Raw genomic sequence first — 72,089 nt, 5'->3', positions numbered from 1 at the left:
ACCATGATATCAATAATGAGAGCGCAAGCTAAAAGTATTTGATTTTTCGATCTAAAAAAAGTGAATTTAAGCGCAATTACGAATTGGATATGGATCGCGCTTAATAAATTATGGGAGTGCGAAGCACAAGCTGATATTTTTATCATTACATATATTTTGACTTGCGACCGGGACATTTTAAGGATATTTTTGTATTTATATGACTATGATGACTATCCTAAGCGCGAGATGAAACTTGTCGATATTCCATTCTGAAAAGAAATGATAAACTGTCATGAAAGAGGAATTTAAAATAATTTGTTACAATTGATATAGGTATACATAACTCCCCAATCAAAATGCAAGGGCGGAGCGCGAGCTGATACTATTCACAATCGGACCAGCCTGGAAAGGGATAATTTTCAAAAATTTATGGAATACACGAAGAGAATAGTTACTTGACAAATCAAACAATGGTAGCGCACTCGTTCCAAAAAGTGTGTGTGTGTATGTGGGGGGGGGGGTGCATTTGATATTGTGCACCCTCCCCCTTTCCAAAAAGTGAGGGAACGCGTCCCCCTGGGATTTCCCCAATGGATGGAATTTGATTTGAAATAAAAGAAAATCCTATATTGTCTTTGTAGTCGAATTTTTTTTTGAAAATAGCATACTTTCATGACGAATTTCTTTATTCTCGCCTGCTCCTGACTCGGACTTAAAAGCAAATTCAAGGTTTCTTAAAAAAAAAACAGACCCCAACCCCAAATAGTACCCCTAAATTCATTGAAAAAAAATATGAACGATAATTTTTCTTGGAGTATTCGCAGGTTGTCCGAAAATTATCCTAATTGTCCTAGTCCTTGAATTTACCACTCGTGACGCCGACGAATTTATTTAGATAATCCCGTCCTAGGACAGTCCCATGAATGTCCTAGGACAGCACGCGGACAGTCCTGGTCGTGTCCTAGGACAAGATCATTTGCATAATCTTTTAAGGAATTTGGTTGCGGACAGCATGCCGAAATGACAAAAGTTGCATCCGCAACCCTTCTTGGTCTTGTCTGCGCCCTAGTGGAGAACCGCCTTTAAGGATGGCTAGTAATTCATCAACAGATGAAGGTGATAGAGGCAATGGACAAGCCGGCCCCCAGCATCCAGGACCCGTTCTAAGACGGAGGGCCGCCACAATACAAAGGCCCCACAATCTTATTGATGTTGAATAACATGTAAATATAGCGTAGTCTTCCCTCCAGACCCACTTATTTCAAAATTACAAATCATTTTTAAAGAGTCAACAAGTAACAAAGACGCCCACTATCTTATTAATGTTAAATAACATGAAAATATAGCATAGTCTTTCATCTAGACCCAGATTTTTCAAATAAATTATAAATAATAATAATATAGCATAGTCTTTCCTCCAATCCATCTATAAAAAAATCATTAAAAACACAACAACTACATCAAAACAAAGGCCCTGACTCTCAATTTACTCTTAGCGCATATCTTCACAATACGTGCCGTATGAGTTAAAACAACAAGAGGTTTTTATTAACTGGGTCTGAAGAATAGACTAAGCTCGATTCTCATTTTTATTCCATTGGAATGGCATTATCGTATCTTAGTTTGGACTTATATAGTAATTTTTGAAATAATCGGGTCTGGAAAAAAAGACTGGACTTATACTATAATTTTTGAAACATCTGGGTCTGGAAAAAAGACTTTGGACTTATATTATAATTTTTGAATTAACTGGGTCGGGAAAAAAGACTTTGCACTTTCGTGCTATATGAACGCATTAGTATAGGATTTTAGTTTAGAACGGATTCACCAAAATCCCTTCAAATTTATTACATTTGTGGGCGATCAAAAAATATTACATTTAGTGCATTATTACATTTGCACTTTACCCACAAATGTAATAATTTTTGATCGCCCACAAATGTAATAATGACTTTACCCACAAATGTAATAAATTTGAAGGGATTTTTTGCGAATCCGTTCTAAACTTAAATCCTATAGTTAAAACCCAAAGTCTTTTTCCAGACCCAGTTGTTTCCAAATTATAATATACGTCCAAAGTCTTTTTTCCAGACCCGGTTAATTCAAAAATTGTAATGCATGTCCAAAATCTTTTGTTCAGACCCGGTTGCTTCAAAAATAATAATATAAGTCCAAAGTCTTTTTTTCCAGACCCAGTTGTTTCAAAAATTATAATATTAAATCCAAAGTCCTTTTTCCAGACCCGGTTGTTTCAAAAATTTTAATATAAATCCAAAGTCTTTTTTCCAGACCCAGTTATTAAAAAAAACTATAATATATGTCCAAACTAAGATACAATAATGATATTCCAGTGGGAAAAAAATGACAATCGAGCTTAGTCTTTTCTCCAGACCCAGTTAATTAAAACTGGTGAAATTAATGTCGTTGTTGTTGTTTCAACTTATACGGCGTATATTGTGAGTATATGCGCTAAAAGTAAATTGTGAATCAAGCGTCTTTTCTCCAGACCCGGTTACTTAAAACTAAAAACTAAACCCTATAGCAATGCGTTCATATAGCACAAAAGTGCAAAGTCTTTTTTCCAGATCCGGTTGTTAAATAATTATAAGATGTGTCCAAAGTCTTTTTTTCAGACCCGGTTTCAAACATTTTTAATATAAGTCCAAAGTCTTTTTCCAGACCCGGTTATATCAAAAATTGTAATATAAGTCCAAACTAAAACAATCTTAAAAACAAAAAACTTTGTCACATTCTTATTCTTGTGGAATAACACGAGTATTATGCTTAGTCTTTCGTCTAGACCCGGTTATTTAAAAGATAAACAAATATTGAAAAAAAAATCACAGCTAAGACCAATCTTCAAAATTAAACCCACTTAAAATGCTTGGGCCTAGAGTGTTGTCTTTACCCCTCACGCAGTTCTCTTAAAAATACAAATTAAGCGAAACATTAATCTTAAAACTTAGACCCCAGCATCTTCCAAACTATAAAACCCTTGTGATAACGCATACTTAATTTGACCAGACCAGTTTACTAGCACTGCTTCTTAGCCAATGAACATCAAGGACAGTTGTCAGATCTGACAACTTGTCGGACATAAATGTTGATGAAATACTCCCCCAATCATCTTATTCATGTTGAACAGGCACAATAATATGATTGAGTCTTAGTTATGAGGATTTTATTTATCTTATTTTTGAAAATGACAAGGTCTTGAATAAAGAAAACTATCTAAACTTTTATTTATTGAAGGTTCTTTGTCTGAAGGATAGTTGGGCCTTAGATTCTGTTATTTTTTTTAATGACTTTGGTTATTTTGAAATAATTGGGTCTGGAGGAAAGAATACACCATATTTCCATGTTATTCAATGTTGATAAGATTGCAGGGTCTTTGTTTTGTTGTTGTTGTGTTTTAAATGACTTTTATAACTGTTTCTGGAGGAAAGACTACACTATATTTCCATGTTTTTTCAACATAAAGAGGATCGTGGGTCTTTGTTTCTTTTTTTTTATATTTACTAATTCATTATTATTATTCATCATTTCTTATTTGAAAGATCTGGGTCTGGAGGAAAGACTGCGCTATATTTCCATGTTATTCAACATAAATAGGATCGTGGGTCTTTGTTTGCTTCTTTTTTTATTACTAATTTATTATTGTTATTATTATTCATTTGTTATTTGAAAAATCTGGGTCTTGAGGAAAGACTACGCTATATTTCCATGTTATTCAACATTAATAGGATCGTGGGCATTTGTTTGCTTTTTTTATTATTACTAATTTATTATTATTGTTATTCATTTGTTATTTGAAAGATCTGGGTCTGGATGAAAGACTACGCTATATTTCCATGTTATTTAACATTAATAAGAGAGTTGGGGTCTTTGTTACTTTTCAACCAGTTTTAATTAACTGGGTCTGAAGAAAAGACTAAGCTCGATTCTCATTTCTATTCCGCTATAGAATATCATTATTGTATCTTAGTTTGGACTTATATAATAATTTTTTAAACAACCGGGTCTGGAAAAAAGACTTTGGACTTGTATTATAATTTTTGAATTAACAGGGTCTGGAAAAAAAACTTTGGACGTATATTATAATTTTTGAATTAACCGGGTCTGGAAAAGAGACTTTGGACTTGTATTATAATTTTTGAATTAACAGGGTCTGGAAAAAAGACTTTGGACATATATTATAATTTCGAAACAACCGGGTCTGGAAAAAGACTTTGGGCTTTAATATATTATAATGTTTTATCAACCAGGTCTGGAAAAAAGACTTTAGACGTATATTATAATTTTTTAAACAACCGGGTCTGGAAAAGAGAATTTGGACTTATATTACAATTTTTGAAACAACCGGGTCTGAAAAAAGACTTTGGACATGCATTACAATTTTTGAATTAACCGGGTCTGGAAAAAAGACTTTGGACGTATATTATAATTTGGAAACAACCGGGTCTGGAAAAAGACTTTGGGCTTGTACTATAATGTTTTATCAACCGGGTCTGGAAAAAAGACTTTGGACGTATATTATAATTTTTGAAACAACCAGGTCTGGAAAAAAAGACTTTGGACTTATATTACAATTTTTGAAACAACCGGGTCTGAAAAAAGACTTTGGACATGCATTACAATTTTTGAATTAACCGGGTCTGGAAAAAAGACTTTGGACGTATATTATAATTTGGAAACAACTGGGTCTGGAAAAAGACTTTGGGCTTGTACTATAATGTTTTATCAACCGGGTCTGGAAAAAAGACTTCGGACGTATATTATAGCTTTGAAACAACCGGGTCTGGAAAAAGACTTTGAACTTGTACTATAATGTTTTATTAACCGGGTCTGGAAAAAAGACTTTGCACTTTTGTGCTACATGAACGCATTACTATAGGATTTTAGTTTAGAACGGATTCGCAAAAAATCCCTTCGAATTTATTACATTTGTGGGTAAAGTCATTATCACATTTGTGGGCGATCAAAAATTATTACATTTGTGGGTAAAGTGCATTATTACATTTGTGGGTGAAATCATTACATTTGTGGGTAAAGTGTTATTACATTTGTAGGCGTTATTACATTTGTGGGTAAAGTGTTATTACATTTGTGGGCGATTATTACATTTGTGGGTGTAACAGGGGGCTGTCGAAGTCACGCCCCCTGGCTATATCATGTTGTACAGTGTGTATCAAAAGAAACGCAACCATATTTCATTCGAATTTTTAAAAATCGTGTTGGCTTTATGGTCGAGGAAAAGTAACTGATTTGGGGGGGGGGGGGGGGATTGGGGGGTCAACTGCAAACAAATCGCAACAATGTTTTTTTTTCAACGCAATGCATTTCCATAAGTCCCCAAAATGAGTCCAGAAAAATCCATGTAGTGGAACGACGTATTATTTGCATAAATTCAAAATGGCGGCCATCATGATAATTTTTTATGATTACTAATAGTAGTACAAACACTGGTCTGATCATAGCACTTTTAACAATTATGATAAAATCATTTAATTTCACTAGTGTTATATCTTACCATAGGCTTCATTTCAAATGAGATTTGAACTCTTCTGACCTCTAGAGGTCAAGATCTTAAGGTCACAGACCTCAAAATATCGGAAAATTAATTATGTTTTTGCATTTTTAGTTCATGATAAACATTATGATAGTTATAAAGCAAACAACATTATTAAAATTGACTTTTGAGGTATCCTGTTATTCTAAAAAGATTTTTTTTGTATTATAAATTTTGACCTTTTACCCTGGCAAAGTTCAATAACCTTAACATATTAGAATATTGATACTTAACTTCAGCAGTTTATGATAAACAGTCTTCTCGTGTAAAAATTGCAATACAATTTATTTCAGCAAAATGCATTTCCATGAAGTCCGCAAAATGACATACTAAGAGTCCAGAAAAATCCATGTAGTGGACAGACATCTAATTTGCATAAATCAAAAATGGAGGCCATCGTTAGAATTTTTAATGATTACTTTTGTAGTAGTACAAACATTGGTCTGACCATAGGTCGATGACCTTGAAATATCAGACAATTGATGTTTTGCATCATTAGTTCATTAAAATGGTTTAAATGCAAAATAAAATATGTTTTATTGACTTTCAAGGTATCGATGCTGATATTCTTAAGAAAATTTGTGAATTGCAAGTTCTGACCTCTGAAACTGTCTAGAAAAATTAAAGGTCAATGAGCTATAGGTTTTAAAATATTGACAATGAAAAATATTGCAATACAATTTATTTCATCACAATGCATTTTCATGAAGTTTTCAAGATGATATACTTTAAGTCCAGTAAAATCCAAACATGCCCATAAATTCAAAATGGCTGTCATTTGAGGACCTCTAAAGATAATTATCCTTAAAATGTAAAACTAGTGGTACTCGGCATCACTGGGTAATATGAAAAATTTATATTTTGAGGTAGTTGTCCTTTCACTTTTCTCAGCATTCAGATGCTGAGATCTGCGATCTTTACCCAAATGATTTAAAAAAAAAAAAAAAAAACTGAAGGCCTATCATTTCTATACGATAGCCTTGTTTTTTTGAACCAATTATGCTAGGTACCAATACTCTCAATATTCTGAGGTCATTGTCCTCTGAAAAAAATTACCTCTGTAGCAGAGTACTGGCTTCCAGGGGAGTTTGTCAGTTCCGGAGAAGGTTGTTATGTATCCTCGCTTTCCCCCTTCACTCTTAATGGCCCGAATTCACAAAGGTGGATTCTGCAAAATCCACTGATGAATCCATGGATTTTGCAAGATCAAGAGTCCATGGATTCGCTTTTGTGATTCACAAAGGTGGACTCTACCGAATCCACGGATTCGACCAAGCCTATTACGTCACGATTTCGAGTCAACTGTTTGGGGTGGTCTGAACAGTGGACTCCACCGAATCCGTGGAAATTTGGCGTAATTGGCCAATCACAACGCAGCATTTGGGTACATTTTTGTGCAGACAACAACCGCTGGGCGATAATTTTGCAGCAAAATTTAAAGTGGAAGACTGGACGTGAAAGTGGTGGAAAAAATACATGCTGGACCGAGCTCCGAGAAAATTGTGAGTAATTTTACATATTTTTGTGATGAGCAATATTTTTTGTAACTTTTTATGAATTGATTTGTGAAGTAATGTCCGAATTTATGTCATAAATGCATACGGTCATGAGAGTCGAGTTAGTGAAAACATTTCTCGCGGAAATGGTTTTGTGTAGCCCCATAAATGCATTTCTGTGTTTGTCTTTCGCGAGCTCTGTGACACGGCTAGACGTTCTCGTTGACGTTAGACGATTAGACCCTTGTTCCCCTTTTCACTCGGTTCTTCCGAAATTTCTGATTCCCCTGACCCTGTCGCTGGATTTTCTTAGATCTACATGGTCTATCCTACTCTAGCCTGCACGCCTGAAGGCTCCTGGAGAGTAAAAATTAGTCGAGTTGTACTAGTACTAGAGGTGACATGATTGACGTGTACAAATATCTGCATGGTACTATGATTCAAGTTCTGAGCTATTCTATCAGAGACGTGGTGGTAAAACACGTGGTCATTCCTTAAAGCTAGAGAAAAGATGTTCGCGCCTTGATGTGCGTAAGTTTTTCTTTGCTAACCGAGTGATAGATGTGTGGAACAGTCTCCCAGAAGATGTAGTTACTGCTTGTTCAGTGATTGCTTTTAAGAATAGACTGGATAAGCATTGGGAGAGGATTGCCTATGACTTTGAGTAATTTTTGTTTCTTGTCTGTTTCCATGGAATTTTCACTGTCTACGATACCCCTGCCACCCCTCCATGCCAACATAAGTAGCACATCTAATTTTGTATGAAGGAGAGCAGCAATAGACATTTCTACTTTGATCGATGAACAGGCTTAGTCCTACAACATCGTTGGAGTAAACTAAACTAAACTAAACTACAGTGCGTCCCACAAAAAACTATACACTTTTGAAATGGCTGCCAAATGAAAAATATAGCACTTTGGGGAAAAACACTTACATGTATGGAAGTCAATTAAGTCAACTCTCAAATGACACCAAAAAGTTAGAAAACTATTCATGCTTGAGCGAGCACTGCCCACTGAAACAAAGGGTATAAAAATTAGGGTGGGCTGGAATTAGCCTTCCAATTTATGTCAGTTTTTGAGAGGCAAATCCTTTGCAACTTGCAAAGTTAAGGGCGTTGTGATAAATTAATGATCAACCGTGACCAGTTTTGGTTGTTTAAGCAAATTTCATAAATTATTAAATTGAACTTTAATGCATGAGTGAACACAAATTACACTTTTTGGGCAGCATTTTAACTTTATCATTTGGATCTCTTTTGGGGCAGCATTTCAACTTAATCATGTGGATCACAGCAATGTGTTCATGGGTGAGATAGGACTTAAGTGAGAGAAGTAGGTTGAAGGAATAAGGGTCAACAGAACATTCAGCTCCCGCCCCCTTCCTCTTTACTGCCCTCCCCTCCTGTTGAGAGATTGATGGCTATTGTCATGTACGCGTGAAGTCCAGAGCAGAATGTTGATTTAATGATAAATTCTGCATTGGGGCATCAACTTTTTCCTATCAATCATTTAATCAAAAATTTATCAGTAAACCAACTCATTCAATGTGTAATGCGATCAATCAAACATTCAGGGTTTTTTTCAATAAATTATTTCATTAATCATCATAATCAGTAAATTTCTTGGTAATCATTCAATGAAAAAAACTCAGCCACTGGTCACTTGGCAGTTAAGCTTTGAATAGGCTACAATCCAGGAAGTGAGACAAAGAGAGAGGGGGACTGGGAAATGGAGGTGGACGGTACATATGACTTTAAATTTGTAAAAGGACAAAAAGAAGAGGAATGCCCTTTTAACCAAGTCTTAGCATATCTCGCCCTTTTGCTTGTAACAGGTACCATCACGTTACTCTGACTCTCACAAACACACTTTTGAGGTCAACAAGATGAAAATGCTACACTAAAATTACAATTCCTGTTTACTCATGCATTAAATTTTGATTTAGTAACTCATAAAATTTGCCTAAGAAACCAAAGTTATCTCATTCATTAATTTAGCTTAACACCCTTAGCTTTGCAAGTTCCAAAGGACTAACCACAAAAAAAAACTGTAAGGCTAATTCCTGCCCAGCCTAGTCGAGCTTAGTCTCTCAGGAGAGAAGTGGAGGGGGGGGGTAGAGATGGAGGGAGGGGTTGCTAAATGTTCTGTTGACCTTTATCCCATCAACGTACTTCACCTACCTAAGTCATATTATCCCCTCATCTGACTCTCATGAACACATTGCTGAGATCCACATGATAAAGTCAAAATGCTGCACTAAAAATTGCAATTCATGATCACTCATGCATTAAATTTCAATTTGATAACGCATGTAATTTTCACAAACAACAAACTGATCATAACTGATCATTAATTCACCAAATAACCCTCAACTTTGCAAGTACCAAACAAAAAGCCTGAAAGAAATTGGGAGGCTAATTCCAGCCCACCCCAATTTTCATACCCTTTGTTTCAGTGGGCGGTGCTCGCTCAAGCATGAATAGTTTTCCAAGTTTTTGGTGTCATTTGAAAGTTGACTTTATTGGCTTTCCATATATATAAGTCTCTTCCCCCAAAGTGATATATTTTTTATTTGGCAGCAATTTCAAAAGTGTATAGTTTTTTTTGGGACGCACTGTAGTACTGTACTCTACGGTGCACTCAAGTCTCACTCTCAAATTTGGGAGAGCAGTCATGTATTCTTATTTCAACAAAGAATTTTTTTTGGGCTTTTTCAGAGATAAAATAGGGGATGTCCTTACAGAGATGGGAAAATTTTCAGAATACATATTTGAGAGAATTTTGTCAAACTGTAATCTCAATGACTGAATCTAATTCTAGTCTCATGCTCATCTTTCTTATGACTATTTTCTTGCCATTGAAACTTAACCCTATGTCAATTTCATTTTCTATGCAGAACAAAATGGCAGAAAATCACCGTGCTCATTTAATGCATCTTGATCGTGTCAACAGGCTCAGAGAGGTAAGCTTTTGTTTCGATTGAACAATAAACTGATGTAGTGCTTGTTGAAAAATATTATCCTTTTTTATAACTGACAAATTATGACTAGTTTCTAAATATGGAGGTGATATTGGTTGAAGCACTAGTGATGAAACCAACATGGAAATTTTCGTTCCTACTTGCACAAGCAGTGACAATTTTCATCAAAGATATAAAAAAAATGGATGGAGTCAAAATGAATGAAAGGAGTACGGCAATTAAAGCAGCAGATTATTTGAAAAATGTGACTTGATGTATGCAATGCATATATTAATGTAAAAAAAATAGGAAAAGAAAAACAAACTTAATCCTAAATAGACTGGGCTATTTCCATACGGTACCTATGAAGACCAGGAAGGGAGGGGGGTGCTGAATGTTTGCAAACCTTACCTATTGTTCAGGGAATCTTGAATTACTATTTTATTTTTCATGTTTATCTGCTCTAATTCTTTTTCAGGTATACACAGATAGCCAATAGGCCCAGACCCTGACGGGATTACAGGACTGAATGAATCCTTTTGAGTTGTACATGGACGAAGCCTTTCGAATGCGGTATCGCTTCTCAAGAGACTGCACTCCATCTCATCAACATGCTTGAAGGTGTTCTGAGGAGGAATACAGAACGTAGTGAACCTCTACCTGTTGTCATAGGTGCCATCGATGGGACTCATGTCTACATTAGGTTCCTGGCGGGGAACAAGCCCTGTACTTCCTTAACCGGAAGAACAGATATTCCGTCACTGTGCAGATTGCATTTTTTATATAAGTGTATACTCTGTTATGCCAGTCTGAACTTTTGGGAAAGGGTCGATAATGTGACTTGTACTCATTCCAATGTCACCAAAATATAATAGCGGTCATTGACTTTTTTAAGCATTGAAATTTAGATTGTTTTATTTCGCACCCTCTCTTTGTAATGTACTGTACAGTTTATATTTGTCCTTTAGATATGCTCTTGGGCATTTTCCTTACAAATTTATTTGTCTAGACATTAAACGCTACAGACTAAGAATTTAAGTGAGTCTTTTGATACTTGTGTTTGATATATATGAACATATATACAAAATCTTATAATTCCATTGTATTTCTTTAAGTTAGAGAAGTGTGAAAATCATTCAGACAAAGACCAGATCCTTCTCCTAACAAGGTTTACCTTAAAATGAATACTCACTTTCTTGCTGTCATGCTCTTCATGTATTTTTCAATTGATAATGCCGAAGTCATATATCAATATTCAATAAATACTTAATCTTCATAGAGAGTGAAGAATATATATTTATAACAAATATAATATATTATTACCCATATCTGACATCTGAGCTGGACATTTAAATGTATTACCCTACTTTTCATGAATATTGATAATGAGTCAGGTACTGTATACTATATTTGTTTTCTCGGTCTTTCTAGTACAATGTCATCCATTACAACAAAATCCTAATTTATGAATAGATGATGTCTATATACAGTTTTTATGATATCAATATTCAAATGAATTCTCCCAACCACATCAGCAAATCAAGAACCTCCTGTAATTTTTTTAGCTGTAAGTATTTAATATAACCTGCAGTACTGTTTATGCAGTGCGTCCCAGAAAAAACGAAACCGAGATTTATCAATGATTTATAATAACTAAATCACAAATACAATAGACAAATAACCTGCCAACGTAAAGCTTAGAATCTCCCATTTCATCTTAAATTACTTAGATTATTTCTCATTCACGCATGAGTGAGCAAAACAATTTGAAAAGGGGATACCAAAAAGTCATTTGGCGGGCTCTATCTGGGTTTCAAAAAGAAAAGCACGTTTTTAAAAAGTTCAATATCTGCTCTTTAATTTGATACTTCAATTACAGAAAATGGTCAAGGAATAACAAAGTTCTGGTTATTTGAAATAAGGCTTGAATTTCAATAATTTCATAAAATGAAGAGGGTTTACAGGCTAGCGTTCAAACTCACTCGACACTCCGTTTTGTTGACGATCAGCCATGCATTAAGTCTTTTGTTAACCATGTGATAGCTTCTTTGGGAAACCGGTGAAAACACGTTTATTTAATGAAAAAAATTCCATCTTGATAGCATGTTCAGCATTGGCAATTTCCATTTTATTTACATATTCAGCGTTGATCAACTTCATTTTGATTTCGTGCTCTTCGAGCATAAGCCTCATTCTGAGCTCGTGCTCTTTTTTTTTGTCCAGCTCTAGAATGGCTTCCTCTATTGTCACACGAGATCTGTTGATGCCTTTGGGACAATTATCCAAGTTCCTCTTTCGAGGTGATGCATTGCTGTTAAAAATTATTGACCAAAAAAAAAAAATATTTAATTCCATGATAGCATGATGTATTTGAATTTTAACAAATTAATTTTTACATGCATGTTACTCGACTTGCAGAAAAATTAGCTTTAACAGTCATAATCTATGTAATCATAGTTGAATGATAATATAAAGTGTGGTTATTCATGTGTGGAAAATGTGACAAAATAATATATTAAATTGTTGTAATCAAATTGAATCGATTGTGCTTTGAATTAGTCCAGATATTATTCCCATTGATAAGAGTGATCATAGTGATGGTATGTTTTGTGTGTCAAAATCGAATATAATGTTTTGATATTTTAAATTAGGTGATGATGTTTAAGTATAAAGGATTGGAATGTCTGATAACGTTATTCATGATTAATTTCCTGATTGTATCATGATCATGGCGTGATTCAAAGTGAATTGGCAATCAGTGATTACCTTGTTCTTATAGATGGATCCAGTGGTGCTTTAGTGATGTGAAATTGGTTGCTGTAAAAAAGATTGTGATTAGTTTCTCAGTAACATATCTTATCCTCAGATGTTGTTTGAAGGTTTGCATGGTGGTATGTACAGTCGCTGATGTGGTTTACGGTACACCATGTGAAGTGTTATAGAAACAGGATCTTATCCTGTCTATCTTAGATTAACTCGATTAAATAATGAATTTCTGCTTTCTGCCACTTCAAGGCCGGTTGATCAAGTGCAGCTGGCTGATGATGTGCTTCTATTTGGTGTGTGTGTGTGTGTGTGCAAAGATACACAACAACCAATGCCAGCAAACATAATTCTTAAGAAATGGGGGGGGGGGCATCAATACCAGCAAACATTTATTTTAGAATAATATATTTTGGTTAATTGTGTATATGCTGCATATGTTTATACCTAGATTTGATTGAAAACCCATGGTTGAATCCATGGATTTAGTTGAGTCTACGGTTGAATCCATGGACTCAACCGTGGGTCTGGTGGAATCCGCGGATTTTTGAGTCCACCGTTGGTGAATCACAAACTGCAGAATCCGTGGATTTTCCAGAATCCATGGACTAAAAAATCCACGGATTCTAAAATCCGTGGATTTTGCAGAGTCCACCTTTGTGAATTCGGGCCAATGTGACTGATCACCGGTGACACTATAGGTCTATGATGACACCAAGATAAATAGCATGGACGCAGTGCTAGAAGGGAATTTCAAGCATAGGTTGTTGTTTTGAGTTTCTTCCAAGCATGAGGATTGCGGGGATGAAACAAGCTAACCTTGGTCTTGATTGGGTTCGAAGAACACTGGACTCGAGCGAGAACAAAGAGATGTCTGTTTTCTAGTAGAATTTTGATGAGTTTGCTCAGATGAATGTCACCAGTGTATTGTACCATTATATGAGTAGACCACACTGTCTGATGCAGCTGTTAATTCCACAAAATTTTCAACACCCGTTGGTTATATAGCTTGTTAACTGTCATCAGTTAACTGAGTCTGGTTAGAACCTAGCCTGTATATTATTTACTAAGTTAAGAACCAGCCTGGTTAGGAAAAAGATGCCGTTCTATAATCTGACCATCTTTTGTTCAGGATGAGATGCTCAAGAAGCTTTAGAGGTATAAGAGAAGGGGGGTTGGCCTGTGGCTTTTAGGCACATTTGGATCTTGCCCATATTTCAGGATAGCAATTACTCTACCCTTCCTTCAAATTTCTGGAAGAAGGGACTGTATAGCAAAGCGTGCTGCAAAGCGACTGGTACTATGGAAGATATTCACTTTGCCGTGGCATGTACCGGGTTGCTCTATTCAGCAGAAGCTGGTTAGTCATGTTAGTAAATAGATAAGTCACAACTTTTAATTCTCACCTATTTTCTCATGAATATCAAGGGACCTTACATGTTAAACTAACTATTCTCACAAACTAAAAATGTTTATAACAAACTTATGATGCAAAATATAAATTTCTATTAAAAAAAAAATTTTCGACGTCAAACTTCAGCATACTTCAAATCTGACTTACATCCGATTTTAAATGAAACCTATGATAAAACATAACACTGGTGAAAGTTTAATGTTTTAATCATAATTTTAGTGTTACGATCAGACCAGTGTTTGTAATACTACGATTAATCATTGGACCACTTTCGATATATGCAAATTAGACGCCTTTCCACCCCTTGGGTTTTTCTCGACTTTTGGTAAGTGTATGTCATTTTGGACACTTCATGGAAATGCATTACAATATTTACCTGCTGAAATAAATCGTATTGCAATTATACAAAAGAGGCCTATTTATCATAGACCACTGATGCTAATTGTCAATATTCTAATATGTTAAGGTCATTGACCTTAGCCAGTGCTCCGGGGTCAAAGGTCAAAACTTATAAAACACAAACTACATAGTAGAATATCAGGATACCCTGAAAGTCAATATTGATTTTTTTTTTGCATTATCACTATATTTATCATGATTTTTTTTCTTCATTAGTGGCCTATTCAAGCCTATCATAAAAACAGTGAGCACTCAGCGTCAGTATTTACAAATGTTAAGGTCATTGACCTTTTCTAGTTCTGCAGGTTCGAAGGTCAAATCTTACAACCCATCATTTTTTTCTAGAATACCAGGATACCTTGAAAGTCAATAATGAATGATTTTGTTTGCTTTAAGCTACTGAAATCTGCAGCTGTGTGCATTGCGGAACCACTCACACATATTTTAAACAAATCTTTAAATTTGGGATGTTTCCCGAGCGACTTTAAAAAGGCTTAGATTGTTCCTGTACCGAAAGGTGGTGATTCAGGTGTATTAAACAGCTTTCGTCCACTATCATTATTATCTTGTGTATCTAAGATTCTTGAAAGGGCGGTGCACATGTAGCTTTACGAATACTTACAAAAATTTGAATTACTGTCACACAGGCAATCAGGCTTTCGCCCTTAGCATTCAACAGCCACATGTTTAGATGACATTACTGACTTTCTGTTAAATAATCTTGATTCTGGTCTTATAACAGGGGCAATTTTTTTAGATTTAAAAAAGGCCTTTGATATTACATCGCATGAAATTCTCTTATCAAAATTGCCTTTCTATGGTATAAAAACAACTGAATTAGAATGCTTTGCTTCTTACCTTTGTAAGAGACAGCAATGCGTTTCTTTCCAAGGTGCCCTGAGTGATTTTGAGTTTGTTTCTTCTAGAGTCCCACAAGGGTCCATTCTGGGGCCCTCACTTTTTTGTCTATCCATAAATGATAGGTGTAATTTACAATTTGAAAATGAAACAAAAATTATTGTTTTGCAAAGGAAATAATATTTTGAGCAGCCAAACGATCCTGCAAAAGGAATACGATTTATTGCGTCAATGGTTCAAAATTAATCCAATGGAAATAAATGCTACTAAAACAAAAGTCATGGTATTTGGCACCAAACGTAAAGTAAGAAATCAGATTCTCAGAATTTCTCACGGGGAAGATTACCTCGAGAATGTAACACATACTAACTACCTTGGTATTACTCTTGACCACAGTCTAAACTGGTCATTACATATATCGAATAAAATTAGAAAGATAAATAGAGCAATAGCGTGCATTAGGAGGATAAAGTCATTTTTTAACAGAGAAAATCCTTGCACAGCTATATTACACGTTTCTACCCCACATAGACTTTTGTTCGGAGGTTTGGGGAAAATGTAACAAAACGGACTTGATAAAACTGCAACGCACCCAGAACAGATATGCAAGACTAGTTCTTAACGCAGACAACACATCTACCAAACATGCCAAAGAAACTCTACTAAACAGTCTCGGATGGCAAAGCGTTGACAGTAGAATTAACTATCAGTATTGTATCTCTGTCTTTAAAATACTTAATGACTTAGCACCGCCATTCTACATTAAATCCACTGTTCATACCAAAACCCCGTACTGAATTAAAAAAAATATCATTTTCATTCGTAGCCCCAAGTATCTACAACAAACTACCAACCTATATTCGTACACCAACTACACTCAATTCTTTTAAGACCCAAATACGCACAATCAACCTGTCATCATTGTTAAAATAATGCAGGAAATTCCTGGTTCATTTTTATTATAATAATAGAAGCCAATACTTTTTATGTCGGGCTGGTTACCGGTTTCCTTTTCCTTTTTTATGTCTTGTTTTGTTGTGTTTTTAGTTAAGTTTTTAGTCTAGTTTAGTTGAGTTGAGTTTAGTTTATTTAAGTTCAATTTAGTTTAATTACATATGTGTTGTGTTATTTTGTGTAGTTCTAACTGTATGGATTTGTACATTATACGTTCTCATTTGTATTGAAATATTCATGTAACAGGGCTCTTTTGAAAAGCAGGCCTCCAGGCTCTGAAAGAATTACCCTGTTTTTTCAAGTAAGACTGAAATAAAAATAAATAAAACTATTTTTATCATGAGCTAATGATGCAAAACATCATTTTTCTGATATTTTGAGGTCATTGACCTCTAGAGGTCAGCAGAGATCAAATCTGACTTGCATCTCAATTTTGAAATGAAGCCTGTGGTAAGATATAACACTGGTGAAGGTTTAATGCTTTAATCAAAATTTTCAAATGTGCTACGATAAGACCAGTGTTTGTACTTTTATCAATAATCATGAAAAGTTCTCATGATGGCCGCAATTTTGGATTTATGCAAATTAGACGTCTTTCCACCACTTGGATTTTTCTGGACTTTTAGTATTTCATTTTAGGGACTACATGGAAATGCACTGCGGTGAAAAAAATTATGTTGCAATTTGTTTGAGGTCAAACCTTTTTTTTCCTGGACTATTAGGGGGACACCGAAATCACCCACCCCTTTTGCATAGTTTACCTATTCGAAAAATATGCCATTTTGCAGCCCCCATTGAGGCAAAAAGCGTTTCTGCTATGTAGTAAAGTCAATCTTATTGTTTTGAAACTACGTGTAGGCAAAGGAGTACACTTTCCTCTATCTGCTGCTCAGAAGTGCTGGCACAGCAAAGCCTATTCCCCTCAGGGGATTGCCAAAGTCACCCACCCCTTTTCCATATTTTTCCAATATATGAGAAAGTCTGCCAATTTTGGAGCATATGAAGAGGGTAGAAGTCGATGTGCTAGCACTTTTTTACATGTAGATGATAAAAAAGCCTATTCTTTCATTCCCCAGTGGTTTAAGGTGGTTTGGCATTTTCACAAACTGTTTGAAATTACGATTTGGTTCAGAGACATTTCGCGCCAAATTTGGACCGATATTAACGAAGTAGTTGATGAATTCCTCAGCAATTGCGAGAGAGGACTGCGCTTCGGTTTCGTTAACTAGAATTCCCGAAATAAGATTTGAGTCTACTTTTGTTTTCAAAACATCATTTATAACTTTCCACGTCTTTTTTTAGATCGCCTATATAAGCATCAAATTGTTAAAGTGATATAGCTCTTTTTAGCTAGTCGCAATGAAGTCGTTAAAATATTGCGATATCTAGTATACCTGGATTTGGTTGTGTTGTTTGGAGTAGATTTGTATTTATAAAACAGGTTATTTTTCCTATTTATAGATTTAAGAAGGGATTTGGTAATCATAGAGAGCTTAGGAATCTCGTTTTTTGTAATTTGAGCATGGCGTCTGCGGAATGGAATAGAAGAATTAAGGTTATGCGTGAAGATATCCATAAAATTATCGGAAAATAATACAGCATTTTCTGTAGCAAATACAGAATTCCAATCAGCAACTGCAAGTTCCCTAATAAAATTGTTAACGTTAGCCTCCGAAAAGTTTACCGAATCAGGCAGACAAGATGTGATTGGATATGATATACTGTATAAGGAAGTGGTCCGAAATGTCGCGAAATATAATCCCAGATTTTACATCATGCGTTTTATAAACAAAAATGTTATTAATTAAAGTGGCTAGTGATTCAGTAATTCTAGTAGGTTTAGAAATAGTTGGAACAAATGAAGAGGAAATAGCAAGTCAAGGATGTCTTTACAGTCTGAATTATCGTGAGATTGGAGGAGATTTAGATTAAGATCTCCCATAATTACACAAGATTTGTTGTTTGAAGGTCAAGTCCACCTCAAAAAAATGTTGATTTGAATCAATAGAGAAAAATCAGACAAACACAATGCTGAAAATTTCATCAAAATCGGATGTAAAATAAGAAAGTTATGACATTTCAAAGTTTCACTTATTTTCAACAAAATAGTTATCATGGTTATATGAACAAGCAAGTTACATCCAAATGAAAAGTCGATGATGTCACTCACTCACTATTTCTTTTGTTTTTTATTGTTTAAATTATACACTATTTCAATTTTACGACTTTGATGATTAGGACCTCCTTGCCTGAAGCACAAAATGTTAAAATAATGGAATTCCACGTGTTTAGGGAGGAATGAAACTTCATTTCACATGACAATGACGAGAATATCGACATATTTCATATTTCATAGAATAAAATACAAAAGAAATAGTGAGTGAGTGATTTCATCAGTTCCTTCATTTACATACCGACCGAGATGTGCATATAACTGTTTTGTGAAATGAAGCGAAACTTTAAAATGTCATTACTTTCTTATTTTACATCCGATTTTGATGAAATTTTCTGTGTTATGCTTGTTGAATTTTTCTCTTTTCATTCAAATCAAGTTTTCGTTGGGGTGAACTTGTCGTTTAAAGAACGGGGTGATAATATATGTTGCATAGATTCAATGAGTTCTCTTGAATTAGAATGTGGTGCTTTATAACCTATGTCGACTATCAAATTACCCTTTTTTTCGATGAAAATAGTTTCTAATGAATCTGATATTTTGTGTGAACTCCCCCTTGACTTCAGAGATCAAATCAACCGGGACATAAATACCTACTCTACCACCTCTTTTTCCGATGCGACTTATAGAAACAAAGTTAAAACCATTCAAAGAAAAATGAGAGGATGGCGTGTCTTGGAGTCATGTTTCACTAATTCCTAACATAAGCATGTTTAGATTTAAGCTGCTTTGTGAAAAAAACCCCAAAATCAAAGTCTTTGTGTAGACTTCTAACGTTAAAATGTAAAAAGAGGAGATCATTGTTGGAAACAGATTGCAAAGCTGAGAAAAAATTGTTCTCTGTTACATAGTTTGATGAAAATGATTTAGATGGATTGTCTTTGCTATCAATATCAAAAACTATTTCATGTATTTTGAAGTTGAGAGAGCTGTTGTCAAGCGACTGAATAAAGGACTGATTTTTATGAATGTGCGGTACATTTTTTTGAGGTACTACACAGGGATGTGTAAAAAACATTGTCATTTTTGATAGCTGTAAGTTGAAAGAGATCCATGACTAAAAAGAAAAATATAAAAGAAAGTCTATTCACAATAGATGGGGATGTTATCATTACATTATCATGGAGCATTGGAAGTATAGTAAATTAAGAGTATGCAACTGGCAGCATTAAATGGGAATCCGACCCAAATAAGAATCTGTTTTTATAAGAAAAAGAAAAATCATACAAGTTGATAAGGGAAAGTTTGAACAATATTGGACAAACAACAAGAAAGTTGTGAATTTTTACAAGTTGTAAATATTGGATATCACTATATCCATGGAGACTTCAAATTGGCTGCATATGGGATGTCATAGTGATGTAAGGCAAGGGCTTCTCTCCCATGTACTCAAATACATATTATGGCTAAAATGTCATTTTTCCCAAAAGTTTTATTTCAAATTATATTTTTCTTTCATGAGAACATAAAACAATATCCTACCAGGGTCATATTTAGATTACTGCCCCAGGGGAATGGGTACTCCAGGAGAAACCCTTACAAAAAATTCCTGCAGTACCCTGTAATAAGTACTACAGGAACTATGACAGGAAAGTACTACAGGAATTACGTGCACGTAATTTGGGACGGTACTACAGAAGTGTACAACAGGAGTACAACAGGTCCGTGTCCTGTGATACTTCTTGTGGTACTAACCACATAGGTATGGCAGGCAGTATCACAGGACATAACCACCACAACCACTACAACAACCGCTACCACACTACCACACACACAGTACTACAGGACAGTATCACAGGACAAACTGTACCGCTGGAGAGTATCACAGTACAGTACTACAGGACAGTATCACAGAATGGTATCACAGGATAGTATCACAGGATAGTATCACAGGATAGTATCACAGGTTAGTATCACAGGGCAGTATCACAGGCCAGTACTACAGGCCAGTATCACAGGACAGTACTACAGGTATTCCTGTAGTACTGTCCTGTGATACTGGCCTGTCGTATTCCTGTAGTACTGTCCTGTGATACTGTCCATAGTATCACAGGACAGTACTACAGGAATACGACAGGCCAGTATCACAGGACAGTACTACAGGAGTACGACAGGCCAGTATCACAGGACAGTACTACAGGTATTCCTGTAGTACTGTCCTGTGATACTGGCCTGTCGTATTCCTGTAGTACTGTCCTGTGATACTGTCCATAGTATCACAGGACAGTACTACAGGAATACGACAGGCCAGTATCACAGGACAGTACTACAGGAGTACGACAGGCCAGTATCACAGGACAGTATTACAGAAATACCTGTAGTACTGTCCTGTGATACTGGCACTCCTGTAGTACTGTCCTGTGATACTGGCCTGTCGTATTCCTGTAGTACTGTCCTGTGATACTGTCCATAGTATCACAGGACAGTACTACAGGAATACCACAGGCCAATACTACAGGTTTTCCTGTAGTACTGTCCTGTGATACTGTGGAAAGTATCACAGGACAGTACTTCAGGTATTCCTGTAGTACTGTCCTGTGATACTGTGGAAAGTATCACAGGACAGTACTACAGGAATACCTGTAATACTGGCCTGTGGTATTCCTGTAGTACTGTCCTGTGATACTGTCCTCAGTATCACAGGACAGTACTACAGGAATACCACAGGCCAGTAATACAGGTGTTCGTGTAGTACTGTCCTGTGATACTGTCCATAGTATCACAGGACAGTGCTACAGGAATACAACAGGCCAGTACTACAGGTATTCCTGCAATACTGCCCTGTGATACTCTACTGTGGTACTGTCATGTGCCATAGTAACAGGACAGTTGCACAAGAATATAATCCAGCAGAACTGTCTTGTTGTATTCCTGCGGTGATAGTTTGTGTACTATTCGCATTGCTGTGATACTATACTGTGGTAACCTGCAGAACTGTCCAGGGGTATTCTTGTTGATATCCTGTGACGATCCCATGATATTGTCCCGTTGTGGTCCGTGCGGTATTTGCATGACACTGTCCTGCACTGGTTTGTTAGAGCATAACTGTGGTCCAGCACAACCATGGCATCTTCACTAATGAAAAAGGGGTAAAAATCACAAATTTGCAAAGACATTTAAAACATATTTACATCTTTATTATATATGAGTTATACTATACACAACACATCTTTGATATAAATGATGGCTAGAGTAATGCAACAACATTTCATCTTTGGGATTACATGTATACAAGGATTTACATCCACCAACATTCTGATGCCACATGAATTACATTCACTATTCATACATTGCTCATTGCTGCCATTTTGAGATCACATAAAGTAAGCTTGATTCGACCCAGAATCCTTCCCTCTAACACAACAATAAGCAAGAATTATTAATGCCTCTTGTCACATTCGCTGATCGGTTGCCTTACGGCGAGACAAAATCAGCAGTATTATGTATTACTATACAAACCACCTAAATGTAGCTTGTACAAGGATGATTAAATCGGCTATGTTCGACTCGCCAAAAGGCCATGGGCCGGCGAATTTAACCAAGACATACCCAGTATTATGATACTTGTAAATGAAGTAGTATATGGTTGTAAGGAAAAAACCCTGTACTATCTGACCAATTGCATTTTCCCCCTTTTGTCAACACCCGATTGGCTTAAGCAGGTTATGAAATAATGGATAACCACTGAAATTATGATGTGGTGATCACCAGTATAAATCTAAAGTACATAAAGAGGTAATCACAATCACTTCATTTTGCACAGAATTCACAAAAGTCCATAAATAATGAAAGACATTTTTTAATAAATTTCACATAGGTTTACCATAGGTTAGAGAAAAATATGAAGTAATATACGATTAATTTTCCCCAAAAATATATTGAAATGAATCTCTTGATTTTGAAGAGGCATACCATTGTTTTGCAGTCTTCTTGTCTCAGAATTGCTCTGATTACAGATCAAAGAGCGTGATTTATGCAAGTTTATGTCATGTATTAATGTAAGCCTAAGCCCAAACACAAACACAGAATTGCAACATGTAATTTGATATGCTACATTTCATGATTATTTACACCATGTACCAAGTCAAAGAACAACATGACCTAAATCAGAATTACTGCGCAACCATTTAACTTCATGACGTTCAATACTTGATGTCGCTACATGAAATAATGAAGGTCATGTAGCATTTTGAATTCATACTTATTTGAGTCATGTAGAAATTTCAATTGGTACATGGCCTAAACAATTACATGTAGCTTAGAAATGACGTAATTATGACAAATTCATCACGACCTCAATCATTTGATGCAGAGTAATTCTATTTAATTACTTGAATTGGAACATATCATTATTTAGGTCATGCAGCAATTCAAATTACCACATGAAGTACACAATTGTAATATGCAGAAAAAGGCATTACTACATGACATAAAGTCACATAATTCTGTTTTTGATGGGCTCATGCTTCCATGTGTTAAGCAATTAACAGACTATTTCATTATCTACTAATTATCCACAATACATAAAATACACCAATATGAGAGAGAGCATCATATCCAAAATGATCTCTAGTTCACCCACTGTGTAAGTATAAAAATAACAATGTTAAATTTTTCTGTACTTTCACACACCTAAAAGTATTATATGTCACTTGACCCTGATAAATTTAATTTTCTTTCATAATACTAACTTGGCAGACAATAGAAATGGCAAGTAGTGAGTTCTAGCTGCATGGTTTGTATAGTTTAATGTTACATGAATTTCAATAAATAATGTCACCTTACTGTACACTATGGCCATCTGCTGTTCATACACTGTCATTAATTAGGCCATGCAGTAATTCAAATTACCACCTCTAGTAAACAATTGTAATATGCACTAAAGAAATAACTACATGACGTCAATCTGTCTGTGATGAGCTCATGCTGCCATATGTTAAGCAAATGGCAGACTATTTCTACTGATTATCCACAGATGTAATACATAAAACAAGGCAAAAGCGATTTTGTGTCTCGCCCACTTATGAAGATAACCAGAAATATCGTGATTTGCGAGGGCACGCAACAGAATTGTATCAAAACTTAATAGTGAAATGACTGGGATGGAATAACACTTGTCATAAGAGCCTTGCACATAAACTTTAATGCTGACCTGAAGATGACCTTTGACCTTACCATGTGACCTCCGACTGCAGCATATCATGCAGGTCACCTAAGTTCATCTGCCATCCAAGTTTTGTTGAAAAGTAACTTCCGGTTGTGAAGTTAGGTGTCATAAGAGAGTCTTGCATGTTAACTATAACGTTGACCTGAAAATGACCTTTGACCTTACCGTGGGACCTCCCACTGCAGCATAACATGAGGGTCCCTCAAGTCTATCTACCATCAAAGTTTGGTTGAAAAGTGTCTTACGGTTGCGGAGTTAGGTGTCTTGCATGTAAACTTTAACGTTGACCTGAAAATGACCTTCGACCTTACCATGTGACCTCAGACTTCAGCATGACATGCAGGTTCCCTAAGTCCATCTACCATCCAAGTTTGGTTGAAAAGTGACTTACGGTTGCGGAGTTAGGTGTCATAAGAGTCTTGCATGTAAACTTTAATGTTGACCTGAAAATGACCTTCGACCTTACCATGTGACCTCAGACTTCAGCATGACATGCAGGTTCCCTAAGTCCATCTACCATCCAAGTTTGGTTGAAAAGTGACTTACGGTTGCGGAGATAGGTGTCATAAGAGTCTTGCATGTAAACTTTAATGTTGACCTGAAAATGACCTTTGACCTTACCATGTGACCTCCGACTGCAGCATAACATGCAGGTTCCCAAAGTCCATCTACCATCCAAGTTTGGTTGAAAAGCGACTTACAGTTGTGGAGTTATGTGTCATTAGATTTGTGCAGGACGGACAACATTTGTTGACATAAGTCTCGCCTTCACCTCTGGTGGACGAGACAATAAACCAATATGAGAGAAAACATATCCAAGATGATCTCCAGTTCAACACTTACAGTATACAAATAAAAAAGGTAAATTTTAATGTTCTTTCACACACTTTATGTCACTTGACCCTGATAAAGTTATTTTACTAATACTAATCTGGCAGACAATAGAAATGGCAAGTAGTGAGTTCTAGCTGCATGGTTTGCATAGTTAAATGTTACATAAATTTCAATAAATAATGTCACCTTACTGTACACTACGGCCATCTGATGTTTGTACACGATATCTTAAATGAAGGGATCTTGTCATAAAGGCAATGTCAATTGAGAACTGAATGAAAACCCAGTCATTTCTGAAAACACAAGCCATGTAATCGACATTGTGATTTTATGATTTCTTATGCGTTTCATTCTTTTTGAAAATTCTTTTACATTTCTTTGAGTTTTTTTTTCATTTTAAAAATTTGTTCTTTTCAATTGAATTGTGGGCAAAGCTTTTATGATTATAAATATAATTAAGTTGACATTAACCATGAAAACTGAATATTATGCTGGTTGTGCATTTTTGGCAAGAAACAGCATTTGTATGAGATTTGTAGATAAAACTCAGAATTTTTAGAAAGCAATTTTGGGGTCTGACATGAACTTCCAAATTTTGCATACCTTTGGAACCATGTTTGTACATATGAAAAAAATTGTTCTTGTTGTGCAAGGAGAAAGTCATGAAAGTGATATTTCATTTATCATGCAACATGCAAAGTGGGGGGGGGGGGTGGGATAATACCCCTGAAATAATAGATTACCAGAAAATATGGTGAGAAATAAAACACTGAATGAAACAAAATGTTTAACTGACTGGCTTTCAATCTTCTGTTGACAGCAAAAATGTTTTTGCCATTTAATCTGCCTTGACGAACATCAATGTGTATATGTGGTATCAATATGGGACATGATCACATTCTGACAAAGTCAACAAAAACAAACTGTCATTCCTACAGGCATTAACGCTGATTTAACTGGGCTATTTTAGATCAGGTTTTTACCACCAGATCTCAGTCACGAAAATTTACACACGTAGAGCTCGCTGTAAACTACATGTACAAGACTGGATTGCGCAATCACAACCAAATTAAGTTTAATCAGTAAAAGGAGAAATAATGATACATTTACGAATTTTGGCTAAATACACAATTTGCATTGGATTTGTACAAGAAATCACCTTTCTGAGCAATTTTGGGTCTGACGTGCACTTTCATAATGTTCCGTAATGTCGTAACCGCGTACCAGGGCGTCACAGATTTGGTCTCAAAATCAGCGTGAGACTTGAAAGTAAAAAGTCAGCGAGCGGCGAGGTCAAAAAAATTTGCGCAGCAGATATATCGTGAAAATTGTCGAGGCAATCATAAATAACGTAAAATATATCCATCTAATAAAACATGAGTAAAAATAATCATACATTTATGATTTGTGGTTGAAAACACAGTTTGCAATGAATGACTATGTACACAGAAAAAAAGTTTTTGGGACCTACATGCATTTACAAAATATTGCTCAATTTTGGAAACGCGTACCCAGGCGTCGCAAATTTGGTCCAAAAAGATGCGCAAAATTTGAATGAAAAAAGTCAGTAACCAACACGATAAAAAAAATGTGCGTGGCGGTGAAATTTGTCAAGCCCCCCCCCCCCCAGTTTAATCAGGGTTAACATGTTCAAATGTGTGCTTGAATTCCTAATTTATGTTGACTTGTCACAATATGACCCTGCCCCATTGAAGCTCTACTAAACCTTAAGTTGGCTCCTCTTGAAAAGCCGCCGTTCATTAGACAACTTGTTCTTTGCTGCCTCCTTTAATATCTTTTTGTCAACGCTGGGATAGCGCGAGGCAGCTTTTTCTGTGAAAAAAAAAAACACACACACAAACATACCATTACGATAACATGAACAGTAAATTAAATTAAATCAACTGCAGGGTATTGCATAAGCACTTGCCCGATTGCCTAGGGCAAGTAAAAGTTGAGCCGGCAAGTGTTTTGAAGTAAATACCAACACTAGCCCAAATTGGGCAAGAAATTCTCAGAGTAGAATGATCAACAAGGCAAAAGCGATTTTGTGTCTCGCCCACTTATGAAAATAACCAGAAATATCGTGATTTGCGAGGGCACGCAACAGAATTTTATCAAAACTTCATTGTGAAATGACTGGGATGTAATAACACTTGTCATAAGAGCCTTGCATGTAAACTTTAATGTTGACCTGAAAATGACCTTTGACCTTACCATGTGACCTCCCACTGCAGCAAAACATGCAGGTCGCCAAAGTTCATCTACAATCCAAGTTTGGTTGAAAAGTGACTTACGGTTGCAGAGTTGAGTGTCATAAGAGAGTCTTGCATGTAAAATTTAACGTTGACCTGAAAATGACCTTTGACCTTACCATGTGACCTCCGACTGCAGCATAATATACAGGTCCCCCAAGTCCATCTACTATTCAAGTTTGGTTGAAAAGCGACTTACGGTTGTGGAGTAATGTGTCATTAGATTTGTGACGGACGGACGGACGACATTTGGATCCCTAAGTCTCGTCTTCACCTCTGGTGGGCGAGACAAAAATAGCGTCGATATGATTCATCAACCCTAAATTTGGTCATGGTGGGCAAGATAAAATTACTTTGGAAAAGAAATGCAATAACAAGGTACATCAGTTCATGTTCAAAGAGAAAAAAAGGTCAATAGTTTATAAAACCGCAATACGTTCTTTTGAAGAGGGAAAACTTTTCTTTTCAAGGATTTTTCGGGCAAGTGAAGATTTTCAGGCAAGTATATTGGAATTTCCAACTAATTAAAAATTTACTTGCCTGATAGGGCATGTGCTTCTAAAAAGTTATGTAGCACCCTGAACTGTTTTGCCACTATCAAGATCTCTTTGTACTTGTACATACCTGAACTACCACAAGGTCCTTGCAGCCATCTTTCTTAGTATAATCTTGCTTTAAAGGGGAATCCAACCCAAATAAAAACTTGTTTTTATAAGGAAAAGAAAAATCAGACAAGTTGATAGGTAAAAGTTTGAACAATATTGGACAAACAACAAGAAAGTTATGAATTTTTGAAAGTTGTAAATATTGGTAATCACTATACCCATGGAGACTTCAAATTGGCCGCATATGGGATGTCATAGTGATGTAAGGCAAGGACTACTCTTCCATGTACTCCAATACATATAGGTCCGAATTCACAAAGGTGGTTTTGAAAACCCACGGTTGAGTCCATGGTTTATGCACTTTTCCTGTATAAATTACGCTTGATTGATCGCGTATCAGGCGCGTGTATGAAAAATGTCCAATCCTGATGCGCGCTTTTGTCACAGTGCGCCAAATTGACGCCTGTTGCCGTGGTTATCAACGCTATTTTATTCATGAGTCCACTCTTCAAACAGTGGACTCATGAATAAAATAGCATATCTAACCATGGTAACAGGCGTCAATTTGGCGCACTGTGACAAAAGCGCGCATCGGCATTGGACACGTTTTATACACGCACCCGATACGCGCTAACTTAAGCGTAATTTATACAGGAAATCTGCGTAAACCATAGACTCAACCGTGGGTTTTCAAAACCACCTTTGTGAATTCGGGCCATTATGGCTAAAATGTCATTTTTCCCAAAAGTTTTATTTCAAATTATATTTTTCTTTCATGAGGATATAAAACAATATACTACCTGGGTTATATTTAGATTACTGCCCCAGGGGAATGGGTACTTAGGAGAAAACCACAAATCCTTGATAATAAAGTACATGGCCTATGGGAAAGTTGTCCTTGCCCCTTGTCATAATTTACTTACCCAGTTGCCAATTTGAAATCTACATAGTATTAGTGATCTCAATTTTAAAGTAGCTATAACTTTCTTATTGCTTGTCCGATTTCTTTCAGACTTTCACCATTCTGTTTAATTTATTTTTCTCCTTCCCAACACAACATTTTATGGCCAAGGCTGGATTCCCCTTTAATACAGCAAAAACGAAGATATATATGTCCCCCACAAGACAAATACTTAAAGTTTACAATGCAAATAATTTTTTACCAGCACATAGAGAAACTTTTTAATCATCAAAATGAAGAATGAATTATAAATTCTTCTTTTTTCAGTTTAATCTCCACAGTTACTCCCTAGTGAGAATGCAAGGTTCTTAAACTGTCAAATTTATAAAATACAAACTCATTTTGATAAATCTGATGCTGCTTTTGAAAGATTATCAAATTTCTTCCCAATGATTTTGAATCTTATAACTGCATCAACATAACAATACTTGAACAAGCATCAACAGAGAATGGATTGCATTTTGTCCATGTCTGGGTACATGTTGTACAAAGACTTTGGATCTAAATATTAAAAAAAAAAAAACTCACCAAAGATTTCATTCATTTTTTCTGGACTGATTTGCGGCTTAGCGAGTTGGCCACCGTTTGCATTGGAAGATGTTCCTGTTAAGGAATGCGAGGCCATTTCCTCACGGGAAAAGGCCTTAACCATCAGATCACTGATGTATTGTGATGCTTGTTTGGTGCTTCCCGAGGCATATTTCGGCGACAGGTCCTGCACACATACATTATAAAGGCAAAAGAGGAAAGATTTAATAGAAGTACATATAGCTGCATACTGATATCATGCAGGAAAACAGTGTTAACCCTAAATCTCCCGAGGTATTTTCATTCTTGTCGTTCCGGGGGGGGGGGGCATTATGGCCCCCCCCCCCAAGATCTTGGCCACGGATTGCGTGATCACAACAAAAATTTGCATGATGGTAGAGAATGACATAATCTACGCAGGTGCATTGGTAAATTTCACTGAATTCATATATTTTACATTTTACATGAATTATTTATGCTAATTCATTCATGAAATCATACTTTTTGCTCTGATTCACTAAATAAAGCTCCTAGAATGCTATTTTTTGGGGAGAAATAGGGTTAACCCTGGACTATTTCAGACCAGGTTTTTACAGGGGGTCAATAGGTCTTGACTGCTGATTGTGTGATTGCCCTAAAATTGCACACGTTTTATTGGTTGTATCAATATTGATCTTTTTTACGATGCCCTTTGTTAGGGACTCTTTTACAATGATAAACAGCCTAAAATAATTCCATTCTAACCAGCAAAAGTAAAAATAATCATACATTATGTATTTGGTTCAAAACACAGTTCGCATTGACCTTGTACAAAAACATCTTTTTAACCATTAGGGGTCTGATGTGCACTCAAAATTACATAGTTTCAAAAGTGCATACCTGGGCATAAAAAATTTGGTCCAAAAAAATGTGCAAGACTTGAAAGTAAAAGGTCAGCGAGCGGTGCGGTCAAACAAATTTGTGCGGCAGGAGTAGTCACAAAACTTGTCAAGTAGTGAAGGATAATCTAAAATGTGTTTGATTAAATAAATCATTGATTTGAAATCAGAATTTCGCTTGGGTGTCCAAACAAAATAAAATTTCTCCATATTTTGTCGTTTATATGAAACACCTTCTCAAGCACAGATATGTTTGTTAGTAGCCTTTTTATATCCAATTACTAGATATATACTTAATTCTTTTTTTTTTTTTTTTTGGGGGGGGCACAGTGTAAATCATGAGATAAATTTTAACATTACTTACTCCTTTCGGGGAACTTTCATGACTGGGCAATCTAGGTGAATTTGACAAATGACTGGTACATGGAGACGACTGTGGAGTTCGTACTCCCGTCATCTTTTTCAACAACTCGGGGAGCTCTGGATGAATAGAACACAGATATTTTAATAAGGTACCCACATTTTCACAATCTCATCAAAATATCATATATTCAGAGCATCAAAATATTTGTTTTGTTACAAAGCATGTCTTTGCTGTATGTATGTTAGATTAAAAATGTATGATACTTCACAATAATCTAAAAAAAATATAAAAATTAAAACTTCATAATCCCTCCTGAATCTAAAAAGATCTACACCTTTCTGAAAGTTTTAATTCCAATCTGTAACTAGAGAAAAAGAAAATTCTTATATTAAGGCAAACAAATACAATACAATTTTGTACATTAAAGATTGTGACATGACTCTCTGCTACACATACAAATCCTCTCTCCATTTTACAAGTAGTTTTTTTATATGTCCAAATAGAAAATTCATTAAAACTTACCATTCAAACATGCCACTGCAGCAACTAAGCTGTCTCTTTCTTTCATCACCTTCTCTAATTGGCACTGAAGTGCAACATTTTGCTCCGTTAATTTGGCGAGTTCAGTCTGCTCATTCTACAGTAATTAATATGATCAAGGTAACCACAATTTTTATTGAAACAAATACTAATAAAAAAAAGGAATATATCATAATTTTAGACAAATTGATATACTGGCCTATGAAAGATATATCTGGGTACCCTTTCATGAAAATTGTCAGCACTGACAAGTTGTCTTTCTCCGACAGTTGCCATAGTAACAGTCAGAGGCCAGTGCCTCTCAGCCAATGAAAACGTAGGATTTCACTGAAATAGTCAGCACTGACAATTTAGTCAGTGCTGACAATTTTCATGAAACACCCCCTAGCAGATCTCTTAACAATTCAGCTGCATAGACACTCCAATGAAATGTAATCTAAAGCTTATTTTAAATCCTAATATACATGTAAATGAATCTACAGCAAAACTTTGAATATATCAACAGGTGTGATTTTCAGAGGTAAATTCATAGTTTTGAAACATTAAACATTTTTTTGTATTGAATTCTAACATGAGAAGCAATGACAGTAGTGTTGGATGTTATTTCAATATCAAAGTTGGGAGTTACTGAAAATTAGAGCATTCGAGAGTGGTTTAATGATGTCAATATATTGTTGTTAGACACGTTATGGGTAAGGACCAATGTCGATTATGAGGAGTTTATCACTATTGACCAGAAAATACTGATCTGTATTGCTTTAAACCAACTCAGAAGTTTGTAAGTTGCTAATTACATGTAAAAGTCTGCATTTCATAGACAAGCACCAATGAATGCCTTAGTTTTTGTTTCCCCCACCCAATGGGTGTTCAATGTAGCTATTTGTAAAGTTACGCACAACTGGAAAATGATCTTAGGTGCTCAGTCAGCTACAAAGGGATATATCATCACTATCGTGTGGCACAAGAAAAAGTCACCAGATGTGCGCAAATTGTAAAGTCTTGCGTAACTTTACGAACAGCTTTATGAAACACCTATCCAGCCTCCCCTACTCTCACGGAATTGCAACTCATAAGATATATAACAGACGTTCAGACTATATCGTGCTATCAAAAATTAGATTAAAATACACGAAAAAGTTAGATGTCCAAAAAGTATTTCAGCACAAATTGTGTAGTATTACATGAAAGTGACTGAGAGCAACTATTCGACTGGAAATGGCTCATGAAACATTGCTACACATGTGAAATGGATTCATCTACAAACCGACAACTTAAAAAAACCCACTTTTTTGTGGGTAGTCAAGGAATTGTTGAAAGCTCTATGGTGTAGGTTTGTTGATTACTTCACAGCAAGAAAGCTCCTTGGTCACAGGGGAAGTGCATACCAATTTTTTACATGATCGTGTTATCAAATGCCTAGATACCTGCAGGTGCAGGTGGGAGCAAATTATCCCCACCCAAGTTGTTACCATTAACAATTCTAATGATATTTACGGCAAAATATGAAATAACATTACCAATGGCTCTAGCTCTTTCTTTTTCGCCAGGCGATCCAGGAGCATCTTATCCCGGGCTTGGTGAGCCAATTTCACCTTCTTCTGTTGTTGAAATAAAAGAAATTAAAGAAATTATCTGGTTGAATAAACAGAGAAACTGTAAGAAGCATACATATTGAAATGACAATCATAAAAAAAAAACTATGTATTTTTTTTTACATTCAGTCTTTAATTAAAAAAAAAAAGGTGTTATATGCGCAACCTAGTTAGTGAAATCAGGGAACTGATGACAATTGACATGTATAACCCACTATTTCTAAAATTTAGTATTATAATATGAAATATCTTTAAATTTCCCTTCATGAAAATTATCATTGCTGTAACCTACTATGATTCAATTAATGTTTTTCTTCAAATTTGCATAAATGGAAATAATGTATTATTCATACAGTAAAATATAGTAAAAAGTAAATAGTGATTGTATAACAAGGAGACAATATACAAACAAGTTTTAGAAATAACACTCTACATGCACATCTGATTTGATTAGGAGCATTGTGCCTGTTCAATTTAACATGATTTATATCAAAATGATTTGATTTTCCTTCAAAATGATATCCTTTACATGAATGCATTTGGATCCAATAAAATTTGTAAAACTATAAAACTATACAATGTAGTCTTACTCTTATAGATGTCACTTTCAAAAAAGGCATATATGTACCTGCTTTGTCATGGAACCTTTCAAGTGAAATTTTGTAGCCAGTTTTCTAGACTAATTAGTGAAGCTGATCCAGCTAATCAATTTGGAGACATACATGTAATTGCTCTTTCCTGAATTATTAAAAGCACCCATCATTTTAATGATATGAGTACATGTATGGATGTCAGTGGTTAGTTTCTTATTCCGAAGGCTTGTTATTACGAAACATGTGAAGTGCCTATTACACCTCTATGTCCATTGGTCCAAAATGAAAATCACAATATTTATGGCATTGTTGCAAAGTTTTGGTAATCACATAAATAAAATAAGGTTTGTTTCTCTGAAAATGAAGTAAAAGTAACGGTTCGTTAAACTTCATTTAAGATCATAAAAATAAGGTTAGTTATTCCCAAGGATCCTTTATCCAAAATCAATATAAGGTTCATTACACTGAAGATTAGTCTTTACATTTTCGGAATAACAAACCTGCAGTATAAAAAACAACCCCCATGTCAGCAGGCTGTCCTGTACATTTCAAGGATTGCTCTACTCCTGCTCTTTTGTCCGGTTTTAGATTAACACAAACATCACTTTAAGTCTTACCGAATTTTTCTTCTCGTCTGGTTGAAAGCCAGTGTCCGAATCGAGTTCATCTTCCAGAAAACGCAGGGGTCGCCTTGATGGCCTCTTGCTGGCAGTTGACCTACTTGTTGTTGCTTCTTCATCCGACTCAAGAAGCTCATCCCTCTTCTTGATAAGATCTCCATCTCGTCGATCTGAGTAAAGACCATCAACATACTACTAACTAACCATCTTTTACATTAGAATCTTGCTATAGAATTGGTTATAATTAGAAGTTAATCACGTTATAATATGTAGTCAATTCATCAAGCACTACTTGCGGGATGTAACTTTTTGTGTTTCACTTATCACTTCAGCTCATTTGATTAATACCTATCACTGAACCAGGGGGGGGGGGGCACTTACATTGAAGAGTGGATACCATGCGCTACCAAAAAAACATGTAAAAAGGATGTCTTTTTTAAGATAGGGCATGTTACGTACTTAACATGATAAGGGTGCCGTTAGGAAAGCTATTTGTTTAGGGTCAAATTTGCGGGGATGATAAAACAAAATTAAAATGTTTTAAAGGATGTCCTTTATTTTGCCCAACACTATACTACGAGTACGATTTGCGCGACAAGTGGAAGGTGGGGTCGTACTAAACCAAATGATGTGTAAGGTAAAACCGATGAACCCGTGACATATCACTGTACTTGATTAGGGATTCATTTCAGGGAATACTTGTCAAGAGTATCGTTTTGTTTCCAATACTTGTTAAGGGTAGGGTTTCACACGCTAATACTTGTTACGGGGTGCATTTTCAGAATATGGAAAATGTTTTTATGGTGCTTTTCGAAACCCCATGGTCACGCATGGTATCCACTTGTCAATGGAAATGGCACCCCCCCCCCCCGCGGATTGTGTGTACATATAAATGTCCCATACGTAATGCGTAACAATTTTTTACCTTTACCTTTTGGGTCAATCCACGTCAAATCAACCAATTTTTAGACAATTTGTCACCCGACCCCCTTCGAATTTTCTTTAAACTCGTACCAAATGTCTGACGGAAAAAAAACTGAAATATTTTGCCCCAAGGTCAAACAGTTGCTAAGATATGGCCTCCCTTAGCAACCAATGTCTTGCCAAACAATAAAGTTTAAATAAAATTAGCTATTTTTGATTGACTGCTGAGACCATTTTCGAATGCGTAAACCAGCTATTACACATTTCGGTCACAAAAATTTTAAGTATCCCATGAAAATATAGGTAAATGTCTATCAGTCTACAGAAATTGGGGTCGCACCTGGATGGGACGAGGGGTGATTTGTGACCTTGAACTTGGCAACTTTCAGTTTAAAAAATCCAACTTTGAGGGCGTCCTACAAGAAACCAACGCGCATGGTAGGGCCAATTTTTGTAGGTCTGTTGAGCAAGTCATAGTCTTCAAATATGCATAATATTGGGTTCTAAGCTAATTTAATTAGGAAGTTATGAGCCTCCAAACATGCATCCAAAAACATTAGCTTGGTCGCTTAACACCATTTTCGGCGACCTTGTGCGCAGTAACGGCTGGTCAGATCCACGTCATACTATATTGTGTGTGTTAAGACTATAAAATTCTTCCAATTTACAGAAAATTAGAACACTGCGTCATCAAATTTGGTTGCTAAGGGAGGCCGTAACTTAGCAACCGTTTGACCTTGGGACAAAATATTCCAGAATTTTCCATCAGACACTTGGGGGCACATTTGGTGCGAGTTAAAAGAAAATCGGAGGGGGTCGGGTGACAAGCATTGGTTGATTTGATATGGATTGACCCTTTTTTGATTAACTTTTAATTAAAAATAAAAAGTGAACTATATTTTGGAAAATCGGGTATCCGGACACTTTCTTTTTGAAGCCTTCTTTCATGTCTGTGGATTACACTGAAAATATTAATTCAACACTGTAATCATCTTCTATTATAATATTGCCTAACATTTTGTACTTCTACGATACTCAGCAGGATCCATGAGTCAAGATGAAGTGCTTGATGAAATATCTTGGGTGCTCATCTTCAGTGCATAGTATACCCAGTTGTTGTGTGTCCGGATGGGTTGGATGTCCGGACACATGACTTTTACTCTCAATTATGAAAAGTTTACAAGCATTGTCTTTAATTCTTTTTAGCACAGAATATAAGAAAATATTTTAAAGAACAAATATTGATGGTGAAAAAAAACTATTCAACCTATATTTTTGGTTTATTCCTGAGATAAAAACAAGGATTCATTTCTGTTAGTACGTGTCCGGACACCCAACCCCCCATCCTACTAGTCATGCTTGTTGGTGCTTATAAAACATTGTCATTGTGCTGTTTGTGCAAGTAAAAAATCTAGTTCCTTGGTTTAAATGTTGGTTAGAAGCGCCCCCCGATGGCCTCCAATAAAAATTGATGAAACTTCGCTCGTAAATTTTTCCAAACGACTTTCTAAAATTGATCATCTAGACACACAACCATGACAACAAATATGAGAAATAACTTTAAAAAACATCCTCAAATTCAAAATGTTACATATGGCCTAACATATTAGGACATTCCTTCCTTGGACAAGACCTAATTTGCATATTTCATTGACATTATTAAGATGACATCACTTTATTTCCCCAAACCAAAAAGTAATATTTTTGGGGGTCCATGTCCCACCTATTATGACTAAATCTCACAAGCTTTCTTTTCTGAGTTTTTATAATTATCCCATAGGGCCTACTTAACAAAGTAACAGTAACACCCATTTTACCAATTATGTAAATTAGGTGCCCCAAATTAGTATAGACCTATCATTTATGCCTGGCTATGCAGATTATCAAATTTTTCTTAATGAAATTTTAAAACTCATCATTTGGGCTTACTCATCCCACCAAAGATAACTTCTTATTCTTAAATAAGTTTGCCTTAGTTCAAATTAAGCCAAAGGTGACCTTTTCTTGGACTTGCCCATTGGCATTATTTGTCCGTAGTCGTAAATATCGACAACAGACCCTGGAAATAACAAATGTCAAAGGTATGAAATTAAGATAAATTCCCTATTTCTAAATATTTTGGGGAATATGTCAAAATCTTTGAATTATGCCGGGTTGAATACTCGTAGACGTAGTCGTACCCATACGTTACAGATACACATGACAATATTGACATTGACAATGAACTTAAAAAATACAGCTGAAATTTACAAACACACAAATCATGAATGACTAATGAGTTATCGATATCGGCATGATCGGCGGATTGGAAAATAGATCTATACTACAAATCAGTCTAAGTAGGAGTCTAAGTTAGGCCTATACAAACAAACATACTAATTACTATGATAAAAAAAAAATCTCACCAGAAAAATGGACCACGCGGGCAACACACTGTTTCGTGACTTTCCCCTTCTTCGAGTTCGACTTGTTCGTCCAATTGACCAAGGCCTCACGGTCAAAGTCCCAATCATCATTGTTAAAACTAGCGCATTGACCATCTTCCATACAAATCAGGTTAGTTTGACCGATCTCCACCGTCCCCTCTTCAAAAAAGTCAAACAAACAGTACTTCAAGTTCATGGACATGGTTGATTAACTCAGAATAAAAACTTCGTTCGAGTAGTGGTAGGATCCTGACACAACGGCTGTTTAGTTTGAAATGCCGCTCAGCCAAATACGCGTGCAAGCAGGTATATGTTTAAAAAAATGTTTGAAAATAAATGTTCAAAATATAAAAATATGCAATGAATTAATTTTTCAAAACATAAATAAATTAAATATAATAGTTTATAAATTTATAAATGATCAAAATTGTCAGTTACTAGTACAAATATGGTAATTTCAACAAACTTACACGAAAGAGCTTGAACATTTGATGCCGCGCGCGCGAAGCGAAGGCCCCCAGCTAAGATGCGGAGGCCGGCGCGGCGCGGCCGGCGCGGCCGAGATCGAGCGAGCATCAAATTGTTGACGCATCGCACAGCTCGGCCGGCCGCTTCATACTGACCAAAAAGTGATCATGGAGAACCGTCGGCAAAATATTGATGATGACAACGCTAATCATGATGATGACGGATGTAACCAACGGCGTCGCAAGCGAAGATACAAACAATATCTGCGAGATGACAATGCCAAAATTCCAAGGCAAACCATGCACAACTGGCTGAAACTACGACAGAGCAGGGATGACCATGATCATGATAGTACTAGTAGTACCGACATGACCGAGGACGAGGTAAGCATGGTAAAGCCTAACCCAGACCAGGGAGCTCCGGCTCGCGAAGCGAAGGGGCCGGGCCGGAGCCAGGCCCAGGGGAGCGTTTCATGAAAGCACTTGTCGGACGTTTTATCCGACATGTCCTGTTTTATCCGACTGTTACCATAGTAACAGTGCTTGTCAGCCTATCAAAATCAAAAAGAAGAAGAAAAAAAAAATCTTTAAAAAATATTTAAAAAGTTGTCTGGCCTGACAACTTGTTGGACAGAAATGTTGATGAAAGTCCCGCTCCCCTGGACTCTGGAGTTAGACAGGAATAACTGTCGTTTCTGGGGATTTATTCAACAATTTCTGACATTTTACTATAATCCCCATTCACCGACGGTAAAAACTAAAGAAAGGGTAAATAATCACTTTTTTTAGAGCACTCTTGAAATTTGTTTTTCTCCATTACTTTGTACACAAATCTCCCCATTGACACTGTGTGTAAATGTCCCATACGTAACATGTCCCATACGTAACAATTTTTTAATAAACTTTTAATTAAAAAGTAAATTATTTTTGAAACTTTTTGTGGTGTAATATTTTCATACTTAATAAATTAGAACTTCCCAGAGATGCAACAATACAAGTATTGAATTATGAGAAATAACTTAAAAAAACATCCTCAAAATGTTACTTATGGGACATTCCATCCTTGGACAAGACCTAATTTGCATAATTAATTAGATGACACAACTTTTTTCCCCAAAAAGTAATAAGATGTTAGGGGGTCCATGTCCCACCTTTGACTAAATCTCAGAAGTTTTGTTTTCATTTTCTATGAGTTTATAATTGTCCAATACGTAACGTCCATTTTACCAATTATGCAAATTAGGTGCCCCAAATTAGCATAAATATGCATATTATCAAATTTTTCTAAATGAAATTTTAAAATTCAACATTTGGGCTTACCCCACCAAAGATAACTTCTTAAATTAAAGATGAAATTTTGCCTTCTATGGTGACCGTTTCTTGGACTTGCCCTTAACACCATTTTCGGCGACCTTGTGCGCAATAATGGCTTGTCAGATCCGTTCCATAATACACTTCCCATGTTAAGACTATAAAGTTCTTCAAATTTACATAAAATTAGAACACTGCTTCATCAAACTTTGCTCCAGCGTCAATAAAAAATAGCTAATTTGATTTAAACTTGATGATTTGACCACGCATGGGTTGCTAAGGGAGGCCGTAACAAACTTAGCAACTATTTGACCTAGGGGCAAAATATTTCAGAATTTTCCGTCAGACATTTGGGGACACATTTGATGCGAGTTTAAAGAAAATCGGAGGGGGTTGGGTTACAATATTGGTTGATTTGATATGGATTGACCCAAGTAGAAGTTAGTCAAGATCTGATACATTTAAATAAACTGAACTTTGTCTTTGTGAAATTATGAAATATTATAGATCTAGACTAACTTAATTAAGTTAAAGGTGGAAAAACAATCACACTGAGCTGAGGGTTGCCAACACGGATAAACACATGTGGGACTGGAAGTCCGTGTATTGCTTGAGAAGTACTTGAGGAAAGACCTGAATGACAAATCCTTGTATTGTCGTACTTAATACCTATGGATACCTATGGATGCTTCTGAACGCAGTCTAGGACTCTATATTCAGTTCCAAATTCTGTCTCCTCTTTTTTATATAATTCTAATATAATTTCTCAGCAATTACACAATATCTTGCAGATTGAATCTTTGGATTTGATGGTACATATGTTTTATTCATAGTTATGATGATCATAACTATCATAATCAAGATATGATAATCTAACGTAGACTCTAAGTAGTCACGCATTCTTCTATTACTGGACGTGCATATTACATGTACTGCATACGAAAACAAATTTGTACCATACTACTTCCACAGTTCAATTTCAGAGAGCGATACATTAGAACAAGATTGTAAAAATAAGGCGAAAAAATCGTAAGATGTAATGGAGTAACAAGGATCTTAATCATTTGCGCTGTTAAAGTTAAAGATAGATGCCAGGCCAATGAAATGACCACTAAAGTGTTTTATTTTTGCATGTATAAAAATACATGGCAAAGGATTCTGGAAGAAATTGTGTTATTGCTGAGGAGTTAGCAAAATAAGCATGGGATTAAAGTCAAATTTCAGGTATTTTTAAACGCAATAATAATACACTGTCCAAAATGTGCTTATCTGTGTTGGCGATCTTCAGTGTGTCCAGACACTTTTCAGCTTAGAATTAGATTTCAGGATTTCACAAAGTTCAATTTATGTAACTACCAGATCTACCTGTGGATCCATGATAATGTATACACATGTAGTGTGTATGATGTGCCAATTTATCTAGTTGGCTATCTAATGGTGCTCTACAATATCACCCTGGCTTTAGCTCCAGCTGCTAACGGCACTTATGCATTCAAGGAATTAATCCTGCAGGGTTCCCCATTTACCTAACCTTGATTGAGTACAGCACAATGTGGATCATTTTCTTGCTGAAGGGAATTACTCCATGGCTGGGATTCGAACCCACGACCCTACATTTCAAAATCTGGAGACTAATCCAATGGGCGACAATGCTCCATATACATGTAGTGACAATTGAGCTTGGTTTGACATACTTCCACCCCAACAAAACATTTATTTGAAGAAAAAAATCCAAGCATAACACTGAAAATTTAATCGAATTGGGTGTAAAATAAAAAAGTTATGATAGTTCAAAGTTTTGCCTAATTTCACAAAACAGTTATTTGCACATCCTGGTCGGTGTATAAAATGAGGAGACTGATGACATCCACTCTCTATTTCTTTTGTATTTAAATATACAAAATTTGAAGCATTCTAATTTTCTCCTCATCAAATGAAACACAACTATTCTTTAAGAATATGCTAAATATTACGGACGTTACAGAAATATCGGGTCAGCTTTATTTAAATTTACTTGAACTGCATGTTTATTTGATCAACAGATGTATAATTCTCACACTAAAAACACATGGCTGGGATTGTAAGCGATAGTGACAGCAAGAGTCAAATTGAAAAGCTGTAGACAGTGAATATTGTTCACTATGATGAGTACTTTCTGTAAGAGCAAAGTTCTTCAAATTTAGAATTTGTTTACTTATAAAGATACAAGAACATGTAGAGTAGACCTACATGTTCAATTATTGCATATGGGGAATATTGCTTAACATTGTTGTAGAATGTAAATTGATTTAATTTATTTTTCAGCAATCTGGTGATGCGGATGAGTATCTTGAACATTTCTCCGAAGACAGTACTTGTGACAATATAGATGATGATGGTCTGCCTGCAAATGTTGGGGAAGATCTAGGAAGCGATTCAGATGGAAATCTTGGGGAAGATCAAGAAAGTAATTCAGATGAAGATGATCCACTGAGAAATCATGATGAAGATCAAGGACCAGGATACAATGATGGTCCGCCTGGAAACCTTGGAGGAGATGCAGGTGAAGATCCAGGGGAAGATCCAGATGAAGACGTTGAACTTAATGAAGGCAATATTGATAGTGACCAGGCTCTGCTTATGATTCTGACATATGTTTTAAGACACAAGTTAACAGGTGAGGCCCTACAAGACCTCCTTACAATGTTGAACCAGTTTGTACCAGGATTAGCACCAGTCACAAAGTATCTATTTTCAAAAGGTTTTTGTAGGGCAAAAGACCTTATAGAAGTGCATTATTACTGTAAAACCTGTATGACATACATAGGTAAAGATGAAAATCTTAATGCTTGTCCTAACGAAGCATGTGCAGTACAATTTAGTGCATCTGAAAATATGAAGAATGGTAGTTTTATTCTCTACATTCCCATACAGTCACAACTGGAAGACCTGTTTGCAAACAGAGATATTGCAAGCTCTAGATTGATAAAACAAAGGGTGAGGAAAGATACATTGGATGACATATTTGATGGTGCAGCTATGCAAAAATTAATTACAGAAGGAAAGGTTGGACCTGATGATTTCACCTTATTGTGGAATTGTGATGGTGTTCCGGTATTTAAATCATCTAACTATTCCATTTGGCCTATTCAAATTGTGGTGAATGAGTTACCAGCTGATATGCGCCGCAAGCATGTTTTATTTTGTGGTTTGTGGTTTGGCCTCAGTAAGCCTGATATGAGCGCATTACTTGCACCTCTAGTCAGTGAATCGGAACAGTTGGCTGATGGATTTGATTGGATAGATCCAGTTTCTACCAACACTGTGCATTCCAAGGTGTTTCTCCTTACTTCTGCGTGTGATTCCGTTGCAAGGCCTGCATTGAGAAACTGCAAACAATTCAATGGAATGTTTGGATGCGATTGGTGTCTCCACCCAGGTGAAGTTGTTGAGAAGGGACGAGGAACTATGAGATGTTACCCTTATATTGATCCAGAGCCTCCAACTCGCTCCCAAGAGCAATGGGAAGAAGATGTTACAACAGCAACACCGGACAATGCAGTGAACGGGGTCAAAGGGCCCTCGCTGCTTCTGTTTTTACCCCTTTTTAATATCATAACGGGCTTTGTTGCAGACTACATGCACTGCGTTCTGTTGGGGGTTACAAGACAATTTGTTCGCCTGTGGTTTGACCCAAGTAGCCATGACAGGCCGTGGTATTTAGGGAATCGGGTTCAAGAATTTGATAACAAATTACTAAGTATCAAGCCACCTAGGGAATTAAGTCGTGCCCCCCGTTCCATTAACACAAGAAGCTATTGGAAAGCTTCAGAATGGAAGTATTTTTTACTTTACTATTCACCTTTTGTTCTTAGTGGATTAATGCCCGTTCCATACATGAAACATTGGTATTTATTAGTGTTTGCTCTCCATGTTTTGTTGCAGTCAAATGTATCAAGGGATATGATTGATCAAGCCGAATTAGCTTTAAAGAAGTTTGTCATTGGAGTTGAAACACTCTATGGGAAGGAGCACATAACATTTAATGTTCATCTGCTTACACATCTTCCTGATACTGTAAGAGATTGGGGACCTCTATGGGCTGCGTCTGCCTTCTCATTTGAAGCAAACAATGGTAAACTTCTCAAATTCTTCCATGGCACTCAGTATGTCCCTCAGCAAATTACTCAATCATTTCTTTTATGGAGAAGTATACCAAAGTATATGCGTGCGCTTAATCATGCCCCACTCTCAGTGAAAAAATATGTTGATAGGTTGTGGACGTCCACAAGTTTACCTAAACATTGTGTAAAAATTGGAAGTGCCATTTTATTTGGGAGTGTTATTGATAAACAAATTCCCTTACGTATTGTTGCTGCTATCAGGAACTTACTGGGTCATGACATACGTAATTTGAGAGGATTGTTTTATAAACGTATCTTGATTGGCCGCTGCATGTTTTGTTGCATATCTTACACACGCTCATCTCGCAGAATTGACTATGGTGTAGAATTTGAAGATGGCTTGTTTGGTATTATTAAGGATATAATGGTGTGCAAGTTTGATTGCATTTGTCTTCCAGATGAAATGTGCCAGTGTCTTAAAACTATACTGATTGTTTATACACCCCTTGTCAAACAAAATGCTCCAGTGTTTCAAGATGTTCAAATAGGTATTAACTCTAGAGGATTAATTCATGAGGTAAGAGAATCCTTAGAAACAAGGTGCTCTCTCCTTAACAGTGTTAAGCGAAAGTGTGTTGTAATTTTTAATGCTGAGAAAATGTTTGTAACCCCATTGTGCAATACATACGAGTCAGATTAGATAGCCATTCACTTTCCTTCTTTGTCCATATGTGGTAAATGGCATTTATGCTAATACTGTATGAGATTTTGAAGAGCAAGTATTAGTTTAGAATAAACCCTGTTATTGGAAGAGTTATTTGTATTTTGATTTGCTAGTCAACTCCCGTTGAATAAATTTATACAAGGCCCTGTCTTAAAATCTGGAGAATTTTTCATTCTCTTTACAGACCCCTGCCCCCTCAGCTTTCTCATGAATTTTTGAACCAAATTTTGTCATCGCGCCACTCAATGACATTTTACTTTCTCGTCTTGCGCAACTTTTGAGACCCGACAATTTTTTTTCTAAAAGGAGAAATAAAAAGAATTAAATTAAAAAACAAAATACATACATGTAAGATATTGATTTTGGTACCACAATATTTCATTTACAGCTGTTAGTAATGCTCTAAGTATTTTCATCCAAAATTAGCTTTCTAGCATTATTTATTGAATTAGAGCAGAAATTATGATTTCATGAATAAATTAGCCTGATTAATTAGTATGATATAAAATATGTGACCATGTCGATTATGTCATTCTCTACTTTCATGCAAATTTTTGTTGAGATCGTGCTATTCATGCCCGAGATCTTGGAGGGGGGGGGGGGCTAAAAGGCCTCTTTCTCAACACCACCCCCCCCCCCCAAAAAAAAATTAAGTGTACAAAATCACTCGGGTTGTGGAAGGGATCCTGTATGGGCAAACAAAGGTGTGCCATGACCAGTGTAGGCTTCTGATTTGAACAATGTCTATACATCCATTCTTCATTGCAGTAAATCCTGCTTGAACGGGAGCCTGTTGCAGAAAGAATTGTGTTTATATGCAACTAAAAAATCAAACGCAAGCCCCTAATACCCATACTTCCTAATCAAGTTGCTTGATTTTTTGAGAACTTTGTGTTTTATTGCAGTTCTTCCTGCAACAGACCTTAAGTTGACTAATTTTCATTCCTGATCTCACACAATGTAGTATATATACATGTCTTGCTTAATGTTTCTCATTGGGCGGCAAATGCTTGGAATTGAGGGCAGTACTATACCAGCCAACTCTGAAAAGTATAATACATTTATGACTCATTTTATTGTGCACTGCTTTATTAGGCAAATACATTGCAGGAGAAACTGAAACAGAGCAGGCTACATAATGACGCTGTGCCCATTTATAACATATATATGTAAGCATTCACTGGTAACATTCAAATTGTTTTTATTTCTGGGGTCGCATGAGAATAAGGGTGTACATTTAGGGAGGATTACCCAAGTTAAGTTTATACCACAATTTTTTTTTTGTACCAGTATTTCATTTTTCCAACATTAGATCTAATCTTCATTTCTCTAAGTTCAGGATCCTCATATGAGATGAATTTTTGTTAAGAAAATGCCCAGTCTTATTCTTTTTATATTAATCTATTGTATTTTATCATAAAGTATTTCACCCCTGCCTGTAATATGTTAATAACATAATGTTCACAGCATATGTGTTATATAAAAAATATCTTAAATAACTAAAAGCAGATAAGCCAAATGAGTGCATTTGATATTAAATTAAGATCACATTCTAAACTGATAAATACTTTGAAAATGTTTGTTTTTATTACTCATTACTGGTCATGATTATATGTGTGCTCATACATGTATGTGTGCTCCATCGGTTTTGTTATTTGTGGCAGCTGTTTCCTCAATTAGCTTCATCTTTTAAAGCTTGTTGTTATATGTTTAAAGCAGGGCCCTGGGAACAATTTTAAGTATATTTAGGTGCTGTCGGTTTTGTTCAGGGAAAAATGACACCCCTCCCCCCCCCCAAAAAAAAAAAAAAAAAAAAATCCATGATGATGGGGATTTGGTGAGAAACATTTAAAGGAGAATGAAACTCTTGGAGCAAGTTAGCTTTTGTGAAAGCAGAAAAATCAAAGAATAAGATCAACAAAAGTTTGAGTAAAATAGGACTAGCAATAGAAGAGTTATGAGCATTTGAATGTCAAGATCACTAATGCTATGGAGATCCTCCCATTGGCAATGCGACCAAGATCTATGATGTCACAGATGAACAACTCTCCCCTTTTGGACACTGAAAATATACCCCAAAACATCTCTTTTTGCTCATTCTAATCATATGACAAACGATTCATCAATGATATAATGTTGTGAAACCTCTGTACTTGTCCTCTCATAAAGAGAACACCTCACCTTGTGATAGACTCTATAAAAGTGAGAATATAAGTGAAATAAGTACTAAAGTAATGAGGGAGTTGTACGTGTGTGACATCACAGATCTTGGTCGCATTGCCAATGGGAGGATCTACATGGCATTAGTGATCTCAATATTCAAATGCTCATAACTTTCTTATTATTCATTCAATCTTCCTCAAACTTTCAACACTATGTTTCTTTGGTTTTTCTCTTTGATATGGATTCAGCTGGTTTCAAGGGTTTCATTCTCCTTTAAACTGTTCCTTTTTTTTGCTTGTCAACCTGATTTCCAGGGACTGCTGCCTATAGTAAATAACATAGAAAGCACTCCTTGAAGAATCTCTTGGGTGATTCCCAGGGCCGTGGTGTAAAGGGGTACTCCGGGCTGAAAATATTTATATCTTAATAAACAGAGTGAAATTCACAGAGCAACATGATGAAAATTTCATCAAAATCAGATAAAAAATTATGAAGCTATTGGATTTTAAAGTTAAGCATTATTTTTTTATTGTTACATGCACGTTTTTATGAACAATCATTAGATGGGCTGATGTCACATCCCCACTTTCCTTTTTGCTATGTTATGACATGAAATCATAGTAATTTTTTTCATACATGTGTGAATAATGTGTCTCCTCTGTTATGAAATAAGTTACAGCAATCCAATGCACTAAATAAACTGTCCATTTTTTTTTTGTTCTTGGTAGAAAAAAAATCAAATAAACCTAGTTTCACAAGTGGGGATATGACATCAATTTGCTCACTGAAAATTCATGAAGACATGCCTTGAATTGTTTCACCAGAATTTTTAAAGTTCCATCACTTTGTTATTAATTGTCCGATTTTGATCAAATTTTCAATGTTTTGTTTGTCCGATTTTCAGCCCGGAGCATCCCTTTGTAATCCAACACAGCTTTATCACAGAATGTGTGTGTGTTATGTTTTGAGTGTATGGTGTCATAAAAACTGGGTTACCAAACAAAAACAAAAATAGTTGATGGCATTTTAACTGAGCCATGGACCCCCAAAGTTTCACAAAAAAGAAATGAGAAAAGATAGAAAAGATAGAAAAGGAAAGGACAGGGTGAAATATATTTCTCAAACATACTGTCAAAATATGGCTGACAAAAATTGTATTTTGTATTAAAAAATTGTGTCTTTAAATGAATGTTGCCCTTCAAGCTATTTGTTTGGCCTAAAGTAGACTCATAATGCCACTGACCCCCCTCTCCCTTAAACTGAAAAAAGATAAATCCCTCAAAGAAAATAAAACTTTCTGTGGTACAACAGGTATACTGTACAAGTACTGAAGGAAAATCTTCATGTACCACAGAAGTACCACAGAGCGATACTACAGAACGTCTGTGACGCAGTTTCAGTCATATTGTAATTTCTGGGGTACAACAGGGCTGCCAGAGAAGTACCACAGGAAATTTTAAAAATGTTCCTATATCGCAAAAGTATCACAGAGCTACCATAGATCACGTACTGCAGGATATTTGACAATTTTCATGTATCACAGAAGTATCACAGGGCTGCCATAGAATTACCACAGGAAAATTTGAAAGTACAGCAGGAAATTTTAAATTTTCATGTACCACAGAACTATCACAGGTATACCATAGGAGTACTGCAGGAAATTTTGACATTTTCATGTACCACAGAAGTATGACAGAACTATCACAGAGTGAAACCACAGGATTTCTGTCGTAATTCCGTAAGCTATTATGTACAACAGAAGTATCACACAGGTACAACAGAGTACCATTAAGGTACTGCAGGAAATTTAGAAATTTTCATGTACCACAGAAGTATGACAGAACTATCACAGAGTGAAACCACAGGATTTCTGTTGTACTGACATGTACAACAGAAGTATCACACAGGTACAACAGAGTACCATTAAGGTACTGCAGGAAATTTAGAAATTTTCATGTACCACAGAAGTATGACAGAACTATCACAGAGTGAAACCACAGGATTTCTGTTGTACTGACATGTACAACAGAAGTATCACACAGGTACAACAGAGTACCACAAAGGTACTACAGGAATTTTTTGTAAGGGAAACCACAAATCCCTGATAATAACCCTTTGCGTGCGGGCCCTTGAAACCGGATACCCCTCCCTGCGGCGGAGCTGTTTTTGTACATTGCTGGTATTTGGATCTGTGACGGTGTTTTCCTAATCTATTGCTAATTGCGCCAAACTGAAGTATTTTCAGGATTTTTAGTAAATGTAAAGATGAAAGATCATACATTTTTCTTTCTAGAACTAAAGGTCTCGCTTCTCAAACCAACAGAATAGTTAAGAAATTTATGAGGAAAAAGTTATGTTATTTTGCCAAATCTTCGCTTTTTCCCAAGTCAATAGGCACTGTGTACAAAAATGCGTAAGGGCAATCAGCACGCGCGGACAAGTCGGGTTCGATCGATACCGCTTTGTTGTCTGCTCTGGTGCTTTTTTTCGGCATTGCCTATTGTCACGCTCCTCATGAATGGTATCTTAACCCCCTTGTATACAGATCATTTGCAAAGTGAATAATTACGACGATAATCCGTTTTGGGTGAAATCACAGCATACCAAATAACTTTATTTTCCAGAATGAATAAAAAAGGGTGAATGTTCCCTTGCAAGTACAATGATGATGCTGCGCAACGAAAGTCCAAAACTATTTTGTGATTTTTGGCTTCTGGTGCTTTAAGACGGTGGCCTCAATGTATTACTAAAATCGCCTTTTGTTTCTCCTTTAATGAATTATAGTTTGTAATAAAAAGATTATTTTGTTCCTGAAGATTGCATACCAGTCTTCGATTTGTTTTCCTGTTGCAATTTCAAAGAGCGAAGGAGGTAAATGTGACTCAAATAGTGGATCTAAAATCATACCTCCCAACGCTCTCCTCGTCTTGTTCTACGTTTCATTTTTCTATCTCCCTTTTCCCTCCAAAATAACCATGCTACCGATTACTGTTCGTCACAATGAGAGAAAGTAAATTATTTTTATCTATTGAAATTGTAGCATCTGAATTAAATATATTTATACATCTTTTTCAAATATTTGGGTGTTGATTCTCACCAGGGTTAGCGCCCCCCCCCCCCAAAAAAAAAGGTCAACCTGTCTTTTTTTTTCTTTATATGGATCCTTTTCTGCTACGCTATTCGCCAGAAAAACAAAAGAAAAAAAAAGAAGAAAGAAACTGGCGAAAAAAATTAATAACATTTTTAGGGGGAGGGTTAGGTGTAAGATTGAGAGGGGTTTGTCGGGACACGTCAAACAAACATGTTTTTTTTTTAGGTGGATGCCTCAACGTAAATTCTTATTCTTTTTCCTTAATTTCCGGCGAGGAAACTTTTAGTTCATTGTTAGTTTTAGCGTTTGAACTGATTATGCTTTTGTCGAATTTTCAATGCAAAAAATTTCACCTGCTTGGGAGAGAAAGAGAGAATGAGATGAAATTCTTCCAAAACCTAACATGACAAATTCATTCTATAAAATGACGTGAGTTACAAATTGAGGTGAGGGACTAGTATTCTATAATTCTTTATAAGTAAATATTCATGAAATAGCAAAAGCGCACATTATGGTTTACATTATACCTTTTTGGTCCATTTCCTCTTTTTGCCCTTCCATCCTTTCTGTCGTTTTATCATTCTCCTATACATGTATCTCGATTTGCATTTTCTATTCTTTTTTTTAAATCTCACTTGCATCTTCTTCCATCCCTCTATGTATCATCACCCAGGGGGAATTGTATTTTTTGTGAAGAAAGCACTGTCATGCTCAAGAAGAAAATGTTCTTGCCATGTCTTAAGCGCCTGCCATGTTTTGTCAATAAATGAGTAAACATTTATTTTTTTAATGTTACTGTCCTAATATGAAAAGCAGTAAGAGCTTTTTGTATTGCTAAATACGAGAAGCATTCAGTAGGTCATCCTGACGAAATATACTAATCTTCCTTTTATTCAGGGCGTTGGCTATTTGTCCCCTGCTCTTTTTATAAGGAATTTGTTTGAGCGTCCGCCATGACTTTCTTTTTGTTTGGGGAGTGCCGAGATCAAGAACTACATGGACGTTTTTCATTTTCAAAAGAGCAGAGGATAAACGGTGTGCTAAATTCCTTTATTTTCTGTTTGTTTCCTTTGAAATAGAAGACAAAAATAAGAGCAATATAGGATGAGAGAACGAGAGAAAGCGGAGGGGGGGGGGTTCAAATATAAACCAGGGGCCCGTTTTATATAAAATTTGTTTACAAATTTTCAATAACACTTGAAAGCTACTGAAATCCTTCTATTTGACTGGCGGATGGTAAATTTGTTTAAATTATTGCGCATTTGTCAATATAAAATGTACATGTATAATGTATTTATAAAACGGTGCCAATTAGGGATTTCCTCGTTTTCCCTTTCTCTGGTTTCTAACATGTAACCGAATGTATTATCTACAGCTTTCATTCCCTTATATCTATCGTCTTTCTATATCCCCTCCCTTCTACACCGTTTTTTCTCTTAATTCTTCTCATTTAAATTATATCTGTATCGTCTTCCTTCTTCCCGATTTGGATTACGAGGTATATACCCGCCCCCATCCCCCTCAATCCTTTCTGATTTTTTCTTCTCAGTACCTGTCATTTTACATTACATCTAACGTCTCCCCCTTCTCTTTCTCTCTTCATCGGAAACGGTTCAGAGAGAATGCCTCGTTTTTGCCAACTTGTATCGGAGATGGTTGGATTTGTGGGACTCTCGTTCTATTTCATCGTGGTCATCATGTCGAAAATTTTGGGGGGTTTTCCCCCAGTTTCTCAAATAATGTCTCGAAAAACCTTTTAAAATTACTATTGTAACTGTCATTTCACAATGAATTCTATATCATCTTCCATTTTCTATATTGATAACATGGGTAGATATATTTCGCAAAAGACAATATGATGATGATGATCATCATCATTGTATAAAAATGCACAACTAAACTATTTGTGAACTTGGGGCTTAGGGTTATGGCAAGACAGGCCTCAATCTTTCACTAAAAGTAATTTTCTTTTTTAGATTTTTTCATAAATGATATGTCTCATTTAATTTGATTTTCCACGCAGCTACTAGTATTATAATGATAAAATAATTTTGTTCCTGAAGTTTGCGCACCGGTATTCGATTTGTAATATCCTGAAATTATTTCAAAGTGTTAAACGAATGAAAGTGACCAAAATTGTAAGTCTGAAATCATACCTCCCAACTCTCTTCTTGTCACTTTCTACATTTCTTTCTTTATCTTACTATTCCCTCAAAAAGAGCCATGATAGCAATTACTGAAAGTAAGAGAAAGTAATTTTTCTTGAATAAATTATAGCATCCGTAATCATGTTCTTTCGTTTTGTTCGATTATCTCCTTCGTTTTGTTATATTGTCTCCTTGATTTCACAGCCGAAAACAAAGTAATAAATAAATCATTAAAAAACATTCACAATAGTTAGAATTCATTTTTGTCTCTATCGTTTTAATCGTTCAATCTCATAGTACAGAGGCAGCGGAGTTGGTAGGAAGTTTCAGTCCTCACCCCTTTCAGCAAACATGTACAAAAAAATCCGAAGTCTATATAAATTTATGATTTTTGGGGGGCCGGTCCACTCCCTCCCACATTCAGCTCAACCCCTCCATTATCAAAAACGCTCAGTGGCCCCTGTTTTTTATTTTAAAAAATCAGATATTTTGGTTTTGATGCTAACCAGGGTAAGCGCCCCAAATGATTGTTTGCAGTAACGGAAACAATTTGTTTTCCTCTATGAATCTTTTCTACCACGCTATTCGCCGGTTAAAAAAAAGAAGAAAGAAATTGGCGAAAAAGTAGGAAAATCAATAAAATTTGGGTCGGTATCAACATTTTTTTTTTTGGGGGGGGGGGGTGTAGGTCACACATGAATAAAAGTTTGTAGGATTGAGAGGGTTCTATCGGATGACACACCAGACAAACAAATTATCATCCTGTATCATTTTATTTCCTCCATTTCGCGCGAGGAAACTTTTAGTTCATTATTGATTTTATCATTTGAAGTGATTATGTTTCCGGCAACTTTTCAATGCAAAAGTTTTCATCTGGGAGAGAAAAGGAAATAAGATGGAGAGCTTCTAAAACCTAACCTATTATAAATTCATTCTGTAAAATGACATGAATTAACAAATTGTAATTTTTTTTAGCCGCTTCACCCCCGTCCCACAGCTCAACCCCTGCACCATAATAAAACATTGCTGTCCCTGTATAACATCTTTTTCCAAATATTTTGGTTTAGATGCTAACCATGGTAAGCGCCCCAAATGCAATTTTTTTGGGGGGTCGTAACGGGGAAAAAAAGTGGCCAAGACGGTCTTTATTCTTATCTTTTCTACCGCGTTACTCGCAATTAAAAACAGAAAATCGGAGAGAGGAGACAAACAAGCAAGTTTATAGTGTAGTTCAGAACATTTCCATCTGGGGAGGGGGCAAGGTCAAACAAGAATAATGATAAAAATTCGTCAGTATGGCAAGGGTCTGGGGACCGAGTTGCGACAAACAAACGTTGTGGGATTTTTTAAAAGTAATCTAACCAAAAAATAAAGTCATGTTATTCGTTTAAGTAGATATTCATGGAATTTTAGCAAAAGCGCACTTGTCTATTCCCCCTTTTATCTCTGTCTCTCATTCTCTCTCGTTCTCCGTGACATCTGAACATATTTTTTCTATAATTTCCCTAAATGATTCTTCGTTCATCCTTATATGCATCATCACCCAGGGGTAGCGCTTTTATGCAATATGAATCACTGACGGATGTCATAAGCACCTGCGTTGTCGGTAAATGAGACAATTTTTTCTTTTTAGATACGGTTTGTTGGTCGAAAAAAAAGTATTCATAAAAGCTTTTTGTATTGCTAAGTACGAAAAGCATTCAATGGGTCATCCTGCCGATAAACACTAATCTTCCTTTTGTTCGGGGCGTTGACCATCTGTATCCTGCTCTTTTCGGAAGGAATTTGTTTGAGTGGCCGCCCAGACATTCTTTTGTTCGGATAGTGCCGATATCATGAACTACATGGACGTTTCTTTTTTTAAAAGAGCAGAAGATGAATGGTGTGCTTAACTGCTTTCTTTTCTCCTTTTTTCAGAATAGTAGACAAAAATAATAAGAAGGGGGATAATGGGGAGAGAAAAAGTTCAAAAGTGCACCAAGATCAGCTCAAAGTACTAAGACATAACAAGCTTTTTGTTTTTCTGAAAATACAATCGATCAATGAAACCAAGGAGATATCATTCTATCTAAAGTGATATATCCTTGATGAAACAAATAAGACGAAAATGGTGAATAAACGCGTAGCTTATTACGTGACGATCTTGCAGAAAAGATAGCGTACATCTATCAGAACATCGATATGGATCAAATCACGTGATCAGGCCTTGTGCGCGCGCGTACGTGCTCGTCACAAAATTTATCCTCCCCGTCAGACTCCAACGAGAAAATCGGGTAAAGTTGAAATGATTTCCTAATTTCGGGATTTTTCCCCACGTAGCTGTATATTTTTTTCAATCTGTTATCGAAATAGGTTTATAAAGGAAATAGTTGCAGAGATTTTAGTACATAACAATTACGAAAAAGCTGAAAAACTTCATTGAATTAAACCAAACATATCTCGGCTTCTGTAGAAGCCCGTCGTAGCTAAGTGAACGACTCGCTGGGCTTCTGTGGAAGCCCGTCGCACGCAAAGGGATAAAGTACATGGCCTATGGGAAAGTTGTCCTTGCCCTTGTCATAATTTACTTACCCAGTTGCCAATTTGAAACCTACATAGTATTAGTGATATGAATTTCAAAGCAGCTATAACTTTCTTATTGCTTGTCCGATTTCTTGCAAACTTTCACCATTCTGTTTAATTTATTTTTCTCCTTCTCAACACAACATTTAATGGCCAAGGCTGGATTCCCCTTTAAGAAAGTTTTCTCTTTCATAACGGAAAAGGGGACGTCGAAAAGGGGACAGTCCGAAAAGGGCAGGCTGAAATGTATGAAATAAAATACACTTGAGCAGAGAGTATGATGAATAAAGTAGCAATAGAAATATAAACATAAACAAGTATAAATATTGATAGAAATAAAAACATTAACAAGTATAAATATTGATAGAAATAGCAGGACAAGCACTGCATATTGTGTAATGGCGCACTCTAATTCAAGCACGAGCTTGGACTGGTATACAAAATAAATTGTTGTAATGACGACACGCATTGTACGCTGTAAAAGATGAAGTGCTAACCCAGCACCCACAGCGCCTGCACAGCGACCACACCATGAGTGCCGATTTTCTGGTTAAAATTTAAACTAGAAAATCAGCACCCGCAGCGCAGCCACTACACAAGCACTGCAAGTGCCAAATTAGCACCTCATCTCTTACAGTGTAAAGGAATGAGTAAAGTGAAGAATACGAAGCGTAAGCTGAGGTGTTTCACCCGTTCAACCTCTATATTTTTTCAGGTGTTTATGAAAGTTAAAACATTATGCCTAAAAATACATTGTTTTCAATCTCACTACACTCAGAAATGTTTAAGCTACCTATCTGTTTGGTAACCCAACATCTACACCACAATTCCAACATCTATAACGCTTTGAAGACGTATGGTGTTTCATTTGCAAGTTTAAAAATAAGATTAATTGTAGCACATCGGAAAGAAATGGGATCCCCAATTTTTCCTCACACTTGGATAACGTCTGAGTCGTATATTTGGACAAATCAAGATGTCAAAATGACGTTAATAAATTTACACATTTTCACCATATTATAATGTCAACGTATTTATTCAAATTTTGATATGATGTAGCCGAAAAAATTTACTATAAAAATCGGAATGTTTCTCACGTTTGACGAAAGCATCAATGTGCTATATCCAGTTAAAATTTTAAAAAATATGAATCAATTTTCAAGTTTCTGACGTGAGATTTAAACGCTCTTGGGCTGCATTTTTTTCCCTGGACATTTTGCATAATTTTCCCATTTTTTCTTAGGGTCATTTTTACTTCATAAAACGTATAAAGAATTTTCTTATCCCTTTAGTGAAATTGAAGTATTGTGCCATTTCTTGCCTGACATTTTGCAGAAATTTTGAAAAACAAATGTTTGCGAATTTAGTACATATTTTTCCCATCGAATATCATTGCGAATGCATTTTCAAGTCCATGCTGTAAAATTGATACATTTTTTCGGAAATTTCGTGTAAACTTTGCAGGAATTTTACAAAATTTTCCATAAAATTGTTCTACTTGTTTTCTTGATATAAATATATATGTGAGTTTTCGAGTAAATGATGTGAAATTGACTGTCATTGGCATTGTGCAAATTCTTGCTGTATCTTTATGGAAATGTTTCCAGAAATTTTGTATAAATTTTGTTTTCATGTTAAAAAATACTTCGCCAATGAATTTTCAAATAAATGCTGCTAAATTGACACACACTGGCATTATTAAATTCTTGCCGGAAATTTTTTTGAAATTTAGCAGAAAATTTATGGGAATTTTAAAGCAATTTTTCAAAAATGTCGCAATTTTTTTTTCGCATTAATTTTTTAAAAACAAAAAACATCAATATCAACTTTCAAATTTGGCACTTTTTAGTGAGCCAATATCGGTAAAATGGTCTGACATTTTTTGAGGCATTTTCAATGTGTATTACGTGCCTCAAACTTCATTCCGTACTTCCTGTTTTTCATGAGCATTATCACTATTATCATCATTATAATCATCACACGTATTATCACGATTGTAATAATCCCTTTAGTCATGGTCGAAATTTACGCATACATTCGTAATTCCGAAGCTTCGTTGTTCCGAAGGTTTGGATATTCCGAAGGTTCGTTATTCCGAAGGTTCGTAATTCCGAAGGTTTGATAGTCCGAAAACGAAATGAGGTTCGTAATTCCGAAGGTTTGTAAATCCGAAAATGAAATGAGGTTCGTAATTCCGAAGGTTCGTTAGTCCGAAAACTAAATGATTAAAACTAACCTTATTTCGTTTTCGGACTAACGAACCTTCGGAACAACGAACCTTATTTCGTTTTCGGATTAACGAACTGTCGGAACATCGAACCTTACTTCGTTTTCGGATTATCGAACCTTCGGAATAACGCCACAAATGTTCGGATTAACGAACCCTTTTACGTTTTCGGATTAACAAACATCGAGGTATAGGCAATTTACGTGTTTTGGAATTACGAACCTTCGGAATAAAGAACCTTCGGAATTACGAACCTGCGGAATTACGAAGTGTAATCGAAATTTATTCCCATGATGTCTATGATGAAGATTATCAAGGATATCATATCTAAATAAAGACTGATGCTCTAGCTTGTGAATTTGTACTGGTTCTTAAATGAGAATATGCAGTTAAATCAATAACAAATTTAAGCAAGGGAAAAAATCAGTTCAGGTGCGTGTGAGTTTCATTTCGTATAATTCTGTTATCATTTGTCTTAGTTGTAATATTTTGTTCTAATATCAACTATTCGCAGGTTTGAACAGGAGTATCATTTCAGAAAAGACAACGGGTAAGATGTCATTTTCTGGGGCACGAGAAGAGGATATTTCGGATATGCAAAACGTATTTAGCTCAATAGACAGAAACACACACGAAGAAGGATCAGATATGACAGCCAGTGCTGGGGTCACAGAACAAGGTGATTTTTCAGATATCATAACATCTCTAGGCTTAAACAAATATTATCCATCTAAGATTTCCCTGTTGGATGCAATGGTCATTAAAAAGTTTATTGGGCACTTGAAGCTTGTTGATCTTCCTTGGATGTTTCTACACAAAGTCCTTATGATTAATTTTCATGCAAGAGACCAACTTTTGTCAGAAGTGAAGAAATCATCAAGAGAAAATAAACCTGATGATGGAGGTGACTATGACTTCGAGGCTCTTCTTGAAATGCAAAACACGAGAGGTATTGAAAACAATGCAACACGTCTTAACCCTTTGGATGCCCTGGTAGCAATATTTACATGTTGTGACAACTTTCTAAAACAAACACTTGCTCAGAAACTCTTTGTGTGTAAACTTGCAATTCCTTTTCTCTACCCTCTTGGATCAGGAGGCAATGTTGGTATGTCACTTTGGGCACTCCGAACAATAACTATTCAGTGGCAGTCCAAGCAAAAGGACATTTCTGAGACGTCAGTGACAGAAAGACCTTTCCCTGTGGTGACTTTCGTCAGATTGGGCAGGCCACCACTGTCTAAGTCAAAGTTGGCAAACGCTATTCTTAGGGATGACGGTCATAGCACCTTCTTTAACCACGATTGCAACAATGGTACCGTACCCAGAAGAATAACTGATGGTCTTGTGGAATGTTCCTGGTTCATAGGAGTAGGCAAAGAAACGGAGCATCTCCAAAACACTGCAATGTTCCTTAATTTGAGAGGCGATGCCTCATTAATGAAGAAACAAATTAAAATTTTGCAGGAAATATCATCCGTGGTATTTGTGACGGCCTCTCCTCAAGACCTGGCTAGAGATCCTAACACCATCGCATTTCAAAAGATTTTGGACACTGGTGCCAAAGTCATACTCTTGTTGATAAGTGGAAGTAAGAAATCGATGACACTCAATATGGAACTACAAGCATGTCTAACTGCAGTTGGCAAGGACTTTCTGAAAGGGGTCCCTATAATTTTATCCAACACCATGCAAGGTTTTCAGAAAAATCCTAATGAGCTCAAGATTGAAGCTAGAGAAAAGCTGTCAGAGGCTATCGCCTGGTATGCCGGTATAACGATCGAAGAGTGCGCTCGACGTGCAAAAAATATGGGAATCGTCATAGATAAGTATGAAGACAAAGACTGCCTTGAAGGTAAGGCCTTGGCAGAAAATGTTGTCAGCCACATTGAAGGTGAACACATCGCGGAATGTAAAGCCCTACAACTTCCAATGCAAGGTAGGAGATCTATTGAATACTTCAAGCTACGAAAGGATGATCGCAGAAAGGGTAAAAAAAGCTTGTTTGGGCATCCACAAGAATGTCGCTACATTCCTATAAACAAGAAGAAGATGGAGCATCTTCGTGAAAAACAGTTTGAATTATGCAAGAACGGATTAACTCCATTCATCGAAGACTTTATGTCAATTCTGAACAAGCAGCCTGATGTTGTTATGTATTCCTTGAAGTGGATGAGCTTAATATTGGCTGAGATGTCGAAAGCTAACTTGTCAGGCCTGCGTAAGATATATCAAACTGCATGGAGTCACTTTCAGGAGGCAAGTAACGAAAAGGAGCAGTCAAGCGTGCAGCACTTAAAATCACGAGTCGATGATGCGGAAATTCAGCTTCCTAGTGCATCACTTGGCCTAGAAAACATTTTCAGAGAACTAGGGAATATTTACGAAGTGAGAATGGGAAGCGACAAAATAGGAAAGGATACTCGGGCAGAAGTGGAGTATCTGCCAGAAATCACTGCCAAACTGCTGTTGAAGGGCATCCCCTTGCAGTTGGTAGACGGAGACAACTCAAGTGTCCCTATTAAATGGGTTAGCGCAGTGCTGGGTAAACTTGAAAATATTATTGCAGGAAAAAAAATGTTTGTTCTCTCGATCTTGGGAATGCAGAGCTCTGGGAAATCTACGCTTCTGAATACCATGTTTGGGTTGCAGTTCGCTGTCAGCGGAGGTAGATGCACAAGGGGAGTATACATGCAACTCATTCCAGTAGATGGTAGCGCTGATTTGCCATTTGATTTCGTTGCTGTTGTGGATACAGAGGGACTTGGGGCGCAGAAACTGGGACAACCTAAAGACTATCGTGATAATGACCTTGCAACTCTCGTAATTGGTCTTGGAAATGTGACACTGATTAACATAAAAGGAGAAAACGCTGCTAAAAGTAAAAACATTCTCGACATCGCAGTACATGCATTCTTCGAGATGAATCTTGTCTGGAAGCGGATCCGGGATAATAGAAGCTGCATATTTGTTCATCAGAATGTCCCAAGAGCAAATGAAGAAGTGATGGTATACAGAAATCAAGAATTAGAGGAGAGCTTGGATAAAATCACCAAAGAGACAGCCTCCAGTAAGAACACAGAAGATATTCATAATTTCTCCCAGATTATCAGTTTTGATGCCCAGACTCATGTCTGGTACTTCCCTGATCTGTGGCATGGCAATCCACACTTGGCCCCTGCGAATCCTGGATACAGTGAAAAGGTGGGTGTGGTCAGGTTAAACGTTTTAGGAGATATTGCAAAAAGGCAGACGACATTTCTGACACCTTCTGAACTGTCCTTTTGCCTTGCTGGTCTATGGAATGGGATCCTTGCTGGTGACGTTGTCTTTGGATTCCGCAACAGTCTTGAGAATAAAGCCTACAATGATATGCAATCCAAATGCTATACTTTGGAATGGCAGTTGCAAAACGAATTTAAATCTTGGCTACACACCGCAGAGATAAAGTTGAAAATATGCCAAACTATCGATGACCTAGAAAATTCCTTTCGGTCCCTCATAGTAAAACTCTCAGAGGTTCTGACTGAAAAGGGTGCAAAAATTAAGATACCTCTGAAGGATTTCTTCGAGAACTACAAGCTGCGGGAAATAACTATCCCATGGAAGGAGCCAAAGCTGAAACAGCTGAACTTTGTAATTGAGCACCAACATCATGATGCAAAGGCAGACCTACTCTCAATAAAAGAAGGACGTCAAGAGGAGATCTTGCAGCAAGAAAAGTGGCGAAAGCACGAGGAATATATCATGAACAAGGCAGTCGAACTGGCAGAAATAAAAGGCAAAGAACCGACTGATTACGGGCTAGAACATGTAAAAAGGAGGTTTGATATCATGTGGATGTCATTGGTGCACGAGCTTGCAGCTATGAACCCAGACAAAAATATAGAGATGGATGTTGTGATGGAGGATATTCTTTGCAAAATATTTCATGGGCACATCCATATTCTTATGGACGAGCTAAAGCTCCATCCTCTGAATATTCCACTTGAGCAGACATCCTTGAAAGGCAGTATCACTGTAGATGATGTTAGAAATGTCGAGCACATCAGCGTTACAATGGACTTATTTAAAAAAGTAAGCTATGTTTATGGTATCACAAACCCAGTGTTACAGGCAAAACAAGAGACAGTGAAACTGACAGGCAGAATCATGGAAGAAATAAGCTCTTATTTACACAACATGTCTATTCACAGTGTGAAATTCCAAGTAACAAGTGCAAAATGTGTCATAGAAAATCTCGTGCAGACTATTGATACTTACAATATAAATGCAAATGTGTCTAGACACTGCAGCTTCAAGATTACACGTAAATATGTTGTTAAACTGGCAGTTCATGTTAGCCGTCACTGCGTTCAGGTGTTCAATTTGATGCAATTAAAGTACAATAACAAATATGGATTGAAGGCCAAGATAGAAGACTACAAGTATACCGCATGGAGTCTTTTCAAGTATAAGGTCAAGCACAGCACTGAAGAGGTCATTGCAGGTGACCTCTTATGCACACATTTGAAGGGAGTAGTTCAGGAGGCAGTAAAGAAGGCAATTCCAATCAAATGCATTGATGAAGTTCTCAGAGACTTCCAGATGACAAAGTACTACCTGATTGTGAAAATGATGGATGACCTGGCTACAAAAGAAAAAATCAAGAAATTCAAATCCTATTTCCAGAATCCCAAAGAGCGTACTCTAAGCTGGATTACCAAGTACACAAACGAGAAGATGTTTTCTAGACATGATGTAAGTGGCATGTCCAGGTATGCAGAACTGGCTAAGAGCCATATTTTAAGAATCAAGCGATGTATTACGAAAAGTGTTGAAAATGCAACTGCTGAGGTCGGGCGGCACAAAGACATGCAGATGGCACTGTGGATTGATAAATTCTGCCAAGGAGTCTCTGAGGAAATAGCGGTACCAGTCAGTTCCCTGACCTGTGTGAGTTCTCGATCAGTGGTGAATTTCAACAATCTGAACAGGATCATCCTGGACACGCTGGATAAAACCCAAGCTAGTCTGGAGAAGGCCTTTAGCAATGAAACAGAACACACTGTTCATTGGGATGGAACACCGCCACCACAGCAAATTCTGGATAAGATATGGGGATGTCCTGATGTGTGCCCGTTTTGTAAAGAGCCTTGTACAGACACCACGCCAGACCATAATGATTTACATGGGAGGAATCACGCTTGCATATCACAGACCAATGGGAATTGGTGGTGTGGTGAATTATCGGATAGTCTAATACCACATGGTATTGCTGAGTGCCATCAGCATATGGAGTTCGTCTAACTTCACATAGTCTAAACTCATTTCGTCTACAACCAGTTCGTCTAATATCAAATTCGTCTAATTCCCGCTTGGTCTAATATCCAATTGGTCTAATGAGCAGTTGGGCTAAAATCATTTAGTCTAATTTTCAGTTGGTCTAACACCACTTGGTCTAATTTCCACTTTGGCTAATGTCCACTTGGTCTAATTATCACTTTGTCTATTTGCCACATGGTCTAATGACCGTTTGGTCTAATTTCCACTTGGTCTAATTTCCATTTAGTCTAATTTCCACTTGGTCTAATATCCAATTGGTCTAATGACCACTTGGTCTAATAGCCAGATGGTCTAATAACCAATTGGTCTAATAACCAGTTGGGATAATCGTCACTTGGTCTAATTTCCATTTGGTCTAATTCACACTTGGTCTAATGTCCATTTATACTAATAATAGCATCATTATTATTCATTTTATCTAGAATTAGCAAATATGGTACGTAATGGATAAATACCATGCATCCGTTAATACATATCGCCAGGATCCGGAGGGATAGAGCTGGTGGGCGCAAAACCTCACCGTGAATGACTATCGATGACAAGATAGTCGCTCATCAAATTAATTATTCTAATAAAATAATTCTCATAATTTTTTTTTTTATTATTTTTTTTTTTAACAAGTTCACACCTAGTTACCATTAATGCATGTAGCATTTCCATTTATTTGAAAGCAGGATAAAAGAGCATTAGAGATTAAATGCCTTGCTCATGGGCATAGCTGCCGCGGCCGGGGATCGAACCCCGGACTTTTTCATGTATACCCAGGCGCCTTAGACCACTCGGCCACGGCACGCTCACAAATAATTAGGCCTGTATATCGATTATAAAATGATGATACAAATTATATCATACTCATAATCATTGCATCACCGCATGCACATTTACAGAACAATAAGTTGGGGACCTCGTAGCTTATAATGGTCGAATGGCGGGGTTTCATCAGAATAAAATTATTATGAAGAAAGGAACGAAAATATAATGTAATTGATTGTGTGGATACGTATCTGGTAAACATGTTTATGCCTCTTTTAAATAATTGTTATGCACCATTACGGACGATTCTTGAACTTGACGGCCTAGTTATGTAGTTTGGGGGATTCCAAAACTTACAAAGCCATTAGATCATGCAATTATGTTATGAATATTTGTTTAGTTATTTCAATAGTAAATTTGGAGGCAAATAACAGACCAGTTAGATATATTTTGATAACACTATACACTGTATACAGGTCTATTGGGTTAGCTGCGACAACATCACTGAGACCATCTTGGTAGCAGCCACATCATTCTGACGTGTAATAACATTGTATACATGTAGTCTACGCTTGCAGACCTTTATCAGTTATCACCACAGTAGTCATTCATCTCATATATCTTCTCATTCTGTTTTTGTTCTACTTCTTCGCCTCTTCCTTAAAATGGATTGGCAAGGTTCCCACCCCATCAGGGAAATCAAGGAAATCAGGGATTTTTTTAAACGTTTTTCCAGTCAGGATTTGCCTCAAATCCGGGGAAAATGCCTCAAATGAGGGCAAAATCAGGGAATTTTGATGGGCCCAAAAGTCGAAAGCATGAGAGTCAGTGAGACTCTGTTATATTTTGTTGTATATTAAAACAAAATTCATTGAATGACATGTTATGTTTTTTTTTTTAGTGTAGCCTCTTCTACTACAATACAAGTATAGGCCTACTGGAACATTAAGTATACATGCATAACTAAAATAATAATAATACATGTGATTCACTGCAACAACTTAGAAAACATGAGAAACTGGGAATGGGTTTAAATAATTATCAACGAATTTTTAAACTTCATCAGAGATATCAGGGATTTTTGTTTTCTTGAAAAGTTGGGAACCATGATTGGGTTAAGCCAGCGTTAACTATCTACAGTAGATCGTATACATAGAGGTGAATAAATAAACATATTTTTTCACCTCTATATTAGCATTATTTTACAGATAAATAGCAAATTCTGTTGTTTTCACCAAAACCTTCAAAAATATACGTCACTCTACCTGTACTCCAATATCGAGGGGCGCGCGTGTGAAGATTCGAAGCCGGCGCGCGGAAAGTAACTTTAAAAATTTCACCAGAAAATTGAAAAGAAGTCACCATGCATACTTTACAAATTAGACCAAATGGCATGTAGACGAAATGAATGTTAAACTATCTGGAAATTAGACCAACTGCACATTAGACCAAATGAATAATAGACCAAGTGAGGATTAGACCAACTGGTATTAGACCAACTAGTATTAGACCAACCGACTATTATACGAACTGGTATTAGACCAAATGCAATTAGACCAAGTGACAATAAAATACATTTGACGAAATGACAATTAGACCAAATGAACATTAGACCAAGTGGCCATTAGACCAAGTGGATATTAGACCAAGTGGTCATTAGACTAATTGGCTATTAGACCAAGTGGTCATTAGACCAAAAGAGAATTGGACTAAGTGGGTTTAGCCCGAATGTTGTTAGCCCATCTGATGATTAGACCAAGTGATAATAGACCATCCGTCAGTAAACCGGTGGTGTAGCTGGATTTAAAAGAAACGGCTCAGTCATTACAGCTGCAACTTTTTAGTACAGTCGGAAACCGCTAGACTGTAATTGTAACCTTAGGTACCGAGATCATGGATAACTCTGTAAACCGAATATAGAATACAAGACTTATCTGTCAGACTAGGGCATAGCTTCTGATCCTATCAGCAGTGTGTCCAAACACTAGATCTGGTTTATGGCAACCTACAAACACCAGCTAAAGGATATGTACAATGCACCCTTTCCTGACATACCTGAATCATGAAGGTTACTAATAAGATGTCTTGAAAGACCTGCGCAAATCCATCATTAGAACCTCTGTGGTCATGGTGGTGTGGTACATGGACTAATTAAAAATATATAGAGGTCAATATGGCACATTAAATACGGTTAACGTGATACTCTCTTTTGGTTTTCAGAGTCCTCAAAGATTCATCGACATTCTCATGTATGCATTATTATTTGCCATGGTAGTTCCACCCACATTCCAATTCTTGATATTATCATGGTGCTAAATAGCTCCATGATACTATATATCCACTCTGCCTTCCTCTGACCTGGACTGGCCTTCCCTTCTACTTCACCTTCCACCGACATTTGTATTAAGCTATCTTGTCGCCTTTTTCATTGACTATTTTTATAGAGCATAATTTTCTTTAGCTGCATTAGCAGACCTTCATCTTCGGCATCGTTGGGGATTCAGATTTTCTCCTGAATCCATACACCCGTTTTCATCTCTCAAACTGACCTGCAGCATTCTGCACCAGATCCACAAGCTCTTCACTACACATGAACAATTTTTAATTATTTATGATACTGGTGGTCGAAAAAGAAACGAAGATCTATATGCCCTATTACAGAGCTGATGGGATGGTGGCAATTCTTGTTGAAGAAGATATTCAAGAACATATGGTCCCAAATCGACACATTATGTGTTATGGCTTCAGTGAAGTAATCATCCATCGTCAGGTTATTCATAGACGGCAAATTGTAGTCTGTGGTGATCAGCTGCGGGATTTATTACAAACATGCACACAGTAACCGAAATGACTGCTGATGAGCTACCATGGATTTTGGCTAGAAAGTTATTGAAATTATGTGTAGCTGACATTACTCTTGCTACTATCGTTGCAACTAAACCAGGGAAATAACATATAATTAAAAACAGTAACAGTCTTTCTACCGTCCAAATGCCATCAAAGATGAAACGAAGTTTGAAAAAGGGAAGAGTCTACAACTACATTCAAACCAGTGATTTGAAACCTGAAATCCCCTTTTCATTGTGAACTTGGTAATTAGTTAATGAGCAGATGAAGAGAATACCGAGATGGAGCAAATTAAATTACACCAATTTAATGAAACAAACGAGAAAAATCCACATTTTCAGATTAATCAATAAACAGATGTAGAGAATCCCTAGAGGTATTATAAATTAAATTACATCTGTTTATTCCACATTTTTGGATCATCGTCAATACAAAGAAAAATACTTAAAGAAATACAACAGTTAATCTATAGAAAAAAATCATAACTAGCGTAAAAATCATATCGTAAACAAAAATGATAAATTGTCTATGTACATGTGTTAGCTCGTTGCAAGTGCTATCATGACTGTGTTAAATATGAATGATCTTCATGAAAGCGTAACTGGAAATGACAGCCATTGGAAGTACACCATCCTCGGTCAGCTACTCTTGAAAATTGTTTATGTCCTAATTGGATATGTTTGTGGTTTTGAATTGTTTTTAATTCAGATTTATAATGTATTTATTAATGATGTTCTTCATCTGTGTTTATGCTATGTGGAGGGTTCCGATGTAAAGCAGGGAGAGTATTATTTGTGTAACTGAACCTTTCTGCCTTCAAGCGCCTTTTTCAATAGCAATAAACTAACCAGAATTATCTAGGTATGCCTCCAAAATAGCGCTCCCTCTTATCTAATGATATTCCATGGCTACCACAAATGAAAGTTCTGTTTTACCAAGAACCCAACTGTATTCTTCGGGTAAAAGGTTTTGGGCCCTTACAGGACTGGTGACAGGTCCTTTTCACTGCTGTCTAATATACATGACGACTGTTGATTGAGTTGCAAGTCCTATAGAATTCTCAAACAGCCCATCACTTTACCAATTGAATGTATATTATTTGTACATCCTATTATAATTCAATATCAGTATGTTTAGTGAAGTTTCATAATCAAGCTATGCTACTTTTATCATGTTATGTATACCATGTGTTATGTGAATTTGTGTATAGTGATGTGATATTTGAAACCTTTAATAACGATCGCTGTATAAACGCCAATATTGCATTGTATCGTATTATAAATATTAGCATGTATATATTATTTGGATTGTTAAAAGCAGCCCATTCTAGATCAATTTAAGCAAGAATCTGGAAAAATTATTACCGATTCAACACTACTATGAAATGAATAAATTATATATATATATAAATATGGGTCCAGAAATATGTTGCGAGATTACATCTTTCATAATCACATTCACAGTCACCGATCATGTTCTGTGAAGTACGGTATGTTATGTACATTGTGTGATATATTGATTTATGTTCCAACGATTCATGCTCTTTTCGTTTACACATTTAGTTTGAATATACATATATTCATTTTAAATCTTACCAATCATTTCCTTTCGACAAATTTAATTGAGAGGTATGTACATTTATGTTATGTAATCATCAATTCATTACCGCACCAATCACGTCTTTTTGTCATTGACATAATTGTCATACGGTATTCAGTTACGATTATAGATGTATATTCCGCAATTGAGAAAATTTAGATAAAGTGCTATTCATGAGTGTCATGATTTTTAGCTCACAAAGAAACCATATTGATCTTTTAACAAATCGTATATGGTTTCCCCCCACTGAGTGGTACTATCATCTTGTTATATGAAATTACACTGTGTATTTAAATACATTACAAAAGGATGTGCATTTATCTCATGCAGAAGAAAGCTCCCATCGTTGTATAGACCTTTTACACACCAAGAGTAAATTTCCATGTATCAATTTTTCATTTGGTAGCAATTATGACTTAATAATAGTTTTATATATAATTTTATTTAAGCAGGATGTATACATTTCTTGTTTTGTGCCTGTTTAGTCTTATATTATTGGCCTTGTTAATACACACTTGTTACCTGACTTAATTCCATATAGAATAAGACAAAAAGCCGATAGCACTTTGTGAATCTGACATGTGGAATGCTATACCAGAATTATGAAATGGAAAACTTCAGTCAGTTCCTTTAAAAAATTACTAAAGAAGAACATCATGCAAGAATAGAATGAAAATGACTAAAAGGTTGTCGTAGTGTATAGTACATGCATGTAAATATGTCAATATGTTGCTATTGCCTTACTGAAACTCCATGCATTAATTATCAGTTTACTGGTTCCTTAGATAATAAATATATCAATTCATTTGGAAGAGTTTATATTCTGGCTGCCACAACTGATTAGCAGCTATTCTTATTATAAAGATATAATTTTCTTGTTTGTACACCAATAATATTGTCGTTGTATAAACACTTATATGAGATGTGGATGATACATTCATCAGCAAATGCTTGCAGTATTCTGTTCCCCGGGTAATGATAAATTCAACAATATATAAGTGTTATTTCGACCAAACAGGAACGCAAATAAGATGTTGAACAATGTTTCATATCCTCATGAGACTGTTGTTCTATATATTGATACTATCATCTTATTCATGTAATCACACTGTAAACTTCAATCTGATACACATTTGTCTGATGGTAAAATAGAACCCTCATAGGCATATAGATCTTGGGGTCTTAATAATATAACTTCATAAATTAGTTCGTCAGTTTTGGCGTCTTGGTGAAAATTATGATGTAACATTTTGTTTTTATTCAAGTGTATACTACTTTGCATTGAATATGTACATATGAAATTGTAGCTTTGTATATTTCGTTGATCACCTGTTTCATATTGTGTTTATTAGTCTGCAACATAATAATGACCTAATAGTTATGTGGTATGGATAGCATTATGATTATTTATGTTTCAATATGTGTATGTGTGAAATGAAATTGCAATTTTGTATATTTCTTTGCTGTTTTATATTGTTAGTTATTAGACTCCAACACAATAATGACCGTAACAGTTATGTGGTATGGGTGGTATCATGATTAGTAATGTTTGAATATATGTATGTATGAATTGCAGCTTTGTATATTTATTTGCTGTTTCATATTGTATGCATTAGACTGCAACAAAATAATGGCCGTAATAGTTAAGTGGTATGGATGGTATTGTGAGTATCAATGTTTGAATATGTGTATATATGAACTTGCAGTTTTGTATATTTCTTTGCTAATTCATATTGTATGTATTAGACTGCAACACAATAATGGCCGAAATAGTTGGTATGGATGGTATTGTGATTATTAATGTTTGAATATGTGTATATATGAACTTGCAGTTTTGTATATTTCTTTGCTGTTTCATATTATGTGTATTAGACTGCAACACAATAATGGCCGAAATAGTTGGTATGGATGGTATTGTGATTATTAATGTTTGAATATGTGTATATATGAACTTGCAGTTTTGTATATTTCTTTGATGTTTCATATGGCGTGTATTAGACTGCAACACAATAATGGCCGAAATAGTTGGTATGGATGGTATTGTGATTAGTAATGTTTGAATATGTGTATATATGAACTTGCAGTTTTGTTTATTTCTTTGCTGTTTGATATTGTATGTATTAGACTGCAACACAATAATGGCCGAAATAGTTGGTATGGATGGTATTGTGATTATGAATGTTTGAATATGTGTATATATGAACTTGCAGTTTTGTATATTTCTTTGCTGTTTCATATTGTATGTATTAGACTGCAACACAATAATGGCCGTAATAGTTGGTATGGATGGTATTGTGATTATTAATGTGTGAATATGTGTATATATGAACTTGCAGTTTTGTATATTTCTTTGTTGTTTCAGATGGCGTGTATTAGACTTCAACAAAATAGTGACCGTAATAATTATGTGGATGGTATAATTATCAATAATGTTTGCATTAAGCTGTTCACAAGGTAATCAATGATGAAATGGTTTATATAAAATAATTAGTGTCATCATGATCTTGAACAAGTATAGACTAGGGAGCATTCAAAAGATGCTAACCAGAGTGTGATTTGCTCGCACAAGTGTCGTTTACATTAGAATGATTTACCTAAAGCTTTTGATTTATAGAAAATAGTCGCTGGACGAAAGAAAATTACTTGAGATATAATGTTAGAGATTTGTGTTTAGACAACTTTCCCCTTTCGTATACCTTACAAATCTTTTCATCCATAGGCTTCTAACGGCAAAAACTTTTCTTAATGACATTTGTATTATATTTTATTCCATTAGTTATTTCGGGGTTCAATCTGTATAGGTCTGTATTATAACTTCATGCGCATTTGTTTAATGGGCAGATGGTTATTTTGTTCTATTTTCGTCAATATCTTAGTTTTTCGTTATGTTTTCTCGATATTATGCATTGTTGTAGAGCATTGAAAGGCTCCGGCGATATTAAAAAAGTACGCTTATAGGGATGGTCATTACATATTACTTAATAATGATAACAATAATAATGGTGGCTACAGCACACATGTCCACCTCTCGGTGCTCATGGCGCTTTAAAAAAGGTCTTGATACTGGGGTTGCCACGCAGTCAAGCTCAGCGTATAGTGGCAACCCCTGCAACCTTCTAAAATTGATATGTATAGAAAATGCGATTTTGTTCAATGTTTTGCTTGTCAGTTATACGTATATTATTATTGTATTTTCTTTGATAATGTGTTTATGAAAAAGTGTTGCAGAAACCGATAAATGAAATGAAATATTATTATTACCCCGGTTAAGCTAGGCAACCGATTAAGGCGCACACAGCTTATTGAAGAATTACTTCCTGCCGGTACCCATTTACATCACCTGGGTCGAGTGCAGCACACACTGGATGAATTCCTTGCTAAAGGAAATTACGCCATGGCTTAGATTTGAACCCATGACCCTCTATTTCAAAGTCCGGAGACTAATCCACTGGGTCACAACACTCCGCAATTAACCATATAATAAGACCAACCCCTAGGCCTACTGATGTTAACTATCTTACCCAAATCAAATTCTGGAGTTCATAGACTATTATCATGTTTAAGGATTTTTCTCCACAGTCCTTAGTCTAATATGCCTGATTTATTCTAAATAAACAAAACAAAAATATGGCAAGCGAAGGGGTGGAGTTGGAATATATTATGTGCGTGTGTATCTAAAACATGTATTTGAATTTACTTTTCAACACAAATTGAAATCATAATGTATTCATTAATCTGCAATGAGTAAGTTTTGTAATTTCGGTTTATTACTTTATGAGCTTAATTACTTTAGTTATGCTTTTTACATTGTTTGTCATTTTTGCTAAACCTGCCTCAGTGTTTTCCCTGACCTAATCACTACCCTTATATACTTCTATCTGCCAACATGATCGGATTGATTGTATTATGTTGTATAAAATGCGTTTAAATGTACATTACCTTTTGGACATAAAATTGTATGAAATGATCACAAGCCATGATTTTAAAGACACTTTCGCTGATTTTTTTGTTGGTATATTCCTGTTGATAATTAAGCTTTTATTAATTTCAAACTTACAAGAATACGGAATGAGTGTCCACTTTAACCCTCTTGTAATTCAAAGTTGTATGCAATGTTCACCGGTAATTTTTAGTCCCATTACTATATAAGAGACTTTGTGAAGACAATATATGATAACACGAATAAAGACTCATTGTCATTTCTAAATTGAGATTGTTTAACCTGTTGTGAAAGAATTTGTCGAGTATCAAATAATGTTCACTCTTTTTTTTCAACTTGAAATAAAGCGATTCTGTATTCCATGAAAATTGTGTTTTTTGTATGGCTATGTTGTCATGTATTCATTTGATCGAAATAAATATCTGTGTATTTTGTATCAAAATATTTGAATAGATTAAATCAAATTATGTAAAAACTATTTATATTTGACAGAAGGCCTTTATTTCGGTGTTAATGATTCGTGACACACACACACACATAACATTATCTCTCTCACGCACAACCACCACCCACACTTGTGAATGGCTCAACATAAGCAACTACTTCCAAATCAGGCAACCCATTTTTAAGTTAAACGATGGGACGTACGTTGGCCATTGTTGATCAACGAAATACATAATCAATGAGATAAGGGGAATGAGGGAATGTAACGAATGCTTAATGAAGTTATAATAAAGTGTGTGCGTTGGTGGAGTGGGTGTGTGATGGGTGAATGTGTGTATGAAAGAAAGGTGATGTGTTATGTGTGTGGGGGTGGAATGATGGGTAGGTGTCTTTCTGCATGCGTGCATACAATTACCTTTGGTCTCACTTTGTTTGATTCTTCACCCAGCAACTTGGCGCAACTAAGATTTTACAACATTTTGGGGATTATCTCGTAATCAGTCAAGCATGCAAAGATCCACATGAAAATGATACCAATATGTGCTTGGAGGATGAATCTACCAGGATATATGAATAAATCAATTATTAAATGTTCAGAGTACTTCAAACTGATGGGACTTTTGTTTACTCTGTATTTCGACACACTAATCAGCTTGAAGGTAACACTCTGTTTGCATAGAATTTGTTTTGCCATCTAAGGCAAACCTCGGGCAAGTTTTCATGTCAGAAACAGACCTTTTAAAATGATCGCCATAAAATATACCGCCTTGTACATGCACATTATCATAACATTATTCCCACGTAAACATCGTTGTTGTCTTTTCATTTATTTATTTAGTTTATTTATTATAACATATTTATTCAGGTACAAAACATCAGCATGAAACTGTTGTTCTTTAACGACCTAAGGAAAACATAAAGAACAACATAAATCATCATATCATACATGAAAATAAGGTCAAAATCTAAGTCAAAGATAACATGCTTGGTAACAGAAATAAACAAATATTTTTACTTAAATTATAATATATATCAAACTGAAATATTCAAATTAAAAAAAGGAACAGTTACTACTTATAAAACTACTCATTGTATAATTCATTCACTGATAAGAAACACTGAAATGATAGCAACGAATTAATTATGGCATTAAAGAAAATCGAGTGAAACAAGGACAATCGGTTATAAATGTATGTCTAAAACTATAAAATATCAAAGGGTTAAGATCATTAAAAAAACCAGCAACGTGACATCACTGTTAAAGAGGAATAAGGAATTGTATATTACAATGAATGAAATATAAGTAAGGGTTATTATAGACAACATCTTTGGATTACAGATACTATCCAGAAAGAACTGAAGGGTATAGGTATATCGGTAATAACATGATTCATAGAATTGTTAGTACTTTTGTCCGAAGATGTGGACCATTTTTATTTATTATTCTGTATAGGCATGTAAATGAACGATTAGAAACAATTTTCTTGAAAATTACACATGCAGGGACAAAATGTTAGCTATGATTTATCT

The 72,089-nt window shown here is 35.9% G+C and overlaps 3 protein-coding genes across 3 annotated transcripts; 2 read left to right on the top strand and 1 right to left on the bottom strand.

Annotated features, from left to right (window-relative positions):
- Positions 1–24,618: 24,618 nt before the first annotated feature.
- Positions 24,619–37,202, bottom strand: LOC135155126 (uncharacterized). Its single transcript, XM_064103853.1, has 7 exons — positions 36,836–37,202; positions 33,504–33,676; positions 32,219–32,299; positions 30,684–30,798; positions 30,162–30,277; positions 28,920–29,106; positions 24,619–26,403 (listed from the first exon to the last, which is right to left on the bottom strand). Exons 1-7 carry the CDS (start codon positions 37,056–37,058, stop codon positions 26,291–26,293), a joined length of 1,008 nt encoding a protein of 335 aa, XP_063959923.1. The 5' UTR covers positions 37,059–37,202; the 3' UTR covers positions 24,619–26,290.
- Positions 37,203–37,449: 247 nt separating this feature from the next.
- Positions 37,450–44,097, top strand: LOC135155125 (uncharacterized). Its single transcript, XM_064103852.1, has 2 exons — positions 37,450–37,707; positions 40,939–44,097. Exons 1-2 carry the CDS (start codon positions 37,492–37,494, stop codon positions 43,435–43,437), a joined length of 2,715 nt encoding a protein of 904 aa, XP_063959922.1. The 5' UTR covers positions 37,450–37,491; the 3' UTR covers positions 43,438–44,097.
- Positions 44,098–56,206: 12,109 nt separating this feature from the next.
- Positions 56,207–60,940, top strand: LOC135155252 (interferon-induced very large GTPase 1-like). Its single transcript, XM_064104173.1, has one exon. The coding sequence runs from the start codon at positions 56,207–56,209 to the stop codon at positions 60,938–60,940; it is 4,734 nt and encodes a 1,577-aa protein (XP_063960243.1).
- The last annotated feature ends 11,149 nt before the right edge of the window (positions 60,941–72,089 follow it).

This window comes from Lytechinus pictus, chromosome 8, assembly GCF_037042905.1.
Source record: "Lytechinus pictus isolate F3 Inbred chromosome 8, Lp3.0, whole genome shotgun sequence".
NCBI lineage: Eukaryota > Metazoa > Echinodermata > Echinoidea > Temnopleuroida > Toxopneustidae > Lytechinus > Lytechinus pictus.
Note: the sequence above shows the minus strand (reverse complement) of the source record. Positions and strands in the feature narration are given on the sequence as shown.

Excerpts from the sequence above, each read along its gene's own strand:
- LOC135155126 (XM_064103853.1), bottom strand. The coding sequence starts at position 37,058 with ATGTCCATGAACTTGAAGTACTGTTTGTTTGACTTTTTTGAAGAGGGG. Across the intron at positions 32,300-33,503 it reads CAGACGAGAAGAAAAATTCG|AAGAAGGTGAAATTGGCTCA; the intron begins GTAAGACTTAAA and ends TTTCAACAACAG. Across the intron at positions 30,278-30,683 it reads TGCAGTGGCATGTTTGAATG|AGCTCCCCGAGTTGTTGAAA; the intron begins GTAAGTTTTAAT and ends CTATTCATCCAG.
- LOC135155252 (XM_064104173.1), top strand. The coding sequence starts at position 56,207 with ATGTCATTTTCTGGGGCACGAGAAGAGGATATTTCGGATATGCAAAAC.
- LOC135155125 (XM_064103852.1), top strand. The coding sequence starts at position 37,492 with ATGGAGAACCGTCGGCAAAATATTGATGATGACAACGCTAATCATGAT. Across the intron at positions 37,708-40,938 it reads CCGACATGACCGAGGACGAG|CAATCTGGTGATGCGGATGA; the intron begins GTAAGCATGGTA and ends TTTATTTTTCAG.